General features: G+C 43.0%; 1 protein-coding gene across 1 annotated transcript; it reads left to right on the forward strand.

Moving 5' to 3' along the window:
- The first annotated feature begins 3,404 nt into the window (after nucleotides 1-3,404).
- alkal1 (ALK and LTK ligand 1) lies at nucleotides 3,405-58,559 on the forward strand. Its single transcript, XM_055634084.1, has 5 exons — nucleotides 3,405-3,802; nucleotides 12,510-12,563; nucleotides 12,679-12,759; nucleotides 49,463-49,539; nucleotides 57,480-58,559. Exons 1-4 carry the CDS (start codon nucleotides 3,508-3,510, stop codon nucleotides 49,525-49,527), a joined length of 495 nt encoding a protein of 164 aa, XP_055490059.1. The 5' UTR covers nucleotides 3,405-3,507; the 3' UTR covers nucleotides 49,528-49,539; nucleotides 57,480-58,559.
- The last annotated feature ends 13,530 nt before the right edge of the window (nucleotides 58,560-72,089 follow it).

Below are 72,089 nucleotides of genomic sequence, written 5' to 3' on the forward strand. Positions count from 1 at the left end.
CATTGGAAAATGATCAAGAATGCATCCACAATTTCTGCAGCCATTTCCTTAGTGGATGTGAATTTCCTTCAGTTCCTCCGTCTCCCTGGGACCTCTGGCCACTAGTACGTCTGGGAGATTGTTTGTGTCTTCCCTAGTGAATACCGATTCAGTGTACCTGTTCAACTCATCTGCCATTTTATTGTTCCCCATAATAAATTCACCCTTTTCAATCTTCAAGGGTCCAACTTTGGTCTTAACTAATTTTTCCACTTCACATACCTAAAGTAGCTTTTACTATTCTCTTTTATATTCTTGGCTAACTTTCCTTCATACCACATCTTTTCTCCCCGTATTGCCTTTTTAGTTATCTTCTGTTGCTCTTTAAAAGTTTCCCAATCCTCTGGCTTCCCGCTCATCTTTGCTATGTTATATTCTTATTTTTAACCTGTCCTTGACTTCCCTTGTCAGCCACAGTCGCCCCGTACTCCCCTTATAAATTTCTTGCTCTTTGGAATGAACTGATCCTGCACCTTCTGTATTATTCCCAGAAATACCTGCCCTTGTGGTTCCACTGTCATCCCTGCTAGGGTAACTTTCCAGTTAACTTTGGCCAACTCCTCCCTCATGGCTCCATAGTCCCCTTTGTTCAACTGTAATATTGACAACTTCGATTTACCCTTCTCCCTCTCAAATTGTAGATTAAAACTTATCATATTATGGTCACTACCTCCTAATGGCTCCTTTACCCCAAGTTCCCTTATCAAATCAGTTTCATTACATGACACTAAATCCAGAATTGCCTTCTCCCTGGTAGTCTCTCATACAAGCTGCTCTAAGAATCCATCTCTGAGGCACTTCACAAACTTCCTTTCTTGGGGTCCAGTACGAACCTGATTTTCCAGTCTACCTGCATGTTGAAATCTCCCACAACAACTGTAGCATTACCTTTCTGTAGCGTGCCAAGGTCTCGATTCAACTTGCACCCTATATCTAGGCTACTGTTTGGGGGCTTGTAGATAACTCCCATCAGGGTATTTTTACCCTTACAATTCCTCAGTTCTATCCATATTGACTCCACATCTCCTGATACTATGTCACCCCTCGCAAGGGACTGAATTGAATTCCTCACCAACAGCTACCCCACCGCCTCTGCCCACCTGTCTGTCTTTTCGATAGGAGGTATACCCTTGATTATTCAGTTCCCAGCCCTGGTCCTCTTGCAGCCATGTCTCTGTAATTCCCACAACATCATACTTGCCAATTTCTAACTGAGCCGCAAGCTCATCCACTTTATTTCATATACTTTGTGCATTCATATATAATACTTTAACCCATTACTCCCCTCAGCTTTCACATCGATTCCTATTTCACTTGGCCATACTCTCCTATCCCTTCCAGAGCTTTCTGCCCGTTAAGTTTGATGTCTTTCTCAACTTCTCTTGATTAGGATGGGTGTCAGTGGTTATGGGGAGAAGGCAGGAGAATAGGGAAAAGCCATAATTGAATGAGAGTAGAGTTGATGGGCTGAATGGCCTAATTCGTCTCCTCACACTTATAGAAATTAGGTGCAGGAGTCGGCCATTCAATATGATCATGGCTGATCATCCAACTCAGTATCCCGCACCTGCCCTCTCTCCATACCCCCTGATCTCTTTAGCCACAAGGGCCACATCTAACTCCCTCTTAAATAGAGCATTATGAGCATATGAACATTTAAAAGACACTTGGGCAAGTACATGGATGGGTGCGTTTTAGAGGGATATGGGCCATGTGCACGGAGGTGAGACTAATGTAGATGGGGCATCTGGGTCGGCATGGGTAATTTGGGACAACTGGCCTGTTCCCTGCTCCATGGCTCTGTAATTCTCTGGCTCTAACGACATAGATTCTGCCTGGTCTGCTGAATATTTGTTTCAGGTTTACAGCATCTGCAGCGTGTTATTTGTGTTTACATCATTTTGGATGAACATGTCATTGAATGGAAGGGTGAGTTAACAGATTTTCCCGAACTATCAATAAGCATTTTTTTTTTGCCTAATACAGCCTGCACTGCGAGTTGATGCCAACGTCCAGTTTCTGGAGAGCATGGTAGTCATTCATCGAAGTGAATGCGTAAAATTACTCGGCACCAGTCGTCTTATCTTTTACCCTTCACATCAATTTGATGGAGGAACGTCGATAAGGATTACAATCTTAAACAGGCGTAGTGATGTTCACCAAAAAATATATATCTTCTCAGCCATTTCCAATTAAGCAGTAGTTCGTAAATCAAGGGGGGCAGGTCGTTCATGTTTGCGAATTTCTCCCTTGTTTTAAGTTGCAAGGGTGAAAGCAAAGCTCTTCTGAGTGCAGCATACGGCCCTTGACGTCAGCAGGTTTTAGGCAATCCCAAAATTGTGAACATAAGCCTAGCACAGCATGGCACGGAACCGCTGAAGCAAGCTTGTTGGGAGACTCGAGAGCTATGGCTAATTTGATGGACTTCAGTTACAGTCCACCGGGAGGAAGATGTGTGCTTCTGAAGAGAGATTACCACAAGATGTTCCCACTGCCCGCCACCCACCTAAAGTCGATAGTGTCACGCTTGCTCCTTTATATAAGCCTGGTGCTTGAATGGATAGATAGATGCACAGTATTGTGCGTGTTACTTACAACATTTGGAAGCACGTAATACTAAACAATTTTAAAAAGGCATTTGAAATACCAGAAGATAGATTTTTTTAAACCAATTTATTTACCGTCAGGACATTTCACAAGTAGATTTGGAGGCGATAGTTTGACGTTCAGGTAAGCGTGCTTTAATTTCGCGATGTTTCCGAAGACGGTGCAAACTCTCAGCCAGGTGCTAGTATCACAAAAAGTAACCCATATCGACCTGACTCTGCTTGCTTGAGCGTTTGATATAAATCTGATTGTCTGTTGAGTTATTTCCTGTGTAGAGTTATTCTGCACGATTTATTAGAACACCAACGAGGTGAGAACATTCGGTTTCTTCAGTTGCACGGAGAAATCGCACGTTCTTTTATTCAACAAGTGTAAACATCCCGAAACGACGGCGATTTCGTGTCTAAATTCGGTGTTGCTTCTGCATCGCGTTCTAACTCCGCAAAACTCCCCAGCCTGCTAAGGAGTGATGTGTGCAAAGTAGATCTGAACTAAAGCCTGGCTTGTAATACCTTTCCTAATCCATGTCTATAATGTGAGCTAACGAGATATTACGTCTGGAAGGAAATATGCATTAAGGGAAGGGTCAGAGCATGCACGCATGATGTAAAACGGGTTAAAACTCTGGAATGTGGAGACTGAATTGTGCTTGTGACACCTCCACATCCCGTGATGAGAAGCTTTAGAGTTGATCTAATGAGCCTTATGTTAAAAAAAAACGTCCACTTGGCGATAGCGCTCTGGTTGTACACGCTGATTTAAACCCCCCTCCCAAGTGAGATTGGAGCACTTTCAGTTCGACAGGATTTGGAAGGCAATACGGAGTTAGTTGCCTTGGTACTGCTAAAGCTTCGGAAGGGAATGCTCATCTTTAATCGACTTTTGCTTTATGTAGAGATGGGCCGACGGAGATGGCACACTTTGCTGGGCATCGCCCTTCTTCTGGTCACCGTGGATCACTGTGAAGGCAGAGCGGAGCTGAGGCAGAAAGCGAGACAATTACCTTTAGACCTCATCTTGAAAGGCACGGGGGACAGCAATCGCGGGGGCAGGAACACAGTTAAACGATACGACACTTTCTACGCCTTGGATCAAGACTACAAACAGATCACGAAAGAAAAAGCGGTGTTTGTCCCAAGGCAGGACAAACCAATAGGTAAGAAGAAAAGCGAAAATATTCCTGAGGGCGGATCCTCCAAATAAGGATGGCGATAAGGTGGGGACTTTAATCCCTGTTATCATACTTGAGTCCGTAAAAAGTCACTTTTATTTAGGGCAGTCCAAGCATAAAAGGTTCCGGTTCCAAACCGTCAGGTCCTGTCTGATCCTAAATCAGATGATGTTTTCGCCTATAGAAAATATGCATCACTGCTCTTCTAATATATCGCAAGAAGTCATGTAGCAATTTTCAAAGAAACCGATTTATTAAGATTTAACCTATATATATGTATATAAATTAACAATTGTCTTTGAATTCATGTTAATAATTATCTTGTACTGTGTCAAAACAGGCCATATCCAACCTTTTGAATTTTATACTGGGGTAGGGGAAGTAATTTAGCTGTTTTGATGGAAATGAAAACAAATAACATGAAGGCTGATTTGACATTACGAAACAGTAGAAACCCATGGCTGGGTCATGTGCACCATCTACCCACGAGACATTATTTCATTTGAGTGCACCTCAGTTCGGGTTGCAACCATGGTAGGGGCTGATTTGAGCTGCAGATAACGGGGTCTTTGATCACAATTAGAACGGTAGACTTGCTCGAAATAGTACAGCAACTTGAAATAAAATCAGACATCGTTTCAAACTTAAATATTGTTTATGGTGAATGACAATATTGTATAACTTGGCAGAACATTGAGATTTACTGGAACTTCTCACTGAGACATTTTCAGTTGGAGCCAGGCAAAATATCATTAAACTGTTTATTTACATGCTATTTGATTATAAACTGTTATACGACTGTTGATGTCAACATAGCCTCCGTGTCAATCTACCCCCCTTCCCTCTTAGATTGATTAACACTAACAATTCATTGAAACCTGGAATATCGATATAACCCATCAAATATGTAAATTTACGTGGATTTTGTGACTAATGGCTCCTTTTGTCAGGATAGTTTAACACACTTTCTTCTTCACTCAGTGAAACACATCTCAATGCGATTATTTAATTGTGATTGGAACAATAAGTGTGCAAGGATTTGAAGAAACAAGCCTTACTGCTGCCACTGGGATATCAATTTACTGAAGAATCCTATCAAATCTAAATTGAAAGAGTCGGAATTCATGCCAGTTCTGTAAAAATGCTAAAACAGTTTACGCTGTGTAATGATCCAAAAGTGGCAGCATTACAGATTTCATATTTTTATTACAAAGCCAAAATACATTGAAACTAAGTGAAGCAAGGCTGACTCAGGTTGGTGAATTACCGTTCGATACTGATGGGAATTGAGCGTTTAAAAGATTTCGGACACTTGCTATATAAATACCAAGGAGCGAAAATTCCAGAAGGACTTATCCAGTGATGGAAGAGTGGCTCACATGCTTGGCTGCCAGGAATCTCATACATTCCAGGAGCATAGTCAAATGCATTGTTATGGCGAGTCACCGGTGTCTGCAAAAGCATATCAGTGAATCATACTCAAATCTGGCCTTTTAAGGGAGAGTAGACCCAACACCACTCTCTCGCCCAGTCTTTCTGAACCAATGAAGAAATAACTACATATAGTCTTCAACACGAAACGACAATTAGGACTAATTTTCCTTCCGAGCATGAGAAAATTGATCTCTCCTGGAACACAATATCTTGGTTCAGGATATTACCATGGTACAAGTTACTCAAGTGACTTTAAGTACTTCTGAAATTACCTTTGAAAGATGCTTCCTACAGAGATACTCTGAGGTTTTAGAGCAGAATTGTTCTAGTCTTCCTTCACCTTGTTTTGGAATGGAGGATGGGGGTGGAAGGCAAACAATCCACATCACACAATGACTCTATGACTAACTTTGAAGGAAATAGATGGAACTGGCAGGGTCAAGTTCTGAACCATTCTGTGCTCCTGATGCAGGGATCACTGGGATTCTGTCTTGTCATCGGCCAGATTTCACATGCTGAAAGTTTACCAACTAAGGAACAAATTCTTTTTTTGATGGGCAAATAACTTTTCTTAGCTAACGCAAAAGGGATCTAGACAAATGTTTGGTACTGCAATTTGTGTCTCATATTCTTTAAAAATAACTTGCAGGCTTGGACACAGTAAAAGCAAATGCTTTGAAATAGTATGAAATGTTTCATGATATCATTTTAATGGATACATTTGCCTACTCAAGATAGATTAGTTAATTACACAAAATTTAATATGGACAGATATATAATTTATGCTGAAATCATTGCAGCTGTAGGTTTGTTATCTGGTCCATGTCATGCAGGCATGGATGGTGGAATTTGTGGTAGGATTTACTTTTATACCTCTTTCTTCACAACAAAGAGATCAGTTTAATTTGGCATCATGTTCAGCACGGACATTGTGGGCTGTAGGGCCAATGCCTGTGCTGTTTTGTTCTATGTATTACGTTCTAAGATCTGATGATATTTACAATGGATTTTATTGGAATTGGCATCTTGCTGTCCTGATTTCAAAAAATAAAAAGATGATATGGTGTTTTCCACTGAAAACAACCACTTGTTCTTTGCACTTACATCCACATAATACATATTTCATGGTTTAATGGCACATAAAAAATAATAGACTATTCACATGTCTGTGGGCCAGTGGGCAAGTTTACACATGTTCAATATGATATTTTAAATATAAAAATGATTTATTAATCAAGCTTTCAAATCACATTCAGGATTTAAAATGATGACCCTCGTGATAACTAGCTTGAAAGTTACAAATTACAATATTAATTTGCAATATTGCAAAGATAGTGCCCTATTCAATACTTATATCAGTACAGTCAGCTTTTTTCCCCATGCATGACCTACAGAAAAAGACACAAAAAGAAAAAGATCATATCAAAATTGTGCAAAGTGTCTTAAAATGCAATCCCTTTGTTTTTAATGTAACTGGGGAATAATCTTTATTCCATCCTCTCCTCCAACGTGTCATTGAAATGAAGACAGAGGCCTGGGACCGTTGGAGAGAGTGGAGGAGGGTCAGGGCGGTGAGTATATAAATCGAGCACGGGGCTTGCTTTTACAGAGGCCCGGGACCGTTGGAGAGAGTGGAGGAGGGTCAGGGCTTACAGAAATCTGTAACGTTCCACACTTCATAGGGAGGGTTCTGGTGGAAGCCGCTGATTGGTGGAAGCAGACTAGAGGAAGCAGCTGATTGGGTGCAAACCTCAGGTTAGCATGACTGCTTTCTGGTTAAAGGTACAATGCTTTAGTAAAGGTACAGTGAGCCAAGGGTACAGTGGGCTAAAGGTGCAGTGCTTTAGTAAAGGTACAGTGAGCTAAGGGTACAGTGCTTTTTGTTTATATAATAAAAGTGCAGTTTAAAGGTCAAGAGGGAGCAGCTGTTGTGAGTCAGATACCTGCTGATTTCTCCCAGCAGTTTCTATTGTATTATACTGGTATCAGATCCAGGGTAAGGCGGGAGAATGACAGCCAGAGCAGTGTACTGTTCGGGATGTCAGATGTGGGAGGTGATGGTGTCGGATGGCCCTCCAGACGTCCACATCTGCACCAGGTGCAGCGAGATGGGGCTCCTAAGGGACCGTATTAGGATCCTGGAGCAGCAGCTCGATGACCTCTGTCTGGTCAGAGAGAGTGAGGAGGTCATAGAGGGGAGTTATAGGGAGGTGGTCACTCCAAAACCATGGGAGAGAGACATGTGGGTCACGCTAAGGAAGGGCAAGGGGCAGAGGCAGGGACGAGTGAGTACTCCAATGTCGGTATACCTTGCAAATAAGTACTCCTGTTTGAGTATGGATGGGGGTGACAGCCTGCCCGGCGGTAGCGAGAGCGGACGGGCCTCCAGCACAGAGACCGACCCTGTTACTCCTGAAGGTAGGGACAAAAAGAAGAGGGCAATAGTAATTGGGGACTCTATTGTTAGGGGGTCGGATAGGCGATTCTGTGGACACAGTCGGGAGACCAGGATGGTGGTCTGCCTCCCTGGTGCCAAGGTCTCGGACGTGTCTCAACGCGTCCAAGATATCCTGAAATCAGAGGGAGAGGAGCCTGAGGTCGTGGTACATATAGGTACCAATGACATAGGTAAAAAAAGGGAAGAGGGCCTGAAGGGAGGATTTAGGGAGTTGGGAGGAGAGTTAAGGAAAAGGACCAAAAAGGTAACAATCTCAGGATTACTGCCTGTGCCACGCGACAGTGAGAGTAGGAATGGAGCGAGGTGGAGGATAAATGCGTGGCTGAAAGACTGGTGCAGAGGGCAGGGATTCAAGTTTCTGGATCATTGGGACTTCTTTTGGGGAAGGTGGGACCTGTACAGAAAGGATGGGTTGCACTTGAACCCGAGGGGGACCAATATCCTGGCGGGGAAATTTGCAAAGGCTACTGGGGAGACTTTAAACTAGAATGGTTGGGGCGAGGGACTCAAATAGAGAAAGCTAGTAGACAGAATGGGAGGCAGGAAGCAGAAAAGGGAAGCACTCGGGCACAAGAGGAGAAAGAAAAAAAAGGAAATAAACAGAGAATAAGAGGCGGTGGGTTTCTTAAATGTGTATATTTTAATGCTAGGAGCATTGTAAGAAAGGTGGATGAGAGAGTCTGGATAGACACCTGGAAGTATGATGTTGTGCCGATCAGTGAAACATGGTTGCAGGAGGGCTGTGATTGGAAACTAAATATTCCAGGATTTTGTTGCTTCAGGTGTGATAGAATTGGAGGGGCAAGAGGTGGAGGTGTTGCATTACTAGTCAGGGAAGATATTACAGCAGTGCTTTGGCAGGATAGATTGGAAGGCTCATCTAGGGAGGCTATTTGGGTGGAACTGAGAAGTGGGAAAGGGGTAGCAGCACTTATAGGGGTGTATTATAGACCGCCAAATGGGGATCGAGAATTGGAAGAGCAAATATGTAAGGAGATAGCAGATATTAATAGTAAGCACAAAGTAGTGATTGTGGGAGATTTCAACTTTCCACACATAGACTGGGAAACACATTCGGTAAATGGGCTGGATGGTTTGGAGTTTGTAAAATGTGTGCAGGATAGTGTTTTTGCAGCAATACATAGAGGTACCTACTAGAGGAGGGGCAGTGTTGGACCTCCTGTTAGGAAATGAGACGGGACAGGTGGCGGAGGTATGCTTTGGGGAGCACTTTGGGTCCAGTGATCACAATACCATTAGTTTCAATATAATTATGGAGAGGGTCAGAACTGGACCTAGGGTTGAGATTTTTGATTGGAGAAAGGCTAACTTTGATGAGATGCGAAATGATTTAAAAGGAGTGAACTGGGACATTTTGTTTTATGGGAAGGATGTAGAAGAGAAATGAAGGACATTTAAAGGGGAAATTTTAAGAGTACAGAATCTTTATGTTCCTGTTCGGTTGAAAGGAAACAGTAAAAAGTGTAAAGAGCCATGGTTTTCAAGGGAAATTGGACATCTTGTTCGGAAAAAGAGGGAGATCTACAATAATTATAGGCAGAATGAAGTAAATGAGGTGCTTGAGGAGTATAAGGAAATGTAAAAAGAATCTTAAGAAATAAATTAGAAAAGCTAAAAGAAGACATGAGGTTGCTTTGGCAAGTAAGGTGAAAGTAAATCCAAAGTGTTTCTACAGCTATATTAATAGCAAAATGATAACGAGGGATAAAATTGGTCCATAGGAGAGACAGAGTGGAAAGCTATCTGCAGAGCCAAAAGAGATGGGGGAGATATTGAACAATTTATTTTCTTCGGTATTCACCAAGGAGAAGGATATTGAATTATGTGAGGTAAGGGAAACTAGTAGAGTAGCTATGGATACTATGAGTTTCAAAGTAAAAGAAGTACTGACACTTTTGAAAAATATAAAAGTGGATAAGTCTCCAGGTCCTGACAGGATATTCCCTAGGACATTGAGGGAAGTTAGTGTAGAAATAGCCAGGGTTATGACAGAAATATTTCAAATGTCATTAGAAACGGGAATAGTCCCCGAGGATTGGCATACTGCGCATGTTGTTCCATTGTTTAAAAAGGGTTCTAAGAGTAAACCTAGCAATTATAGGCCTGTTAGTTTGACTTCAGTGGTGGGCAAATTAATGGAAAAGATACTTAGAGATAATATATATAAGCATCTGGATAAACAGGGTCTGATTAGTATTTACAGGGTAGTTTACAACCGGACCATGGATTTTACAACAGTCAGCATGGATTTGAGCCTGGAAGGTCATGTTTGACTAATCTTCTTGAATTTTCTGAAGAGGTTACTAGGGAAATTGACGAAGGTAAAGCAGTGGATGTTGTCTATATGGACTTTAGTAAGGCCTTTGACAAGGTTCCTCATGGAAGGTTGGTTAAGAAGGTTCAACTGTTGGGTATAAATGCAGGAGTAGCAAGATGGATTCAACAGTGGCTGAATGGGAGAAGCCAGAGGGTAATGGTGGATGGTTGTTTGTCGGGTTGGAGGCAGGTGACTAGTGGGGTGCCTCAGGGATCGGTGTTGGGTCCTTTGTTGTTTGTCATGTACATCAATGATCTGGATGAAGGTGTGGTAAATTGGATTAGTAAGTATGCAGATGATACCAAGATAATGGGTGTTGTGGATAATGAAGAGGATTTCCAAAGTCTACAGAGTGATTTAGGCCATTTGGAAGAATGGGCTGAAAGATGGCAGATGGAGTTTAATGCTGATAAATGTGAGGTGCTACACCTTGGCAGGACAAATCAAAATAGGACGTACATGGTAAATGGAAGGGAATTGAAGAATACAGTTGAACAGAGGGATCTGGGAATAACCGTGCATAGTTCCTTGAAGGTGGAATCTCATATAGATAGGGTGGTAAAGAAAGCTTTTGGTATGCTAGCCTTTATAAATCATAGCATTGAGTATAGAATCTGGGATGTAATGTTAAAATTGTACAAGGCATTGGTGAGACCAAATTTGGAGTATGGTGTACAATTTTGGTCGCCCAATTATAGGAAGGATGTCAACAAAATAGAGAGAGTACAGAGGAGATTTACTAAAATGTTGCCTGGGTTTCAACAACTAAGTTACAGAGAAAGGTTGAATAAGTTAGGTCTTTATTCTCTGGAGCGCAGAAGGTTAAGGGGGGACTTGATAGAGGTCTTTAAAATGATGAGAGGGATAGACAGAGTTGATGTGGATCAGCTTTTCCCTTTGAGAATAGGGAAGATTCAAACAAGAGGACATGACTTCAGAATTAAGGGACAGAAGTTTAGGGGTAACATGAGGGGGAACTTCTTTACTCAGAGAGTGGTAGCGGTGTGGAATGAGCTTCCAGTGGAAGCGGTGGAGACAGGTTCGTTGGTATCATTTAAAAATAAATTGGGTAGACATATGGATGAGAAGGGAATGGAGGGTTATGGTATGAGTGCAGGCAGTTGGGACTAAGGGGAAAAAGTTTTCGGCACGGACTTGTAGGGCCGAGATGGCCTGTTTCCGTGCTGTAATTGTTATATGGTTATATGGTTATAAGTGCATTTAATATCTATCAACAGTAGCATTATTTGTGGTACCCAGGTGTATAAATGACACACTGAGGATTTCCCATGATATCACCTATCTAGATTTTAGGATTTTTTCAGTTTATCATTGCAATGGGCTGTCTATTTGCACAGGATGTTTCACTAATCGACCCACAAGTGCCATAATAATATTTTAGTTCATGAGACAATCTTGCAGATGAACATGGCTGCTCTGCATCATTTCTTGAGCTAACTGTAATAATGATAAATTAATATGCTTTTATTACAGTTTATTTTTTGAGTATGTTTCTTGCTAATATTTGTTGCAGGATACTGCAATTATTCTAATCATCATGGCAACAAACGGTAGGGTTCAATCCCACCATCTCGGGCATCGCCATGCTAAAAGTTGAAGATTTTCAGAAGATGGAATTTGATTTGTTTGTAGAGATCAATAGACTCATTTTGATCTTGACTGAACTGATAAACTGCTGAGATTTAGTCAACTTCTTATCAATTAATTTCAGTTCCTTACCAAAATGGTACAAAGTGTGGAGTTACCTATCCATATTCTCCAGAGATGTTGCCTGACCCGCAGAGTTACTTCAGCACTTAGTGTCCTTTCGTGTATTAACCAGTATCCAGTTTCTAAGATATTTTGGCCACTGTCTTCATATTCTCTCGTTTATTTTGATGTTAACGTCAGATGGCTATTTCTGAATGAAACTGCTCCAACTAAAGAGATAGATTGAGTGGTGAATATAAAATAGTAAGATTAAAGGTCCCACCTCCTTGTTGACACATTCATTGCTGTAAATAAAGACAGTTTTCTGATCTACTTTACATGTAGGATTACAAACCAGGATAAAGATAAACATAAAATGATGGGAACATAAAATACTCTTATCATCCAAAAAAAAAATTGTTATTACCAAATCTATGCTGAACTAACTGTATTGTTTTATACTTTGTTTTCATTTCAGAATGTTACCATTTAAAATATATTTTAGTTATGTTGAGTGATATCACTCTCCAAAAGAAGTGGAAGGTGATACATTCCCGATGCATGTCTTTGCATGTGTTGTGAAAAATGTTTCACGGTTTTCAATGTTTTGCACTTATTATTTGAGTTAATGGAAATGTATTGAAAGCTGCAGGTAATAAATTCAGATTTTTTTTGTAAATCAAGCAAAGATAACAAACATTTGCAGTTTTAACCATGAAAATATTAAAATAAATCTTAATTTTCCTTCTCAGAGATTGTCCATAGAGACCCCAACTTGAAAGGGAAGGTTTTAAATCATTTTGCAGGTGGGAATATTTTATTGAAACACACTCGTAAAAAAATAATTATGATGTTTTAAAATTATAATACGTGTGCCATTGACAGACATATTCTCATAAACTCTTCCTGTTTATCAAGTAGGACCAATCTCATTCTCATCTGAGTGCAGTAAGCAGTTTCAGCGTCTTTATTATAACACAAGGGAATGTTCCACACCAACTTGTAAGTAAACTTTGTTTAATCTATAATCAATTATTGATGCAAATATGTTCATTTTCATTTTACAATGCATTAAATTTGAGATCCTGAGACTGAAGAGTTTTTGGATATAATGTTATTGAGCAATTGTCTTGTGTGAGTGACTAATCACCAATAGAATATCGTTTACAGATGTCGCTGAGTGAAAATTATAATCTGCTCCAAATTGGATACAATAAGTCCTAAGGGCATTTGATTAGTATGATGCTAACTGCTGTTTCCCACTGTTGGTCACAAATGTTAAGAAAATATATTTCTTGACATGTTTCTGGCCACCCATTCCATATCGACATTTGTCCTTGACCTGGTTAACTACAATAGACATATGAACGCCAATGAATCTGATGAGGCCCAATTTAAATGTTAAATCATGCCCAGCTGATGTAAATAAACATATGTACCAATTTAACTTGGATTTAAATCCGATCAAAGAATAATAGCATGGAGGATCCTAGTTACAAGAAGTCACGGCTTCACCTTTTTTTTGGAAGGAATTACTTTTTAGAATGAAGACCAGAATTCACTGTTTGTACATATACAATGTTGTTTGCAAATACTAATCAAAATAATCTTACACTTTCCGTTGTGGTTATTCTCGAACATTATTGGTAACAGTGACTGAGAATAATATTATTTCCTGTTTTTAACCAGAAACAGTAGACTGAATCATGCTGGCAGAGGCAGGCATTCCTGAAGTGAACTGACAATCTTCAGGCACTTGCACTGTAGTTAAACCCAGACTTGGGGTGATGTGCTTTATCCTGGGACTTAGTGACTGACAAATGCTGACATATTACGTGTGGGAAAGGATTGGAGATGCTGGTTTAAATCGAAGGTAGACACAAAATGCTGGAGTAACTCAGTGGATAGCATCTCTGGAGAGAAGGAATGGGTGACGTTTCTCGACCTGAAACGTCACCTATTCCTTCTTTCCAGAGATGCTGCTGTCTCGCTGAGTTACTCCAGCATTTTGTGTCTACCTGCTGACACATTACGTTGTGGAGTTGCCGAACAGACCCAGTTGTAGATGCGAGGACCCTGGTCATTTGGATGGGGATTCAACAGTTAGAGTGTGGAGAAAGAAAATGTTTGTAAAAGTTATTATGCCTTGTGCAGCTTTAATACGAATCAATGCGATACGATAGAACTTTATTTATCCTGGGGGGAAATTAATTTGCCAACAGTCATGAAGAACACAACATACATGAAACATGAAAATAAAGTGATGAGTGGTAAGGCTTTGGGGATGTGCAAAGATTGAGGAGGTGGAGGGGGGGCAGTCTTGGTCTCGGTCTACCCCACGATAGAAGGCAGGAGTTGTAATGTTTGATAGTCACAGGGAAGAAGGCACTCCTGTGGTGTTCTGTCCCGCATCATGGTGGACCCAGTCTGTTGCTGAAGATACTTCTCAGGTTGACCAGTGTGTCATGGAGGGAGTGAGCTGTATTGTCCAGGATGCTCCGCAGTTTGAGGAGCATCCTCCCCTCCAAGACCACCTCCCAATAATCCAACTCTACCCCCAGGACAGGGCCAGCCTTCCTGATGAGTTTATTGATCGTATTGGTATCTGCAGGCTTCGCTCTGCTGCTACAACACACAGCAGCGAAGAAGATGGCACTGGCTACCACCGATTGGTAGAACATCTGCAGCATCTCACCACAGACGTTGAAGGAGCTTCAGATACAGGTTGACTGTCCAGGTACAGTCCCAGGCTCCCTGGTAAACTGCACATCCACACCATTGATGTAGATAGGGGACAGGGGTGTTCCTCTCCTTCTAAAGTCCACCACCAACTCCTTAGTCTTTTCGGTGTTGAGCTGCAGATGATTCAGCCCACACCACTCACCAAAGTCGTTGACTACACCTCTAGCATTCCGCTTCCCTCCCCTCACTGATGCAACCACAATGGTGGAGTCATCTGAAATCTTGCAGGTGGCAGGAGACAGAGTTATATCTGTGGTCCGAGGTGTAGATGGTAAACAGGAAGGGAGCATAGGAACAATGGTGCAGGTGGATGATGGTGTCCTCAAACCCCATCTTTGCTTGGTAAGCAAACTGCAGGGGGTCCAGGTAGGGTTTAATCAGGGGTCGCAGGTGAGTGAGCACCAGCCTCTCCAGGGACTTCTTGATGTGTGAAGTCACCGGTCTGTAGTCATTGGTGGAGCTGGGGCGTGTCCTCTTTGGCACAGGAACCAGGCAGGATGTCTTCCACATCACAGGAACGCTCTCCAGGCTCGGGTTGAAGATATGGCTGGCACACGTCTTGAGTACCCTAGGGCTGACCATCGGGACCCGTGGCTTTGCCTGGGCGGAGTCTGCTCAGCTCTTTCCTCACCTGCACAGCCTTATGGTCAGGCTCGGCAAAGAAAGGGCAGAGGAAGTGGACAGGGGGATTGGGGGGACAGTCTGTTGGGAGCAGGGCGGAGGGTGGGTAGAGATACCACCATCAAATCTATTAAAAAAATGGTTACGCTCATTGGTCCAGTCCCGATTGCTTTCCCTGTCCAGGCCACTGGCTTTCCTGTAGTCTGTAATGCTCTTCATCCCATTCCACACATTCCTCCTGTTGTTCTAGCTTCCTCTTGAAGTTGTCCTTGTCCTGTATTAGTCTCGCCTTCAGGTTTTTCTGCATCTGTTTCACCTCCTCCCTGTCACCATTCCTAAAGGTCCTCTTCTTCTGGTTGAGAAGGGCCTTTATGTCACTGGTGACCCAGGGCTTGTTGTTGGGGAAACAGTGTACAGTCTCTTCAGGGACAAAGTTATCTACACAGAACTTTATGTACCTGGTAACACAGACCGTGAGTCCATCAATGTCCTCTCCTTGGGAACTACGGAGTGCGTCCCAGTCTGTGGCTTCAAAACAGCCCTGGTCGTCCTACCCAAATTCCTGTATCTTTTCCAGCATGCCCCTATACTTATCACTAAATCTTTTTTTGATAAATTAGAAAGGACAATATCTAAATTTTTATGGGGTAGCAAACCGGCTAGAATCCGAAAGGCGATACTGCAGTCTCCTAAGAGTGACGGCAGTTTGGCACTTCCTGACTTTAGGCGATACTAGTGGGCAGCTAACTTGCAAAAACTCCTGTATTGGATGAATGATGATTGCGACCACCTACCGACCTGGGTACACATGGAAAAGGCGAGTTCACGTCTCCCGTTGCGGTTTGTCCTATGCTCCCAACTCCCCCTTCCTATAACATCTGTGGGTGCAGGCCCAATTGCATCCCTCTCGCTCAAGATATGGAGTCAACTCAGGAAAAACGTTGGTTTACAAGGCCCTTCCATCTTGACCCCACTGTTTAAAAATCACATCTTTAAACCTTCAAGTACAAACCCCACATTCAAAACCTGGCATAGCAACGGTATCAGTAGTATCAAAAACCTATACAAGGATGGCATCTTCTCGTCTTTTGCGGAGCTCTCGTCCAACTCCAGCCTCCCAAACTCCCACCTTTTTCGTTTTTTCCAGATTAGGGATTTTGTGAAGAAGACATTCCCCCATTTCCCAAATCGCCCCCCTGAAACCCTGACCGATACCATCTTAGCTCTAGATCCCAACCGGAAGAAATGCATCTCTGTTTTGTATAACTTGTTAGGGTCGGTTATATTGAAACCTCATACCTCACTAAAAGCTGCGTGGGAGGGTGAGCTGAATACGAAACTAACAGACCAGCAATGGGACTCTGCCTTGGATTTGATCCATTCTTCCTCCATATGTGCCCGTCATGGCCTAATCCAATGCAAAGTACTTCACAAAGTCCACTACACAAATGCAAGATTATCTAGAATTTACCCCGCTGTTAGGGACACCTGCAACAGATGTAATCAATCCCCTGCCAACCATAGCCATATGTTCTGGTCTTGCCCTAAGCTAGCAGCCTTTTGGAGGAGTGCTTTCGACTTGATAAGCAGAGCCTACGGCCAGACTATTCCTCCAAACCCACTGTCAGCCATTTTTGGTAGCCCTCCCAACACCAACCTCTCTGTTGCGGTGAAACGGGTCCTAGCTTTTACAACCTTGTTAGCCCGGAGACTAATCTTGCTTAACTGGAGGCTCACCTGTCCCCTGACACACGCCCGCTGGATTAAGGAGGTGCTTTACAATTTAAAGCTTGAAAAACTTAGGTTCTCTCTCAAAGGCTCTACCAAGACATTCCTAGATACATGGAACCCTTTCTTGGAACTTGTTAACTCTCTCAACTTGTCCCCGGACGGAAGGGGACTGAGTGTTCTCCACCATTGTTCTGCTATACTGCAGCTGCTCTACCCTTAACCCCCCCTCCCCATACTTATTTATTTAATTACCTACTTATTTATTGTTATTAGTGACCCTTTTTTTTTAGTACTTTTTGTTTCGTTTATTTTACCATATTTGTGTGGATGTGTATGTATGTGAGTGTTGTTTGTCCCCGTTTGGTTCCGACCTGATTTGGGTGGGTTGAAGGTGGGTAAGGGTAAGGGCTTTGAAGGTCGCTTACATACTGTTGCACAAATATGCCTTGACTGTCATTGCCTGTTATCATTGTATGTATGCAAATTGCTGTGAAATTCAAATAAAAAGATTTAAATGAAAACAGCCCTGTAAAGCATCATAGGCCTCCTGTGACCACATCCTCATTGATCTCATGGTCACAGGCAGCCTTTGGACCAGTTACTCCACCATTTTATGTCTATTTTTGTTTAAAACCAGTATCTGCAGTTCCTTCCTACACCTAGGAATCTTCTTGATACCTACTCACTCCTGTAGCCTCACTGTGCCTTTCCCGATATTCCCAGGTCAAGGGGGACCTTGGAGGTAACTACTCCACGTCTAAGCCTAGCAAATATTTTGTCGTCTCAACGTATTTGCAGCATGGAAACAGAATTAGGTCATTCAACCCCCTGAATCTACATGACATTTGGTTAAAACATAACTAATAGTGCCTTTATGTTTCATTTATCTTTCCTTGATTTATCCTTGAGTAAAGAGGGCTCTGGTGAGACCACATCTGGAGTATTGTGTACAGTTTTGGTTTCCTAATTTGAGGAAGGACATCCTTGTGATTGAGGCAGTGCAGCGTAGGTTCACAAGATTGATCCCTGGGATGGCGGGACTGTCATATGAGGAAAGATTGAAAAGACTAGGCTTGTATTCACTGGAGTTTAGAAGGATGAGGGGGTATCTTATAGAAACATATAAAATTATAAAAGGACTGGACAAGCTAGATGCAGGAAAAATGTTCCCAATGTTGGGTGAGTCCAGAACCAGGGGGCCACAGTCTTAGAATAAAGGGGAGGCCATTTTTGACTGAGATGAGAAAAAAAGTTTTCACCCAGAGAGTTGTGGAGTTATGGAATTCCCCGCCACAGAGGGCAGTGGAGGCCAAGTCACTGGATGGATTTAAGAGAGAGTTAGATAGAGATCTAGGGGTAGTGGAGTCAAGGGATATGGTGAGAAGGCAGGCACGGGTTATTGATTGGGGATGATCAGCCATGATCACAATGAATGGCGGTGCTGGCTCGAAGGGCCGACTGGCCTCCTCCTGCACTTATTTTCTATGTTTCTATCCCTTATTATCCTTACCTAATTCTAATCTAACATCCTTAGCAATGTTCTTATCATCATCATTATTTCCCCAATCATCATCTTCGTTTGTCCCCCCTCCCATTGTGAGTGGTACATGTGCACCTGAAGACAAGAATGAAGCAATTCACCTTGTTCCTACAAGGTGCCGTTGTGAATCTCATTGCATAAGTTTCAGTCAAATACACTTGGCTCCCATGGAGTTTCACAATTAGATCTCTATCTTTGTTTGCTCTCTTCTTTCTGGGAGCCTCAGATGTTGGCTGCCTCTCCTGTGATATAATGATTACAGCATTAGATGTTATCAGTAAGCACCTGAATGTAATCTTTATAGGTGGCAACATCCATGCACCCACAAAGCTCGTAAGTGCTGGTGGATTAATTGGTTGCTGTAAATTAAATGGTTGATATAATACAGCATAGGTTATTGGCAGTTGAGAGGAAATAAGTTGCAGGGGTATAGGAGATGGGGAATGAGACAGATGGGATTGTTTGTATTAATTGGTGTTGATTGTAAGAGCAAAAGAGTCAGGAAGTCCTGAGGTAGCTCTATAAGAAAAATATAGTGATGGAGTAACACAATGGGTCAGGCTGCATTTCTGGAGACCACGAATATGTGACAAGGGTCTTCTTCACCCTTGATTGCAGATGGGAGGGAGGGGGGAGATAGCTGGAAGAGAGATGGGGCAGGTCAGTATGGCTGATTATAGGTGAACACAGGCAGATTGTTGGACAAAGGCCAGAGATATAAAGGTGGGTGTGAGCCCAAAAGGACACCAAGTTGTAAATTCTGAAGCTTGAGGATAGACAAGTTGTGAATTGTGAAGCTCGTGGAAGGAATACAGATGGAGGGGGAGGGGAGAAACCTGTGCAAGGTCTGCCAGAGGGAGGAGGGGGGACTTTGATTGGGCTGCAGAGTATTGTTTGTTTGCAGTTCTGGTCACCACAGGAAGATGTGAAGCTTTTGGAGAGGGTGCAGAAAAGGTCTACCAGAATGGTGCCTGGATTAGGAGTTTTCAGCTACAAGGAAAGGTTGGACTATGATGGGAGAACTTGGATTATGTTGTCTGGAATGTTAGAAGTTGAGAGGAGACTTAAGAAAAGTAACTAAAATTATGAATTAACCTGATAAGGTTGACGGTCAGAATGTTTTTTTCCCAGTGCAGAAATTTAATTTAAATTTAATTTAATAAACTTTATTTTGGACTCATGGTCCAGACAAGGGACAACATTACATAAAAATACATTGCATATAAAAACATCATAAAATACAATAGACATTTTAGTATATCACTTATCATAAATTATATATATATATATTAAAAAATCCACAATACATGAATTAAAATCCAGAATAAAAAAGAATGATCAATGTCCTACAACAAGACAACGATGCCAGTGTTTCCACAACTGGGATTCGTAGCGTGTAGTGCTAAATCTTATGTTTGACAAGGCCACAATAATTACATTTTTAGAGATTTATCCTACAAATTAATTTATACATATGATTTCTTGGGATAGCTTCTAAAGTACTGACTCCTGCAGCCACAAACATGTTACTAGCACTACACCATCTAGGTTTCCTTAGCATTGTTCTCATGGCATCATTATAGGGCTCCTTTAGTCTCTGCAAACTTGTCTTTCCATAGTTCAACCACATGTGCGCAGTATAAAGTGGTGTGCAATATGCTCTAAACAGTGATATCTTCACCACAACTGCACACGCACCAAACTTACAAAAGATAATATCCGCCTGTACATTCAGCATGTGTCGTTGCCTATAAATATCTTCATCATCTGTCATTTGTTCTGTAATAAAATGCCCTAGATATTTTACCTTATTACAGACACTAAGATCATTGACAGACAATGTAAAATCAGGAAATTTTTGACATTTATCCTCTTTGGTTCTACAGATCATAACAACACTCTTACAATCATTTTATTTAATATCATGTTCACACCATACACAAAACATATAGTAAGGAGCTGCTGGAGACCAGCTCTAGATGGAGTAGAGACCACAAGATCATCTGCATACATAATATGGTTCACTAAAATATTACCAATCACGCACCCAGTATTACAGGCTTTCAATTGTTTGGGCAGATCATCAATATAAAGATTAAAAAGGACTGGGGACAAAATTCCCCCTTGTCTAACACCATTGCTAACCCCAAATGGGGCTGAGACCCTATTGCCCCATTTTATTTGCATAGTCTGGTGGGCAAACCAGTAATCTAGAATTCTCACAATGTTTTAGGCACCCCTCTTTGACTCATTTTAACAAACAGCTTTCTGTGATTAACACGATCAAAGGTTTTGGAAGCATCAATAAAGCACATAGGAATTGAAGAGTTTTTGCCTCTATAGTTGTTTACAATCTCCTTTGGGGCATATATGCGTCAGTGCCATGTTTAATTTTAAACCCAAACTGGTTATCTGTGGAGTTAACAAACTCATTTACTCTATCCAGCAGAACTCTTTCTAAGACTTTTGACAATATGCTGGCTAAAGCTATGTGCCTGTAATTATTTAGGCTGCCTGCTTTACCAGTTTTGTTCTTAATGACTGGCACTAACAGAACAGACAACGTTGAGTCTGGTAACCAGCCATGAATCATAAAGCCAGCAAAACAAATAGCAAGGAGAGGAGCTATCCTCATACTCGCATACTTAAGATGTTCAGCAGAAATATGATCCAAGTCAATTGCTTTGTTGTTGGACAGCTTGTTCATAGCATGATACACCTCATGTGACATAATCACCATTGAGTCATTACTCTCAATATTGTCCACCTTATACAAATCACCTTGGACACGGTTGAATAAAGTACTATAATGTTGTCGCCATAACTCCACGATATTAGCTGTTCCGGAGATTCCATCTACAGTACATGGTAGAGATGTTTTGCAACTGTTAAGTGCTATCACTTCTTTCCAAAAATCAGTAGCATTGTTACTTAGCAGCTTCTTAGCTATGGAATCAGCCCTCATAGCTTGCTCATTTTTACAGATGAAGCGAACAGCATACTTATACCTTGCATTAGTGAGCTTCTTGTGCTGAAACACAGGCCCCTGTCTGGATCTACCTGCAATAGCCCATGATTTAGTGGCTTCACGGGCTTCAGCACGATACTCAGCTGCATACTAATTCCAGCCAGGCCTGATGTTATATGTTTTATTGCTATGCTTGCAGTAGGGCTTAGTACCTACATATAAAGCGCTTACTATATCATTGTACATGGAGCAGATATCTCTCCTATGCTTCATATCTTTACAATTAACATGTCAAATGTCAAAGACTACAGGATATAGCTTGAAGGTTAGCGGAGCAACGTTTAAAGGAGATGTGTGGGGCGTTTTTTTTTTTACACAGGTGTGGGTGTCTGGAACATGCTTTCAGGGTTGGTGGTGAAAGCAAATATTATAGTGCATTTTATGAAGTACATGGATATGCAGGAAGGATATGAATCATGTGCAGGCAGATGAGATTATTCTCTCTTGGCATCATGTTCTGGACAGACATTGTGGGAAAAGTGTCTGTTCCTATGGAGTACTTTTCTTTGTTCTACTGGGAAAGGGCATAGGACTGATGGAATGAATGACCTTCTTCTTTGTTGTGGTACGTAACAAAAAGGTGTGTCTCTCAAGTAGGATTGCCAACTATCCCATATTAGCCGGGACATTCCGTATATTGGGCTAAATTGGTTTGTCTCATACGGGACCGTCCTTGTCCCGTATTTGGCTGCTATTACTTGGGTCAAGAGGACTGTCGGGTCGGAGAACCACGTCTGGCCCCGCCTCACCCGTCCCGACGTAATGTAACCCATGGAGTGTAGCAGCAGCACCTCACCCATGGCCCAGTAGGTCGGTAGCCCAGCCAGCTGTCCGACCTTCGGACCTTCGCTTACCGCCGACACCACACTCCTTCTTCTCATGGCCGATCATCGTTTCATGAATTGGATGGGGTGCTGGACTTTGCGCTTGACGTCGAGCGCAAAGTCCGGTGCCCGGGCCAAAATTCTTCAGCTGGCATGCCGGCTGGGCTTTGTGTGCAGTCCAGCACCCGGGCCAACTTATCATCCACCCAGCCATTGCCGAGTCGGTCAATGAATTGCCGTCGGGAATTTGTCCCTTATTTGGGAGAGAAGAAGTTGGCAACCCTACTCTCAAGCCAAACCTTATCCTAAATAATCTGTGAGGCAGCAACTAAGAAAGCATTTTCTTGAAGTACTTTCCTTACAATGTTCCAATGTGTGAATTTAAAGGCACAATGATGAAATGAGATTTTATTTAGAGATCATTCTGTAGGGGTTTTGTTTCCCTTTACTCCACTTCAGGCCCCACTGTCCGAGTTATTCTCTCCCTTGTCGGAGGGTCAAACGGCCACCACTCCACTCGAGCGGTTTCCAAGAGAGAGAATACAACAAAAGGGATTCCCCTGGGTTCTAGACCTCGGAATTATGGTAGGATATGATAATAGGTTGAATTGACCAGAGCGTGCTGATGAGAGAAAACAGAAACCAAGATGGACTCAAAGCAAGTCTAAAATTTACAGGCTTTATTAAACAATGAGAAATCGAATCTCACCAACACTACATAATACGTGGCTAAACTTATGCTTTAAACTAAGACTATGGACGGAACTCTATCGGGCACGTCGTAAAATGTACTTTACACAATTTTACTTGCAAGTACACTCCCCCTTTCCCTTTTTTCTCTCAACTATCCTATTTCGGGAACTTCACCAGGTCACCAGGATACTTACAGCTAGGTCGATCAGTTGGGCTCATGAGCCGTCCAGCAGAGCAGAAAGCGAGCGAGTTCTGGCTTGACTCCTGCTTTTATACCTGAGCTTCATTTGAAACACCCAGGTGGCCCTCTGGATAAAAGGGTTCTTTTGATGATTCCCAGTTTCGATCTGGCATGAACAATAGACTTCCGATGATAAGGAGTTTGCTGATGTCATGATCCCTCAGCCTGATCATTATCCCATCGCATACATGGGCTCCCATTGTCCTGATGGATGGGTCATCCATGATGGTGATTGTGCTTGCTGCTGGCCTGTTTACCACCGTCTGCTGAGGCTTGGTACCTTCCTTTGTGTTTCCAAGATAATCTCCGTCTCAGCCTTTCCTGCCCACACCATTCGCTCAGTTGTGTGATGCCCAAGTCCACAGGCCAGACAGGTTTGAAACTTGAAACTGATTCTTTCTGTGGATTGGGGGTTTTTCCGTTGCAGCCAGCAAATCTGTCTTTTTAAAATGTACATTTCCTTATCCGAGTTCTTCCATAATTTTGGAGGATTTGCTCCAATAACTTACAATCCCTCAAGGCATTTAATTATTCCAAAAAATCACAACAGCTACTAATTTGAAGTACAATCAGATGCAGTGTAGGAAATGCAATGGCTAATGTATACACAGCAAGGCAACATAGAGAACTTGAGGCAAACAATTTCAACGATAATGGTTGTTAGTTATAGGTTGGCTGGGACACAGAGAACTCCCTTCCTTTCCTTTGAAGTAGAGCTGTGAAATCTTTCAAAAGAGCTTGGTTTTATCAGCCTAAGGATAGATAATACTTTGCAACATCATAAGGGAATCTTTCATAATCATGATCATAATCATAATACTTTATTTGCCAACCCGAGCGTGTGCGTATAACACCATCTCCCTCCCCACCAGATAAAGGAGGAGGCGGAGCAGTAGCAGCCGGGAAGGGGAAAGGTGGCGGAGACCCAGCCGGGAATGGAGGAGGAGACGGGGGAGAAGGAGGATAGGGAGGAGATCATTCGGGTGGGACCAGGAAGCGCAGGGGGAGGAGAACGCGGTAAGCAAACTGACCGGGGCATGCACGGATCTGCGGGGTAGTTAGCAATGACAGGTTCAAAACGCAATGGAGGAGTGTAGAGATCCGCAGGAGGAGGCTGAGGCTTGTTAATGGCCAACAGGTGCTGGCGGCCCCGGCGGTAGACAGTCCCATCAAAGTCCACCAGGTAAGATCTCGGGGAATCGTCCACGCCAACAACGGTCGCGAGACGGGAGAAACCAGTGGCTGACTGCATGTGGACGATCTGGCCAGGCAGTAGTGGTGAGAGCGGGCGGCAGGACTTGTCGTGGGAGCGGTGCTGTACCTCATGCTTGTGAGCAATCCGTTACTGGATGGCAGCAGGCTGGAGGACCTTGGGCACCAGGGATTGTTGAGCGATCGACATCGGTGGTCGAAGCACGCGAAACATCAGACGCTTGGCAGGGGATCGCATGGTAGAGTCCCGGGAGATGTTGCGAAGGTTTAGTAGACCCTGGTAGAAATCACCATTGGAGAGACGAGACTGCGCGAGCAAATTCTTGGCAATGCGGACAGCTCGCTCGGCCAGGCCGTTGCTCTGTGGGTATTCGGGGCTGCTGGTATAGTGAGTGAAGTTCCACTTCACAGCGAAAGCCTGGAATTCCGCACTGGTGAACTGACGGCCGTTGTCGGTCTGCAAGCGGACCGGGGACCCAAAGGTAGCAAAGTGTCTGCGCAGCTTACTGATAAACATTTCAGAGGTGAAAGCAGGGAGAAGTTCCACTTCAAACCAGTTGGAGCGGAAATTATCATGATGCAACCCTGCACCAGGTATTACTCCACAGGTGACACAGCTGAAAATAGGCTTCCCCCTAATAGAAACATAGAAAATAGGTGCAGGAGTAGGCCATTCGGCCCTTAGAGCCTGCACCGCCATTCAATATGATCATGGCTGATCATCCAACTCGGTATCCCGTACCTGCCTTCTCTCCATACCCCCTGATCCCTTTAGCCACAAGGGCCACATCTAACTCCCTCTTAAATATAGCCAATGAACTGGCCTCAACTACCTTCTGTGGCAGAGAATTCCAGAGATTCACCACTCTCTGTGTGAAAAAAGTTTTCCTCATCTCGGTCCTAAAAGATTTCCCCCTTATCCTTAAACTGTGACCCCTTGTTCTGGACTTCCCCACATCGGGAACAATCTTCCTGCATCAACCCCTTAAGAGTTTTGTAAGTTTCTATAAGATCCCCCCTCAATCTTCTAAATTCTAGCGAGCACAAACCGAGTCTATCCAGTCTTTCTTCATATGAAAGTCCTGACATCCCAGGAATCAGTCTGGTGAACCTTCTCTGTACTCCCTCTATGGCAAGAATGTCTTTCCTCAGATTAGGAGCTTTCACGGTGGACTAAAATCTGGCCACCTGCTCCCGTATGGTGCTCCAAAGCCGGCGGGCAACAATGAAACCGAGCTCCTATGGAGCTTCCATGGCAGCCTCCAAATTCGGCCGTCCTGCTCCAGCCTCAAATTGAATCTAGCTCCTAATGGAGCCTCCACGGCCCAAGACCGGCCACCTCCATCAGCTACTCCAGGCCAGCTGTCCGCAGCGGGCCGCTGAAAGTAAAATTACTTACCTGCCAGAGCAGTTGCGAACTGCTCCGACTCGCACCCCTTGTGTTCCGCTTATTGACGCGCATGCGGACTGGCGGGCTCTTCACATAGTCACTCACGTGACTTTGAAATAAAATTAATTATACACAAAGCTCTAAAAATACGATGATATGAATAAAACAATTAAATGTATTTATATTAACAGAATTAAATCAATTTAAAATAAAGTCTATTATGCTCCTTCGGGCAGCGGTTTCATCCAATTAATGTTGACTTCAGTAGGACTTTCTTCTTGTGCTAGGATTGTTTAAAAGCCTCCTCTTTATCCTCTTACTCAGACCCTGAGCAGAGCCACATCAACCAAAAATGTTCATCTTTGAGTACAATCCATCTTGCCCCAAACAAATTAGATGGTTCTATGCTGATCTTGTAATCTGTGGTTAAGATCAATGATGCAGCACACTCCGATGCTTAGAGATACACTGTGGAAACAGGCCCTCTGGAAAATTGAGTCCACTCCTGCATTCCCTCTCCTACCCCCTCCCCCACCATAGTCGTCCTACAAGTTCCACTGTTTGCATCCTTGCATCCTTGTATCCTTCTCGTTAGCACATCTAGAGTCGGTTATTAAAGATGGGATAGCAGCACATTTGGAAAGTGGTGAAATCATTGGACAATGTCAGCATGGATTTACGAAAGGTAAATCATGTCTGACGAATCTTATAGAATTTTTCGAGGATGTAACTAGTAGAGTGGATAGGGGAGAACCAGTAGATGTGTTGTATCTGGACTTTCAGAATGCTTTCGACAAGGTCCCACATAAGAGAGTAGTATACAAACTTAAAGCACGCGGTAGTGGGAGGGTTCAGTATTGATGTGGATAGAGAACTGACTGGTAAACAGGAAGCAAAGAGTAGGAGTAAACGGGTCCTTTTCGCAATGGCAGGCAGTGACTAGTGGGGTACCGCAAGGCTCAGTGCTGGGACCCCAGCTATTTACAATATATATTAATGATCTGGATGAGGGAATTGTAGGCAACATCTCCAAGTTTGCAGATGACACTAAGCTGGGGGGCAGTGTTAGCTGTGAGGAGGATGCTAGGAGACTGCAAGTTGACTTGGATAGGCTGGGTGAGTGGGCACATGTTTGGCAGATGCAGTATAATGTGGATAAATGGGAGGTTATCCACTTTGGTGGCAAAAACAGGAAAGCAGACTATTATCTTAATGTTGGCCGACTAGGAAAAGGGGAGATGCACCAGTCATTGAAATAGGCATGCAGGTGCAGCAAAAGGATTTGAGTATAGGAGCAGGGAGGTTCTAATGCAGTTGTACAGGGTCTTGGTGAGACTACACCTGGAGTATTGCGTACAGTTTTGGTCTCCAAATCTGAGGAAGGACATTATTGCCATAGAGGGAGTACAGAGAAGGTTCGCCAGACTGATTCCTGGGATGTCATGACTTTCATATGAAGAAAGACTGGATAGACTCTACCTATACTCGCTAGAATTTAGGAGATTGAGGGGGGATCTTATAGAAACTTACAAAATTCTTCAGGGGTTGGACAGGCTAGATGCAGGAAGATTGTTCCAGATGTTGGGGAAGTCCAGGACAAGGGGTCACAGCTTAAGGATAAGGGGGAAATCCTTTAATTCCGAGATGAGAAAAACATTTTTAACACAGAGAGTGGTGAATCTCTGGAACTCTCTGCCACAGAGGGTAGTTGAGGCCAGTTCATTGGCTATATTTAAGAGGGAGTTAGATGTGGCCCTTGTGGCTAAAGGGACCAGGGGGTATGGAGAGAAGGCAGGTTCGGGATACTGAGTTGGATGATGAGCCATGATCAGATTGAATGGTGGCGGTGCAGGCTCGAAGGGCTGAATGGCCTACTCCTGCACCTATTTTCTATGTATCTATGTATCTTCCCCAGCCAACAATGGCCCATTATGTACTCCAACCTTCCTGAGGTCATCAGTTGCAGGTCCTGATTTTATCTGGTCCTTTATAACCTGCAACTCCCCTCCCTCCCCTCCCTACCCCCATCCCCCACATCCCCCCCATCCGCCTCTACCTTTCAGACTGAAGAAGGGTTCTGACCCAAAACGCCAGCATTTTGTGTCTACCTTGATATAAACCAGCATCTGCAGTTCCTTCCTGCACACCAGTTCTATTTCTTACATACTAAGGGCAATTTACAGAAGTCTGTTACCTACAAACCTGCACATCTTTGGAATGTGGGAGGATAGCAGAGCACCCGGAGAAAACCCAAGCAGTCACAGGGACAATGTAGAAACTCTGCAAAGACAGCACCCATGGTCAGGATCGAGCCCAACCTAAAGATTAGCCTGGCCTAACGTGGTCAATAAATGCAGCAATTGTGGGCTGATACCATGAAATCAGCCACAAAAGCTGTTGGCTTGTGCAACAAACTCAGTCGGTTCATCAATTTATTCGAGTAGTGCAATTCCTTCAATGTTTTTGCAAAATTGACCAGTCTAAGAGAAGTATCATGGTGCCCATTTGTGAGACCTGGGTTACTGGTATTTTCCAGTATCATGATGAGGACCTGCCTCTCAGATACTATACCAAAGTTGACAAAGAGTATGATCCCACACCCTATTATTCTCAAATGGGATTTTAATTTTCAAACTTCAAAATTTTAACTTCAACTTGAACGAACTATTAATCTCAAAGGGGATTTTAAATCTTCAAATTAGCAGGCAAAAAAGGATGGTAAGATTTTTAGTTTCATGTTTTTAATTAGTTCAGTCTTTTTAAATTAACAAAGCTGTTACCCGGGTTTAGAGGGATGGGGACTCTGGCACAATAACCCCCATGCCATGCGTTTGGGTTTCTGGAAATGGAGATGATATTCAACAGATGTGTCTGTAGACAGCAGACCTAGTTCAGAATATGCGAACAATTACATTTTCCAGAAACTTGTTAAGAACATTCAACATTAGTGACTAACTTTAAATTTCACTAAGTTGTTATAGTACACATATGGCAGGCTCTTCAACCTCACCCGCCTCAGAGCAAAGACAAAAGTACGTGAAGCTCTCATCAGAGACATGTTGTTTGCCGACGACACCACAGTTGTGTCCCATACCCAGCAGGAACTACAGTCACCGATGGAGTGCTTCTATCGGGCATGCAAGGACTTCGGGCTGACCATTAGCCTGAAGAAGACGAACGTCTAGGGGCAGGATACAGAGGCGCTGCCTGTCATCACCATCGATGACTACGAACTTGATGCCGTCCATCAGTTCACGAACCTCGGCTCCACCATCACCGACAACCTCTACTTGGACACAGAGATTGATAAGAGGATCGGGAAGGCAGCTACAACTCTCGCTCACCTCCCAACTCGAGTGTGGATCAACCCAAAGCTGACAGTGAAGACAAAGATAGCAGTCTACAACGCCTGTGTCATCGGCACGCTACTGTATGGCAGTGAAACATGTACTACATATGCCAGGCAGGAGAGAAGACTCAACACCTTCCACCTGAGAAGCATCCGCCGTATCCTGGGCATATCCTGGCAAGACAGAGTGTCCAACGCCGAGATCCTGCCTCGCACTGGCCTTCCCAGAATGTACACTCTACTCAGGCAGCGCAGACTGCGGTGGCTGGGCCATGTCCACTGCATGGAGGATGGCCGTATTCCAAAAGACATCCTCTATGGGGAACTGACATCTGGGAGGAGAACCATCGGCCGCCCCCAGCTGCGTTACAAGGATGTCTGCAAGAGAGATATGAAGGCACTCGACATTGATGTGGAGTCCTGGCAGAGTGTTGCAGCTGATCACACGAGGTGGAGAGGTACCCTGAACCAACATCTCAAAACGGGGGAAGAGAAACTATTGAACATTGTGGCAGACAAGCGGGCACACAGAAAGGAGCGCAGCAACTCAACAAACCAGAGACCACACTACTCCAGCCGAGGTTTGGGGCAAACAGCCAACAACTAGGATGCATCACCCATGGTCAGTCGTGACCGAGGGGGGCCTACAGTGACTAGAACAATTACAATATCATTTAGTGCAGACAAACATAAAGTTTTGTTTACTGGAAGGAAATAAGTTGCATACTTTTCTATAAATAGTCCTAAAATAGCTGAGACGAAAGTGAAGTCCATAATTTGGACCACTCAACATTGAACGTATGCAAATAAAATAGGTTAGTAATCAACAAAGCTGGTGGAATGTTTGCCTGGAGCAATGGAAATGTGAGGAAGTTGGGATCACGATACAGCTCTTGAATACAACATGCAGCTGTGATCACTGGAATGAGAGGTGGATATTCAAATATTGATAGCATTGATATTCAAATATTGATTAGGAAGAGCCAAAAGGATGATTCTTTAACGCCATGGATAATATTTTTATAATAAATATCTGGAGAAATGACTTTGTTTTGAAAGGAGATATCCGAGATATGATTTTGAAGGAAACTTAAGATTTGAGGAAACTAAAGGAAAAAGGATGCTAGAAATATTATTTAAATTATGACCTGAATTTAGAACATAGTTATTCAACCAGTGGAATAATGCTCTTGACTGTTTAAAATTTACACTTTGAAGTTGAAGTCGGGTTGGGACATGATGTGCCAGCTCGGGTAAGGACATTGTTCAGGTCAGAATGAGTTGTTTAGAATGTCAGTGCATGTGTCGGTTTTAATCAATATTTGATGTTTCATGCAGAAATTAATTAATAGCATGTTTGGGGTTCCCTTATTTATGGTTGGGTTGGGGTGACTATGGAAGTGACTGCTCGCTCTGATCAGAAGAAGCGCTCCGATCAGAAGAAAACTTGTTGCACTTGCAGCTCAGGAGAACGATGAGTGAGCTGGCGAAAAATCGTAGCACTATCGCGTACCGTTTCTGCACAAATAGAAAAACCACGCAAACCGTAAGAGCAGATGACCAGTTTTAGTTACATATAGATGGTGGATTGGAAAAATGGTGCATTTATGTCTATTGAAAATATTTGGCAAAATACTGTTGTTAAGTAAAATTGAAGTTAAAGGAATTAAAGTACAGTGGAAACCTGTACCCAAAACTAGTCGGGCATTAAAAAGTAAATGGTGTTTGTGAATGATTTCATGTCAAATGTAGAGAGTATGTTGTGGTCTTCCTGAGCATGTTTATTAAGCTCGCTGCCTTATGTGATATATATTAGTAAGGCATAATTTTAAAAGTTTACTGATGATTCAATTTCTAAAAATATAGTAGACTGTAAGAATCATAACAAATATCAGGAAGACTAAAACTATGTTGGAAAACTCAGGCATAATTTCTGAAAAGAGTCAACATTCTGGGTCAAGTTAGTAAACAATATTGCAAGTTTAGGATCTTAAACAAGTATAGATATATGCAGCATCTGGAATGTAGAACTGACCATGTGTGTGATTGATGTTGACTCATTGCACACAATGCAGAAACATCTCACCATTAAAAACCACCCATCGCAAATTTCTGCACTGATGCAGCATGTCGACCTCAAATGTCAACCAGTATCTGTGCAGGAATAGACAATAGACAAAAGACAATAGGTGCAGGAGTAGGCCATTCGGCCCTTCGAGCCAGCACCACCGTTCAATGTGATCATGGCTGATCATCCCCAATCTGTACCCCGATCCTGCCTTCTCCAAATATACCCTGACTTTGCTATCTTTAAGAGCCCTATCTAGCTCTCCCTTGAAAGTATCCAGAGAACTGGCCTCCACCGCCCCCTGAGGCAGAGAATTCCACAGACTCACAACACTCTGTGAGAATGGTCGACGTTTGAGGTTGAACTGCTTTTGGGGGAAATTGAATTAATAATTGAAAACTAGCGTGGATTGTTTAAAGGAAATGTTGTTTAATTTAAGTAAGACGGTTTGGAAAGAATGGTGCATTTCTGACTATTCTAAAATATTTGATAACTCCACCTGAATCCCTACAGGAGATTGTTTGTTATTCGAGATTCTAGCATCTGTGTTCTCTATTGGTTTCGTCACAAAATTCTAACTAATGTAAAAACAACAATGATAGTTTATGGTATAAAGGAAGGGAAATAGGGCTGATTTACTGATATTACATAAATTAATTTCCGGTGCTTAAAGTATTTTCCTTCTCAGAAGGAAGGATTTCAGTAAAAATCAACTGTACGCTTTTTGGTTGGAAAAGTACTTTTTGCATCAGATGGAGCTATTTTTAAAACAGCTTAATTGCTGTCTATGATTACGAAACATTGAGATTTAAGTATGTTGCCTGACCCCATTTTATATCAGAAGGAATTGCACTCTGGCTGGTGGCAGGTAGAACTTGATTTGCCCTGTGGAAATGTAATGGCATAAAAAGGAGGTTGATATAATGGCTTAATCTCTTATCAAAATAATCAAGATTGCCCCTTCCAAGATGGCCACCAACCTGTAGCCTTCCTGAACTGACCAGACATTTGACAAGCCAAAGAATTATTGAATGCAACAAGAATATTCAGAGGCCACCTCCCAATACTTTACTCCAGAGATGCTGCCTGTCCCGCTGAGTTACTCCAGCATTTTGTGTCTATTCCCAATATTTTAAAGCTGGCTTTCACTCGCTCCATCCATGAGCAGTACACCACAAGTGTTTGTTTCTCTTCTCCCTTTCCCTTAGTATATTGGGTAGTTGTAGCAATAGATTGACTTCATCATTATACCTGCAGATATGCATGGTTTAGGTTTTGGTTTATTATTGTCATGTGTATCCAGGTACAGCAAAAAACGTTGTTTTACATGCTATCCAAACAGATCAGATATACTATACATACTGTACATACAACCATGTCATACAATCAAATACAATAGATAAGTAAAGAGGAAGATACAGAGTGCGGAATATACTAGTAGAAAAGTGATTTAAAAGAGTAGAGCAATTGTACTGGAAGAGCATGCAAAGACCTTGAAGGATGCGGCAGAACTCTGGGTAACTATACAGACAGAGATTAAAGAAAATCTTTTATTTACTGTCCGAATTTATTTAATTACAAGGAAAACAAGAAGTTGGTGTGTAGTGAATAAAACATTTTCTTTTAGATGGTTTGAAGGATCATAAGAAAGATGCAAATGTTGCTCTTATTAACCCAGGATAAAAAAAAAAAGATGTGATGCAGATATTCTGATAATACTGTATTTGCTTTCTGAGTAATATTTGTGATGATGCTGGATAAATTAATATGGACGAGGCAGAAAGCTAGTTAACTTAAGCAGTCATTCTCAAGCTCTTATAACATTCCTACTCGATAACTAGGCATCTTTCTTTCGGGTGATATCGTTTTAACCAAAACTGTTAGTGGACTATTTTCAAGTGAATATTATGATCCTTGATATTTGAACAAAATATATTTATGCAAATCTTGAAAAGCGAAAAGAAATTCAAGAAATTTCCCATTGGGCATTCATTGAGGGAGTGCAGCGTAGGTTCACCAGGTTAATGGTGGGACTGTCATATGTTGATAGAATGGAGCAGCTGGACTTGTATACTCTGGAATTTAGAAGGATGAAAGGGTATCTTATTGAAAAATAAAGTTATTAAGCGTTTGGACATGCTAGAGGCAGGAAACGTTCCCAATGTTGAGGGAGTCCAGAACCAGGTGCCACAGAGCTCTTAAAGATAGCGGAATCAAGGGATATGGGGAGAAGGCAGGAACAGGGTATTGATTGTGGATGATCAACTATGATCACATTGAATGGTGATGCTGGCTCGAGGGGCCGAATGGCCTACTCCTGCACCTATTGTCTATTGTCTATTCCCAAATCAGAAATAACTTGGTGAGTATTTAGATATGAAGTGCAATGCAGAGGTCTCCTGAAACGTGTTTCAAACTAGCTCAGCAAAAAACAATTGTGGATGAGCATTTCCAGTTCACCATACTTGTCATCTTGTGACTTCTTTTAGGGGAAAATAGCAATTTAGTACAACATTAGAAGCAGTTTTGCTAACAGGAATTAAAGTGAGACTGCCCCAAACTCCTCATTTTTACAGGCAACTGACGGAGCAGATGATAAAAAATTGAGAACTTAAATAAAAGGTTTTATGTAGCCCACAACATTGCTTAGTTACCTCCTTGCAACCATTTTATACAGAAGTATTGTACTAAATTTGGCTTTGTCTGAGTCGATAACCAGATTAATCTAAGCTAGGATGCCAGGTGCATCTGTCCTTATGAATCCTATGTTATTAACCACAGTCCAGAGAGAACATGCACAGCGAAACAACATACAAGACACAAAGCAAAATATTCCAGATCAAAATCTTAAACAAAATAGGATGATTTTTTTTCACTGTGCAAGGTCTTTGCTTCCATTTCTAAATTCATAAATCACAATTAAACTTCCATTACATTAAGACTGCCTCTTGTTGAAGGATCTCTTTACAACATTAGTCACTTTTACACATCAGGGCTATTTATAAAATTAACCTACAAACCTGCATGCTCTTAGAATGTGGCAGGAAAACAGAGCACCCAGAGGAAAATAGACAATAGGTGCAGAGGTAGGCCATTCGGCCCTTCGAACCAGCACGGCCACTCAATGTGATCATGGCTGATCATCCCCAACCAGTACCCCGTTCCTACCTTCTCCCCATATCCCCTGACTCCGCTATTTTTAAGAGCCCTATCTATCTCTCTCTCTCTTTAAAGCATCCAGAGAACCTGCCTCCACGAGGTTTAATTTAGTTTAGAGATACAGCACTAAAACAGGCCCTTCGGCCTATCCAGTCTGCACCAACCAGCGATCCCTGCACACTTACACTATCCTATACACACACTTATTATACCAAGCCAATTAACCTACAAACCTGTACGTCTTTGGAGTGTGGGAGGAAACCGAAGATCTTGGAGAAAACCCACCCGGTCACGGGGCGAATGTACAAACTCCATACAGACAAGCACCCATAGTCAGGTTCGAACCCGGGTCTCTGGCGCTTGGAGAACACTTTCAAACCCGGGTAAGGCAGCAGCCCTACTGCTGCGCCACCATTCCGCAACAGGGAAAATGTACACACTCCGTTCAGACAGCACACATAGTCTGGATTGAATCCGAGTCTCTGGTGTTACGAGGCAGCAGCTCTACATGTTCAATGAAATTACAATGAACAAGACAGGCATTGCATCCTCCCAGTTGGTGCCCAGGCAAACTGCTAGGCACCAACACATAATAAAATGAAAAACTTCTTGCTGTTCTGAACGGGGGCACGACTGTTAATCTGATTGTACAAATGTTACAATAGCTCCACTTGTCAGAGTCTACTCCAATGTAGAGACTGAAGAAGGGTCTCCACCCGAAATGTCACCCATCTTTTTTCTCCAGAGATGCTGCTTGATGCGCTGAGTTACTCCAGAACTTTGTGTCTATCTTGCGTCTACTCCAAACTTTTACTCGGTACAGCCAGCAACAATGTTAAATGTCTTTTCATTAATTCAGTTACAAGTGAGTGATCAGCTTGCTTTGAAAATGCAGATGAGATCTAAACATCATTTTCTATTGGTATTCAGGTTTGGATAAAGACCAGTCCCTTTCTCTGTTTTAATTTCGTAACTGCTCCTCTAAACCAGACCATAAGCAGCATAGATGATATTTCCGTATCCGTATTACACAGATCTTGGTGAATTACATCAAATTAACCTTTCAATGAGATTGCATTATCTGGATGTATCCCTTTTAATTATTGCTGGAGGAAAGATGCTAGTCAGTAAGCTGCAAAGAATCCAGAGAAGATATGGGGGTGTTGCCAGGGCTAGAGGGTCTGAGCTATAGGGAGAGGTTGGGCAGGCTAGGACATTATGCCTCAGAGCACAGGAGGATGAGGGATGACCTTATAGAGGTGTGCAAGACTGTGAAAAGAATACAATAGATAAGGTGAACAGACAGTCTTTTACCTAGAGAAGTGGCATCAAGAACCAGAGGACATGGGTTTAGCATGAGAGGGGAAAGATAGGAATCAAGGGGGCAACATTTTCACACGGAGGGTGCTGGGTATAGGGAACCAGCTGCCAGAGGAGGTACTTGAGGCAGGTACTATAACAACATTTTGACAGGTACGTGGATAGGAAAGGTTTAGAAGGATGTTTGTCACACATAGACAGGTGGTATTAGTGGTGTAGACGGGGCATCTTGGTCGGCATGGGCAACTTGGGCTGAAGGGCTTGTTTTAGCCCTTGGGCTGTAAGACTCTGCCCCTAAGTGGAAAGAAATTCCCTTGGAACCAGCTTCTTCTCTTTGCTTTCTTTTCCTGCAATGATGTCAAATCAACTTTGCCCTTCATTTAGAAATTTCAAAGCATTGTAATTAAAATGATGTCTAATATTGGAACACTAAACCCACCGTAAGCTCATCTTAAGGAAAAAGTTCAGAACTACTGATACTTTGAATTTATCTGAAGTCGTTTCCCACAGAAGAGTAATTCAACATCATAGGTGGTATACAGGAAGTTGGATGGCACTGAACGGGTTCATCAACTTAGAAAGGATGTCACTGATGGGTTAGTAAGGCTAAAGAAGTCAGGGCTTCCAGGCAAGTTGAAGTTGTAGTGTTTGCAGTTTGGGCTATTCCCTAAGTTGATGTGGCCATTGACAGTATATGAGGTGCCAATTTCTAAGGTGGAAAGGTTAGAGAGATTGGTTAGTTCATATATTAGGAAATGGTTAGGAGTTCCACGGTGTCTTAATAATGTGGCCTTATATGGAAAAGATATTCTCCATTTACCATTGTCTAGCCTAACAGAGGAGTTTAAGTGTGCTAAGGTGAGGTTAGAGTTTCAATTATCAGGGAGTAAGGATACCTTAGTTAGTAATCTGGTGCCAAGTGTAACTAGAAGGAGGAAGTGAAACTCAAAGCAGGCAGTAGAAGAAGCACAACCAGCTCTGAGGCATACGGACATTGTTGGTAGGGTGCAGCAAGAAAAGGAGGCTTGGGGCTCAGCACCGGGAAACCAGTGTGTATTAAGACAGGTCCAACAGAGAGCAGGAAATTGGTTGTAGAGCAGGTACTTCATCAGGAGGAAGCAGTGAGATGTGTAAGGGCAGTAGCTCAGGGTCTGTGAATGAACTGGTAAAGGGTAGAAAAAAGGAGGTTTAGCTGGAGGGACCTGTGGTGCATGGAGTTGGGTCATGTAGGTTTCCTTGTAAGGGCTATTTATGATGTGCTGCCATCACCACAGAGTCTCAGACAAAGGGTAGGTGGGGACCCGGTGTGTCCTCAGTGTTCAGAGGTGGCAACGTTGCGATGAGACATATTTTGTCAGGATGTAGGACTAATCTTTTGTCAGGGTCTGTATATTTGGTGGCACAGAGAGTTGTGAATGTGGAATTCTCTGAGGGCAGTGGAGGCCGGTTCTCTAGATGTTTTCAAGAGAGAGTTAGATAGAGCTCCTAAAAATTAGCGGAGTCAAGGGATATGGGGAGAAGGCAGGCACCTATTGTCTATAACCAGGTATTGAAGTGCATCGCTGCAGCAACTGAGAGGAGGAGAGTACAGGTGAATCAGTTGGCATCAGGACTAGGACTGTAGCAGTTCATTTTGTCCGTGAGGGAGAGAAAAGTAGAGGAGGGAAGTGTGCAGATAGGTATGAGTCAAGCCAGTTACGGGGAGTCAATGATTGGGTGATGAGGGTAGATTTAGGAGGAAACTTGTTCTGCAGGAAATAAATACTACTAATTTGTGGCTTGATATAGTGTTATTGTCAGTTAGTCAGCGGATAGTGTATTTTATAGAATTGACGGTGCCTTGGGAGAACTTAGTAGATGAGGCTTATGAAAGGAGAAGGCTTGGATATGCAGAGTTGGCAACAAAAGTTGAGCAGTGAGGATGGAGAGAAAGAGTACATCAGGTAGAGGTGTGTTGTAGAGGTTTCATAGCGAGATCAACCACGTAGCTATTTGGAGTGCTAGAAATTTGCAGCAGAGTTTGCATCAGGCTGTAATGAAAATGTCATAGGCAGTAGAGCAAGGCAGTAGGTGGATTTGGTAGAGAATAAATAGTGGCAGTTGGAGACAGAAAGGAAACGTATGACATGCAGTTGTGTATTTTTTTTCTAATTCTATTCTGCGCGAGTGTATCCCGGCAAGATTTGTGGTGTTGCAAGCTTAATGATGGGCTAGGATTAGTGGAAGATATAATGCAGGTGTTTATCATTTGTTAGAGTGAGCTAATTGGCTGCAGATTCCTTTAGGGTGGGGGTTGTTCTGGGATGTCAGAACCAACTGTTGATCTTTCCCGAGGTGTAGTGGGCCTAACTCAATGAAATACCAATGACGGGAGGTGCCCACTTGATAACCCCAATTACATACTTGCATCTACAGGATTAGTTTCTTTTTAATTTTGACTTTTTTTTGCATATGGAGTCATTTATCGTAAGTTGGTGTATTTAGGCAGATAATACTTTCGTTTTGGGCTTGTTTTTCTTATTTGAGCGCTTATCCTGGAGTTATAGCACGTACTTTGTGTTTTGATTGTAACTTTGCCAAAGAAAATAATAGTTTATTGTCAAAGCAATCCATTGTAGAATTCATGATGATGTTAAATGTTGTCCCTGTTTTTGAATTTATTAGAGAATTATGATCAGAGCAGGGATTGGAATAGGATTGCCCAGTATTACCAGGTTAAGAAAAAAAAGAATTGTAACTTCTATCTGCTTCACCATTGTATATCACATTACAGTATTAAAAATATGGTTAGTTATTCATTGTTATTGATTGATTGATTTAATTAGTTGATCATCAATCACCCATTCACACTAGTTCTATGAGAACGCACTTTGACATGCATTCCCAACACAATACAGTAATTTATATATGGCAATTATCAAAGCTGCACATTTTTGGGATGTGGGAGGGTGAACATGCAAACTACTCAGACAGCACCCGAGATCACGAATAAACACAGGTCTCAGGCACTGTGAGGTAACAGCTCTACCAGTTGGAACATGGAGCATCAAAACTAAAAATACTAGAAATTTATGTCTGTTAGTTTTCATATGCGTATTAAATGAATATTAAAAGCCAAATGTGTACATAATTAGATCCATTTATTGTTTGGATTTCAATAGCAAACTGTGAACATAATCTATTTAATCTATGGTGAAATATACAGGTGATCAATTCTAGGTGAAATCACAAATGAAAAACTAACTCGGGATATATTTTCGAAAAATTCATTTTAAAGGATTCATCTTAAAGCAATTCATCTTAAAGCATTGACAGCTTCTGGCTGTCAATTGCATATCTAATTACAAGTTTATTCCTGCATGTTACCTTTCTTAATAATGTAATATAGTGCAACCCATCTCCTTTGTTGAATGGCTATAAAAAACTCCACTGTGCTGAGATCTCCAATGATATGTCAATTAAAGGTCACATTATGACATTAATATGGGGGCGGCATGGTTTTGCAGTGGTAGAGTTGCTACCTGAAAGTGCCAGAGACTGGGTTCAATCCTGATTGTAGGTGCTGTCTGTACGGAGTTTGTACGTTCTCCCTGTGACCGCGTGGGTTTTCCCAGGGTTTCAGTTTCTACCCACACCCCAAAGATGTACAGGTTTGTAGGTTAAATGACTTCAGTAAAAAAAATGTATTTTGTGTGTTGGTTAGGCATATGGATGAGAAGGGAATGGAGGGTTATGGTATGAGTGCAGGCAGGTGGGACTAAGGGGAAAAAAAATTTGTTCGGCACGGACTTGTAGGGCCGAGATGGCCTGTTTCCGTGCTGTAATTGTTATATGGTTATATGGTTATATGGTTATATGGATAGTGCTAGTGTACTGGGTGATCAGTGGTCGATGTGGACTAGGTGGGCAGAAGGGCTTGTTTCCATGCTTTATCTCTAAAGTAAAGTTTAATGTAATTGTCCATATCTTGCCGACATTCGAATTTGTCTCTGGAACTGTTAGCTACAATGCTGAGAATTATATTCTGCACTCTGTAACTTTCTCTCCACTCTACCTATAGTATGAACTTGACTTCATTGCATTTATATACAGTATTATCTGAATACTGTAACAGACTACTGACTGACATCTACTACAAACCTACTGACTCCCATGGCTATCTAGGCTACACTTCTTCCCACCCTGCTTCTTGTAAGGACTCTATTCCTACTCCCAATTCCTTCAGCTACACCCCATCTGCACCCAGGATGAGGTGTTGCGAATGAGGGCATCGGAGATGTCCTCATTCTTTAGGGAATGGAGGTTCCCCTCTTCGACTATAGATGTGGCTCTCACCAGGGTCTCTTCTAAATCCCGTAGCTCCGCTCTCACTCCCCATCCCCCCACTCGTAACAAGGACAGAGACCCCCTTGTCCTCACCTTTCACCACACCAGCCATCACATACAACAGATAATCCTCCGACATTTTCACCACCTTCAACGGGATCCCACCACTGGCCACATCTTCCCATCTCCTCCCCTTTTGTCTTTCCGCAGAGACCGCTCCCTCCGTAACTCCCTGGTCAATTCGTCCCTTCCCACCCAGACCACCCCCTCCCCTGGTACTTTCCCTTGCAACCGCAGGAAATGCTACACTTGTCGCTTTACCTCCCCCCTCGACTCCATCCTAGGACCCAAGCAGTCTTTCCAAGTGAGGCAGAGGTTCACCTGCACCTCCTCCAACCTCATCTATTGTATCCGCTGCTCTAGGTGTCAACTCCTCAACATCGGTGAGACCAAGCGCAGGCTTGGCGATCGCTTGGCCCAGCACCTCCGCACAGTTCGCATTAACCAACCCGATCTCCTGGTGGCTCAGCACTTCAACTCCCCTCCCATTCCATATCCGACCTTTCTGACCTGGGCCTCCTCCATGGCCAGAGTGAGTCCCACCGCAATGCCGATGACCCACGTGAAGCCTGTTGACAAATCTCCTGTGAAACTTGTGCTGGTTGAGTCGTTGCCTGCTAGGAAATTCCCGATGGAGGCCGTGCCTGTGGCTACATCTCCTGTGAGGGGCATGGCTGAAGGCTTGTACCGTACATGTGCAGGACGGGTCAGCAAGCCTGTGGCTAGATATGGGGATTATGTCAAGATCCAGATCTTGGACTAATTAACTATAACCAACGTTACTTATATTACTAGGTAGACAAAAATGCTGGAGAAACTCAACGGGTGAGGCAGCATCTGTGGAGCAAAGGAATAAGTGACATTTCGGGTCGAAACCCTTCTTCAGACATATTACATATTACTTGCAGTATATCCTCCATTGCTTCACTGTAGATGATAGTTAATTTTTACAGCTTTATATACATATTACTCCTGCATATTTTATGTTTGTCCTTTGGGCAAAAGCCCAAGAAGGGGGATGTAGATCAAACAGTATTGCTGATTTGATCCGTGTCTGGTTTTACTGCTGGTCACCTGATCCATAATCCATGTCAAGTTTCCCACACCACAGCCACCTCGTGCATGCGGGTAGCCATGTTGTGTTTTAGTTTTAACTTACGATTTGGAGCCGACAATACTCATCTCAATGGTCTCTTGTTATGATATATAATGAATCTGTATCATAAGTACTTTGCACACTAATCACCGACAGGCGTAATTAATTTTCTGATAGAGCCCTCACAGAATATATCATTGAAGACTTCTCTTTTATTGAATAAAGATAATCATTGACCTTTATGGGTCTTACCACCACCTTCCCTTGTACTCTTGAACCATGACTTATTTTATCATATGACATTACTGCTACTCTCTTTGTTTCTGTGTGCTCATTCAAATCATTACCATCTGCATGAGATCTTTGCAGCATATAAACTGCAATATTTTTCTCTAGGAGTTTAATCTCAAGCAATCGGAGAACATGGGATAGAAATTTATTTTACATGCCTAGCACTAAAAATGCAATGTATTACGGACCACAAGTTGTCATTTGCACGAGTTGTAGTTTTTCACACAGTTATGACTTTTAATTTGTTATTTTTAATTATTTAAGTGCATTTGATGAGCACAAGGAGTTAGACGACCATCAGTGCTTCAGTTTCTGCTGGCTGCAGCTTGGACATGAGTTGCTGCTCACTCTTTCCTAAGAAATAGTGGCTGCACGAAATCTAGCATCCAAAATATAAGGGGCACCACGGCATTCTCCAATAGACAAACACATTCCAACACAATTTCACCCAGCGCATGATCGGTATTATAACTCCAGAGATGCAAGAGGTTGAAGATGCTGTAATCTTGAGTAAAAATAAAAAAAGTTGCTGGAGGAATTTGGCTGGTCATGCAGTATCTGTGAAGGCAGGAGGGTGGTCGATGTTTCAGGCTGAGAACTGGCATCCATCCTGATCTAGGTACTCAACCTGAAATGTTGACCTTTCCTCTGACTCCAAAGTTGCTGTCTGACCTGTTGAGATTGCCCAACTATTTCTTTTTTTGTACCTTATCCCAGATAACCTGCTGAGATTCTCACCCTTTACAAAAATTATTAAAGTTATTCTTGGAATTTTCTGCAGGCCTAGTTCTTAATGGTTCCACTCATTAACTGGATGTTTGTGGGGGTGAATTATATGTATGATTATTTCCATTTCAGAACGTGTAAACTCTGAGGATTAGGTACAACAGTGCGAACCTTCAACATTGTTACATGTTACAACAATTGCATTTGATTTGTGCTTTTTTGAGGGCAGATTTTGAATGTCCTTTAGGTTCTTTTCTTTATCAGGATTAGAACACAGAACATAGAAAAGTACAGCAAAGGAACAGGCCCTTTGGCCCACAATGTCTGATGCCAAGATAAACTAATTGCAAAGATAGATTAAAGTGCTGGAACAACTCAGCGGGTCAGGCAGCATCTCTGGAGAAAAAGGACGTTTTGGGTCGGAAAACTTCTTCAGACTGACCTCATTGGCCTGAACATGATCCATATCCCTGCATTCCTTGCATATCCATAGACCATCTAAAAGCTTCAAACTCCTCTTGCATATTATTTTCAGTTTTGTAAATATTTCCTTTGGCTATTCTACTATAATTCCTTTTAAGTTTAGTTTAGTTTAGAAATACAGCGCAGAAACAGGCCCGTCGGCCCACCAAGCCCGCACTGACCAGCGACCCCCACACATTAACATTATCCTACGCACACTAGGCCAATTTACACTTATTACCAAGCCAATTTACCTACATACCTGCACTTCTTTGGAGTGTGGTAGGAAACCGAAGATCTAGGAGAAAACACATGCAGGTCACGGGGAGAACATACAAACTCTGTACAGACAGCACCCATAGTTGGGATCGAACCAGTGTCTCTGGTGCGGTAAGCGCTGCAAGGCAGCAACTTTGCCATCACCAGGTCCCTTTGTGGGCTTTTTGTAGAGGACAGAAATATTATTTGGAGTCTCGTATCTTGCTGTCCCATCTCTTATCAACTTTATTTCTGGCTATATCTGAATTCAACTATTAAGTTTTCAAGTTAAAGCTGCACTGCACTTTCCATATTAATACTATATATTTGGCCAACATATTAATCTTTAACAGCTGCTGCAATTTAAAGGTGATGTATTCCAGATGCAGGGAATACATTTGGGGCTAACTAGATTCAGTGTGAAGTGCTTCCAAAGAAGTGGAATTGATTGCAGAGAGAAAATAATGCTATCCAATGAAACTTTCATATTTTATTAAAATTATCAAAAACTATTAGTATATAGTAAGGCATGATTTCTGATTAATATTTGTATCACCAAGGTTGCTGATTTGACCATGCATAACTAATAATTTTGATATGCATGTTATATTCGTGTAAATTCAAGGAACTTTTGGCATCTAACACAAACAAAGCCAATTGTAACACAAAACATTGAATCCAACAATTGGTGGACAAAAAATGGTAGAGCTGCAAAAATGCCAGACAACCTGGTAAAAACAATTTATATAGAGAGCAGGACGCAGTAAAGGGGAGACATTAAATGGAAGGACAGTATGAAACTATTGTATACCAAATATTGAATTAATGATCGAGAAACAAAAGGATGTACTCGACAGGTCAGGTAGCATCTGTGGAGGAAATGGGCAGGTGACGTTTCAGGCCGGGACCCTTCTTCAAACTGATGTAGTCAGGGGAAGAAAGCTGGGAAAGAGTTGGAGTTGGGGCAAAGCCTGGCAAGTGATAGTGGATACAGGTGAGTGGATAGGGCTTGTGATTGTCAGATAGGTGGAGTAGCTGACAAAGGCCAGAGGTGACAACAATACAAAATTGTGTCACATAAGGAGAGGAGTGAAAGAGTGGAATGTAAAGCTGGAAAGGCAGAGGGAAGGTATAGATTGGGCAAAAAAGGGTAATATGGGACTCAGAGATTGGAGATGATCTCACAGTGGAAGGGAAAGGAGCAGGTGACTACAGTGGTGGGCGATTGTGGGAGGAATGTGTGTGCACTGGGGTGAGGATGGCAGGGGGAAGAGGGGGGCATGATGGAGGCATTTTACTTGTAATTGAAGTATTCAATGTTCATAGTGTAAGCTGCCCAAGTGGAATACGAGGTGCTGGTCTTCCAGTTTGTGTGTACCTCCCCGTCAAGGATTAGGCCAAAGACAGAAAGGTTGGTGTGGGACTGGGGAAGGGCTAAAATGGTTAGTAACTGGGAGCTCCAGGCCTTGGCAGACCAAGTGACAGCCTTCAGCGATGGTCGTCTAGTCTACGCTTGGTCTCAGAAATGTAAAGGAGGCCACATTGGGAGCACCAAATGTCCCGTATTCCATCAGTCAGAAGAAGGGTCTTGTCCTGGTACATCTATCAATTTCCTCCACACTTGCTGCCTGACTCACTGAGTTCATCCAACCTTTTGTTTCCTGCTTCTTACACCAGCATCTGCAGTTTCCTATGTCCTGCTGAGTTAATGAAGCATGTTACACCAAGCAGATACTAGAACCTTTCTGCATCCATTTCTGGTTTTATTTTGTGAGCAGAAAAATTGTGAATTTTTATAGTTAAATCCTATACAATGATATCTAACGATTGAAATGACTACACAAACGTCTAGTGAACAGTCTCATTATCTAATCCTTAAGTGTCCGAGAATCTGATTACTTTGAAATTTGAAGTCAGGGCCTTGCACAATTGTATTCAAATCTTGAATAGATTCTATAACCAGTATGTCAGCAGAGCAGATATTTGGAAAACAAAAATAGCTACATTTTGTCTGTACTTTCAGGAATTAAGCACTAGTATGCCAATCTCCAATTTGAGCCCATATTTATAACAGAAATTCACTGCCTTTTCTCCAATATAAAGTAGCGGAATAAAAGTTTGGTTTAGTGCAATTACAGGCATCTGCTTTAAATTCGTTAAAAAACAAATACAATTGCATGGCCCTTGTTCTTAGTTTATCAAATACAACAGTATTTGGTCGAATTAAATACAGAGCTTACGGCTAACAGATGATTCCCAATGCAACATGGAGATCTTGGTCAAGGAAGTGCAGAGGAAGACAGATAGTCGTTATTTTCCGGAGGAATTATGGTAATGATGATACATTATTGTCACTTGTACCTAGCTAGGTGCAGCGTGTTTTTGCATACAAAGTACACAAACGAGTCACCACAAAGGTACCGACAAAGTTACAAAAAGTACTCATCCCTTCCTGCCCCCACCCCCACTGAATCCCCTAAGTTCTCGGCGCCCATATCCCCCCTCGGTGCCCATATCCCCCCCCCCCCATGCTGGGTCCCCCTTTGTTCTCTGCAGCGCTGCTCAACCCCATCCTCAGGATTAATACCTGACCACACTGAAGGTCAGGAGAGCATCCAGGCACACATGAATAATAATGGAAGGAGAAAGGTGCAGATGTAAGGGACCACCTAGGTCTAGATGCAACTGACCTTGTTTGGTTATTCCTTTTTATCTTTTATACCCTATCTACTTGACATCTGGGCATTTCTTCTTGGTCTGCAATCTGCATTATTTTGTCAATGTTTGCACACTCTAGCCATTCTCATTGTTCTGATAACCATGTTTACAGCTTACCCTCATTTTCATTCTGGGGTTAGCCTATCAAAATCATCTCCCTCCCCCTCCCCAGATCTTAGACTTGAAACATTTAACTCCTATCCCACTGAGATGACCTGCTGAGTATTTCTAGCATTTTCTGTTTTCATAATGTAACTGTACAAACTTAATAACCTCTCACAGTTGGACAGGTTCGCTGAATGCAACATCAAATGTCATGTTCGACCATCTCTTCTGCTAACCTCTGTCACAGTGCACCTCATCTATCTGCCAAAAATCACTACAAACTAGGATTGAGACCATTAGTTCATACACCCTACACACCTTCACGTACTTACCACTACCATGGGCCTCATGGCCGCTTTGCTAATTGTGTTTATAGAGACAAAATGCTGGAGTAACTCAGCAGCTCAGGCAGCATCTCCACAGAAAGGGTTCTGGTGACGTTTCAGGTCGAGACCCTTCTTCAGACTGAGAGTCAGGGGAGAGGGAAACTAGAGGTATCCTGTGCTAATGGTGCTACACTAATTGTGTTTAGTTTAGTTTAGAGATACAGTACAGAAACAGGCTCTTCATCCCACCGAGTCTACGCAGACCCCTGTCCACCAGCACTATCCTACATATTAGGGACAATTTTCAATTTATACACTTAAGACATTTTATACAAAGACATTTAACCTACAAACCTGTATGTCTTCAGAATGAGGGAGGAAATTGGAGCACCCATGGAAAACCAACAGACTCGAAGGAAGAATATACAAACTCCATACAGAGAGCACTCAAGCTCAGTATTGAACCCGGGTCTCTGGTGCTGTAAGGCAGCAACACGACTGCTGGGACTCAGTCACATCATCTTGTGCAATATTTATTAACAGCTCCCTCTCTTTTAGAAGCAAGAAACCAACATTGAACAATGCAGTTGTAATGTTTTATTACATTTAATCGCCTCTCAGTGAGATTAACATGTTGGCTTAGTGTGATGGCTCCAATATTAAGGCCATACGACAGGCAGGGAATAAATGTATCATTAATTCTTCCTACATCTGGGCAAATAGCCATTATGTTATGCTGGGTACGAACACATACCATCTGAAAACACTTGCAGTTAGATTATATCTAAGATTCACATGAAACATTGTGAGTAGTATCAGCAGTACGCTGCGTTAAAGAGAAGCCCTTAAGATTGAAGTTACATGCTCTTGGTCCCTTATCCTCAGGAGTCTGAAGAAGGGTCCAGAATCAAAATATTACTTGTCCATTTCCTTCCTCAGATGCTGCCTGAGTTTCTATGTTTCTCCTGCATTTTGTTTAAATAGAAACATAGAAAATAGGTGCAGCAGTAGGCCATTCAGCTCTTTGAGCCAGCACCGCCATTCAATATAATTATGGCTGATCATCCAGAATCAGTACCCCGTTCCTGCTTTCTCCCCATATCCCTTGATTCCGTTAGCCCTAAGAGCTATATCTAACCCTTGCTTGAATACATCCAGTGAATTAGCTTCCACTGCCTTCCGGGGCCACAGGTTCACAACTAGTGGGGGGGAGGAGAGGAGGAGAGGGGGAGGAGAGGAAATGGGGAGGAGAGGGGAGGGAGAGAGGGGGGGTAGAGGAGAGGGGGGAGAGGAGAGGCAGAGGGGGAGAGAGGAGAGGGAGAGGAGGGGGGGGGGGGGGGGAGGTGGCAAAGAGTTGGGGAGATGAGAGGAGAATAGCCGCCGGTGGGAATGGGGGAGAGAGAGAGAGAGAGAGTGCCTTTTTACTTCAACCCAAACCCAAACCCAAACCCAAACAACCATTTGCAGGCAGTGCTTTTTTTTTTTACCTCTAACCATATTTTCATTTTCAAACCAAATTAAGTGTACTCACAGTGATGTAGACATTCAGAGCTCTGATTGAGGCACACCACTTGCAGAGACTGATTGGGGTACAGCACTTGCAGAGACTGATTGAGGCACACCACCTCCTGGTTTTATAGTCCCTCCCCCTCCCTCCTGCAGGGGCTGCCGAGCGAATGGGGAATTTTATAAAAACATTAATATATCTGTCAATTTTCATCGACGAGAAAAATCCTCGGCACACATGCGGCGGAGGGGGGCTCTGAGCGAGATGGCCAAAAATGACGGCCATAGGTGGCGTCATTCTCTCGGATATCGCAGCACAGATGGCCAAAACCGGTCAAGAACAGACTTTTAGTAATATAGATGTGACAGCAGTACAGCTCCCTTAAACTTTTCCATTGAGTTTTGCCAAAAAATGCTATGGTGCATGCTCATGTTGTTGTGCTGTGTTGAAATCAAAATTTATTGCATGGTCTTTACTCCAACTCATTCTTTCCGATGCCTCAGACGAATGGAATTCCAATCTTTCCCTTCAGATCTTTGTTATTTCACCTGCTTTGCACGAAGAAGGTTTCCCTGATATTATTTTTTTTTAAGTGTACTTTGCAATGATAAACATGTTAATATAGCACAGATTTTGATTTTCTCGTCTGTTACTGTCTACCTGTGAATAAACTTCAGACTATTGTAACATAATTGCATTGATATTGTGAAATGTCAAGGTTCATTAAGCTCCTCTCCTGATACCTGTTCCCATATCCTAAGCCCTAAGCCCCTGTAAAACAACACTCTGAGCAGTGATGTCCATCGAACTTAGTACAGAGATGCTGCAAAATTGTTCATATTTTCATGAGCAGGAGTAAAGCAAGTATCTTCATTTCTCACTGTGTAGCCTTCCTTCACTTTACCTCCCCTTTCCCAAGACTTTGGGATAATTTGATACCAGAGCTAGTTGTAACTGCTCAGTCCCATTAAGTGACTAGACTAATCAACCACAGTTATCTAATTTAGACCTAAGATGTGACTGAGTTTCACTCGGTCTTATTGTGCCTGAAGAGATTTGTATTTACCCACTGGAGAATAATCATTACTGATTCACTACCTATTTGATAGGTGAAGTGCCTTTGCTAATTTAACATTATAACACTTCACACTGTCATAGATTGGGTAGCACTTTGGAATATATTTAAAAGACGACCAAATTTTAGGTTATTAATTTTAATCTATTTTTTCTAAAAAATTATTTTATGTACATAAGTTAGGTATATTGCACTTCATTGCAGCTCCATCAGATTCAGATTCAATTTTAATTGTCATTGTCAGTGTACAGTACAGAGACAACAAAATGCATTTAGCATCTCCCTTGAAGAGCGACATAGCAAACGATTTGAATAAAAAATAATAAGTGTCCGGGGGGGGGGGGGGGGGGGGGGGGGGGGGGGGGGGGGGGGGGGGGGGGGGGGGGGGGGGGGTATCTTTTCATTTCTCACTGGGTAGGGGGGGGGGGTGGGGGGGGGGGGGGGGGGGGGGGGGGGGGGGGGGGGGGGGGGGGGGGGGGGGGAGGGGGGGGGGGGGGGGTATTTGATTAGGGGTGGGGGGCCTTTGCTAATTTAACATTATAACACTTCACACTGTCATAGATTGGGTAGCACTTTGGAATATATTTAAAAGACGACCACATTTTAGGTTATTAATTTTAATCTATTTTTTCTAAAAAATTATTTTATGTACATGTTAGGTATATTGCACTTCATTGCAGCTCCATACTGCAGGACCAAGCGTTTCTAAAATGTTATTACATTTTTGATTTTACAATTAATGTTAGCATTTTAATAAGAACCTTCAATAATTCCATGACATTCTCATTAAAGTTGCTTTCAGAAGTAATTTACCATACCATTATGTTTTTGTTTCAGACTACAAAAGGTGTGCAAGATTGCTTACAAGGTTAGCTGTGAGTTCTTTGTGTACACAACACTAAATATTTTGCCATGTAAGTATATATAAATGAAATATTCTCACATTTAAAATCTGAAATTTAGGTACCATATGTTGACAGTTAATAATGGAATATTTAGGTTGTCCAGAATCAGTAATTTGATTAATTTTCAATGTTTGCAATATTTGCACTGTGTTTTGAAAGCTTGCTGGATTAGTATTATGATAAAGCAAGCTACTACTCTCATAAGGAAAATTGGGAAATGGCTTATTGTGATAAATTAAAAATGTCGAAGAGATTTGGAGATAATCTTTACAGTTATTCATGTGCATTGGAACTCTAAACCTTTTAACATGTTTTCAATAAATAAGAGAGACCATACAAAAAATACAGATATTCGTAGATTTATATACGTTAGTTTATTGAATTTTCACTGTAACCCATTTGCGATATGTGTATCCAATTTATTAAACTTTACAATGACAATCTCTACCCAAAATATCCAAGATACACCTTTCAAATTCATGAAATTTCACTTAACACCATTTTCCTGGAATACATTCCTTTTATAAATGGAGCTGGTTGGTAAATGTTCACTATTCTGAGTGATTTAGTTCCTGTGTATTGAAGGCAGCAGATGCATTGAAGTACTTGTAGATTAGTGCACACTACATTAGTATAAATACACAAGCTATTTATATATTAAAATTGGTGCATGTTGTTAAAATTGTGTCACTTTAAGTACTTCTCCAACTAATGGATAATATGGCACTAGTAGGTGGTTAGGGAGGAAGATATAATGTTGGAATGCCACAAAAGATGGTAAAGGAGTTGGATCCTGGCTGAAAGTATTACCAGGTTTGGAAGTGGGCTATTTTATATAGGACTAAGCAAGAAAGAACAATCCTGTTGTCCAGACAGCAAACCAGTGCAACTTACTGCAAAACATTAAACATTAAATGTTAATTAATTATTATTTTTTTAGTTAGTTGCACTGCATCACTCTCTACAACTTAGCACTATCTTCTGTGCATCTTCCCCTCAGTACTTTATAAACATGGCCAATTTTTTGCTCTGTGTTGGTCACTGTCATCTGGAAGAATTTTGTTAACATCTGTGCTCCAGTTACAAAATGAGTTGTGATAGTATCAGCTGGCATCTGCAAATTTGGCAAAGAAAATACAAATAGCCAATTCCTCCCTTAATGTGTTTAATTATTCAAAAAATCTGCATTACTTATATTAGGAAATTGCACGGAATTGTCTTTGGGTGCCAAAACCAAGCTGTTGGAGGAACACAATGGGTCAGGCAGCATCTGTGGAGGCAGGGGGATAGTGGACATTTTGGTTCGAGACCCTGCATCAGGACTTAAAGTGTGGAAGGCAGATGACCAGTATGAAGCGGTGAGGCAGGAGATGACAAGTGGTAGGTAGAACCAAGTGAGGAGGGAGATTCTGTGCAGTTGGCATCAGAAGATGGATTGGGGTGATAGATCGGGACTGGTTCTGTGATAGGTAGCAACAGAAAAGGAGAGGGAAAAAAGGCACCTACAACCAGGTTGAGGAATGAGAGTGTGAAAATAGAGACAGAGGCAGTAGATGCTAGAATCTGATCAGTGAGGAAGGTGATTAGTGGAACTGGATAAGGGAGGTAGAATAAATGGGGAAGGGGAATGAAACTGCGTGGCCCGTCCTTACTATCTCTAGGTATTTAGATAAACTTTAAGTTAAGTTAAAATTAGGATTCAAAATATTTTTTTAATAGAAGTTCCTATTGACAAAAAAAATTGAAAACCAGTATCCCAAAGCAAATTTTACATTAGTTTGGATTGATGCAGGAGTCACCAGGGGTTGTAGAGCATGTTATAGTTTGGGAGAGGGTGATTAGCTTTTTTATAGGTCCTGCACTGAACCGAACAGGCTGCAACTACTGTGACGCCTCCAATGAATGCTGCTACATTTTCACATTTGTTCATATTCTCCAAATTCTGTTGTTCTTTCCCACAGATCAGAATCCCATTTACATGGAATTAGTTTTTAATATGGAGAGATGCATGGGCTTGATTCCAGCTATGCTAGAGGGCAGGTTGCCATCCTTCCAACTTCTGTAGTTAGCATGAGTGTATTTAGCTGATCCACCATTCCTTGGTCACTTTTTGTTACTGATTAACAGCTGGCAATTTCAGAAATGGACCATGGTTTGATGTCCCTTAATTGCTTTGGTGCAAAAAGAGATCTTGGGGTCAAAGTACAAAGATCCTGAAAGTGGCAACGCAAGTAAATAAAGAAAGCCTATGGTATGCTTGGCTTTGTCGGTCAGGGCATTGAGTACAAGAGTCAGGAAGTCATGCATCTTTATAAAACTTTGGTCAGGTTGTATTGGGAGAAATGTGTGCAGTTTTGATCATCCAATTACAGGAAGGATGTGGAGGCTTTGGGGAAGGTGTGGAATATGTTTATCGGAATGCTGCCTGGATTAGAGGGTAGTAACTATAAGGAGAAGTTAGACAAACTTGGATTGATTTTGCTGGAGTGTCAGAGGCTGATGAAGACCTGATAGAAATATATAAAGATATGAGAGGCACAGATAGGGTACAGTCAGAAGCTTTTTTACCAGATGGGAATGTCAAAGACTAGAGAGCATAGTTTTAAGGTCAGAGGGAGAAAGTTTAAAAGAGTTGTGCCGTACAATTTTTTTAATGTAGAAGCACTGGAATGCACTGCCGGATGTGGTGTTGGAAGCAGACATGAGAGTGGCATTTAAGAGCCTTTTAGACACATACATGGATGAGCAGCGAATGGAACTATATGGATCAAGTTTAAGCAGAGGAGAATAATTTGGCATAGTTCTGAACAGAACATTGTGAGCAGAAGAGCAGGTTCCTGTGCTGCACTGTTCTATAATAATAATAACTTTATTTATAAAGCGCTTTTAGACAACATCAGTTACCACAAAGTGCTGTACATGGGAAGTCAACAAAAAGTTATTACAAACTACTAAAACCATTAAGACGACAGGACTGTAAAAACAGTAAAAATTAAAAGACATTAAAAGCACTAAAACAGGAACAATGTCTCAGCCAGTGTCGAAAGCAAGTGAATAAAAGTGAGTTTTTAGGGAGGATTTAAAGATGGACAGTGAGGGGGGCCTGTCTGATCTGCAGTGGCAGGGTGTTCCAGAGTGCCGGGGCAGCAACAGAAAAGGCTCTATCCCCTCTGAGCTTCCGCTTAGACCTTGGTACCTCAAGGAGCAGCTGATCCGCTGACCTGAGGCACCGGGCAGGAGCATATAGGTGGAGCAGCTCAGAGAGGTAAGGCGGGGCGAGGCCATTCAATGATTTAAAAACAAATAAAAGAATTTTAAAATGAACTCGAAAGTGCACTGGGAGCCAGTGAAGGGAGGCCAAAATGGGCGTAATGTGCTCCCTGTTTCGAGTTCCGGTTAAAAGGCGAGCGGCAGCATTTTGGACCAACTGGATAAGACCACCATGATATGTGTCACTGTCATGGATTACTTGAGGCTTGGGTGGGAAATGTATTTGCTGGCTGGGATTTATTCTTGGTTGAGGAGCAATGTGACCCATAACAGCACATTGATAATCTGCTAGGAGAAATTGAACCCTAAAGAACGGATCAATAGAGGAGTGTGAATCACTGGAGGCAAATCTTGCAACAAAAATGTTCTTTTTTAATGTTGCAAAGAGGTTGTTGGGTGCTGTGTTGTGAACAACCAAACCTAGCAGGAGGAACTTGCAGTGGAATGCCCCTGTCCCACTTGGGAAACCTGAACGGAAACCTCTGGAGACTTTACACCCCACCCAAGGTTTCCGTGCGGTTCCAGGAGGTTTCCGCTTCTACTATGTTCTGGCGATTATTTCAACAAATTCAAAACTGGCCGTGACTAAAAATAGGTGGCCATTTTAAAAATCTGTAATTTTTTAGTTGAAGCCGGTTGCGATGCTAGTTGAAGATGGTTGTCGGAGGTTGCAGGTAGTGGAAGATAAGACCTCCCTGGTGGGTCAAATGAGATGGAGGAACTGAGTGAAATTCAGGTTAGCCGGAAAGTGGCATTAGGTAAATTGAATGGATTAAAGGCCGATAAACCCCCAGGGCCAGATAGGCTGCATCCCAGAGTACTTAAGGAAGTAGCCTCAGAAATAGTGGATGCATTAGGGATAATTTTTCAAAACTCTTTAGATTCTGGAGTAGTTCCTGAGGATTGGAGGGTAGCTAATGTAACCCCACTTTTTAAAAAGTGAGGGAGAGAGAAAACGGGGAATTACAGGCCAGTTAGTAGAACATCGGTAGTGGGGAACCTGCTAGAGTAAATTATTAAAGATGGGATAACAGCACATTTGGAAAGTGGTGAAATCATTGGACAAAGCATGGATTTATGAAAAGTAAATCATGTCTGACGAATCTTATAGAATTTTTCGAGGATGTAACTAGTAGAGTGGATAAGGGAGAACCAGTGGATGTGTTATATATGGACTTTCAGAAGGCTTTCGACAAGGTCCCACATAAGAGATTAATACAAATTAAAGCACACGGTATTGGGGGTTCAGTATTGATGTGGATAGGGAACTGGCTGGCAGACAGGAAGCAAAGTGTAGGAGTAAAGGAGTAAACGGGTCCTTTTCACAATGGCAGGCAGTGATTAGTGGGGTACCGCAAGGCTCAATGCTGGGACCCCAGCTATTTACAATATATATTAATGATTTGGACGAGGGAATTGAATGCAACATCTCCAAGTTTGCGGATGACACAAAGCTGGGGGGCAGTGTTAGCTGTGAGGAGGATGCTAGGAGGCTGCAAGGTGACTTGGATAGGCTGGGTGAGTGGAGCAAATGCATGGCAGATGTATAATGTGGATAAATGTGAGGTTATCCACTTTGGTGGCAAAAACAGGAAAGTAGACTATTATCTGAATGGTGGCCAATTAGGAAAAGGGGAGATGCAACGAGACCTGGGTGTCATGGTACATCCAGTCATTGAAAGTAGGCATGCAGGTGCAGCAGGCAGTGAAGAAAGCAAATGGCATGTTAGCATTCATAACAAAAGGATTTGAGTATAGGAGCAGGGAGGTTCTACTGCAGTTGTACAGGGTCTTGGTCAGACCACACCTGGAGTATTGCGTACAGTTTTGGTCTCCTAATCTGAGGAAAGACTTCCTTGCCATAGAGGGAGTACAGAGAAGGTTCACCAGACTGATTCCTGGGATGGCAGGACTTCCATATGAAGAAAGACTGGATAGACTTGGCTTGTACTCGCTAGAATTTATAAGATTGAGGGGGGATCTTATCGAAACTTACAAAATTCTTAAGGGGTTGGACAGGCTAGATGCAGGAAGATTGTTCCCGATGTTGGGGAAGTCCAGAACAAGGGGTCACAGTTTAAGAATAAGTGGGAAATCTTTTAGGACCGAGATGAGAAAAACATTTTTCACACAGAGTGGTGAATCTGTGGAATTCTCTGCCACAGAAGGTAGTTGAGGCCAGTTCATTGGCTATATTTAAGATGGAGTTAGATGTGGCCCTTGTGGCTAAAGGGATCAGGGGGTATGGAGAGAAGGCAGGTACAGGATCCTGAGTTGGATGATCAGCCATGATCATATTAAATGGCGGTGCAGGCTCAAAGGACAGAATGGCCTACTCCTGCACCTATTTTCTATGTTTCTATAGAATAAAACTGGGTGAAAAAAAGGTCTTACCTTTCACTACCTGCAACCTGCGGCAACCACCTTCAACTAGCATCGCAACTGGCTTGGAGTAAAAAATTACTGATTTTTAAAACGGCAACCTAGTTTTAGTTGCGGCCGGAACATGTGCGTTAGAACTCTCTAACATATTGAGTCATTGCTGAGCGAGGGTGTTGACTTGAGCTCAGCTACCTGTTGACTGGTGATCTCAAGGTAAGATGTGCTGATGTAGCAGGACACTCTCCTTAACCCATGACGTTACGCGACCATCTTCGTAACCACCGACGAGGGTTTGACATTAAGGAGTCTGACCGTCAGGTGACGCCCAGAGCCCGTTGGTGTTCTTGGGAATATATTTTGTAGATGCATTGCCTGTCACATTTCCCTGAACAACATTAACAAAACTTCAAAAGTACTTTGCTGGCAGTACAAATGCCCTAGGACATTATTCGGTTGAAAAACGGATTGCATTATTCAAATAATTATTCCTTTGAAGATTATTGGCCAAGATTTTCCATAAATAGATGTTACCTTAAAATTTTAATTTAATGATATTATTTACACCTTTTTAAATTGTTTGTCAGCGTTAAAATAATATGCAATCATTTTGATATTAGAAATAATCACCCTGTAAATAAAATTAAGGAAAATCTCCAATCCACTGGCAGATACAAGAAATCTGTAAAATGCGTTTTGACCCTTAAATATTGGAGATATAAAATACTGTGGAAACCAAATTCAAATCTATAGGGATAATTGCATTACAATAATCAAAGTGAATTAAGAAATACTTCAAATATTATTGAATATAATGTAATGTTGAATAAGTTAGGTCTTTATTCTCTGGAGCGCAAAAGGTTAAGGGGGGACTTGATAGAGGTCTTTAAAATGATGAGAGGGATAGACAGAGTTGATGTGGACAAACTTTTCCCTTTGAGAATAGGGAAGATTCAAACAAGAGGACATGACTTCAGAATTAAGGGACAGAAGTTTAGCGGTAACATGAGGGGGAACTTTTTTACTCAGAGAGTGGTAGCGGTGTGGAATGAGCTTCCAGTGGAAGTGGTGGAGGCAGGTTCGTTGGTATCATTTAAAAATAAATTGGATAGGCATATGGATGAGAAGGGAATGGAGGGTTATGGTATGAGTGCAGGCAGGTGGGATTAAGGGAAAATAATTGTTCGGCACAAGATGGCCCATTTCCGTGATGTAATTGTTATATGGTTATATGGTTATTGTAACTAAGAGAACTTAAGCTTTTCACTGTATCTCAGTACACATGACAACAAACTGAACTGAATTATTGAAAGGATTGACAGTCAATCTCTGCACATTGGTCTTTGGGTTGCCAGTTCAAGTTGTGGATTTTCCAGTTCAAGCTCTAGACTAGCTTGGGATCCAAGGTGGAAGTTACTCTAAGACCATGACCAATGATCCACATTACAAACATCATTGACATTCTCAACAAATCAGTGTAATGTTGATGGAGCCTGATTTCTCCTTTGAGACAAGCATTAGATCTTCATTTTGGGGCATATATTCCACTTGTGCTGGCATCTCTACCCTGACTCCCAGTGTTCCTGACTTACAGTTTCAACCCTGTGTGACCTTTTCTTCTGCTACATCCATACTTTCAAACACTTCCATCAAATGAAATGTTTTTTCCTCGATTTTCAGAACACACCGGAATAGTTCACTCTGTCTTCGAGTATGCAGTGTCCGTCCAAACAATAATGTCAGCTCTGCATCTCAAGCTCGGTTTCATTACAGAACTATTAGGCTGGGAAGGAGTGGGAGGGATAGGGTGAGAATGTTAATATCCAGCCATGGGTTGGGAGTTTGGTGATCGTATGGCCCAGAGTCTTTTTCCAGAAAGCTGATAAGATTAGTTCAAAGGCCTAAGGGGAAACAATGGAAAGATTTATTTTAAAAGAAAAGATTTGGCAGTTATAAAGAAGATAAAAATGTGGAGAGGCCTCTGAATAGGTCTAGAAATTCAACGTGTGAAAAATAAGCATAAAATATTTGCAAAATATGGTTGGTGTTAGTTTGCTCACTGTACATACCTACTACCACTCTCAATACCTCACCCCAATCCAATTATGGGTTTCCAACTCGAGGAACATCCTGCCAACACCCTGAGCAGTGTAATGTAGCTTCACATTAAACTTTAAAGTTTTAATCTGTATGCCTGATATGTTCTGATAAATTTATGCACTGTTTATTATATTTTTAATTGTTTATATGAGAAGCTGATGTAGTTTAGTCTCTAAATTATGTGTTTCTTTTCCATGCAGACCCAAGTCATTGAAGATGGAAATCTGTGTTGCCTCATAAGTGCCTTGAAAATGTACCCAAAATGATTGGAATTACAGCTGATGTTGCTTTGGTTTACAGCATTGTTTATTTTAACTTCTGAATGTGTTTTATTTCTTTGTGAATGTGTATGTGTGAGAACATTCCACTTTGTGTTAATTAAGCATATCTTTGATTTATAATATTATTGCATTGAATTCAAATAAACCAATTATTTATTGAAATACTCTCAATATAATGATCTGCACTGGAAATAATTTAAACAATACAGAAAACCCCAATGAAGCAGTAAGCTTAATAAGTTCACATTGTATTGACCTTCCTTCTAAGAGGCTGCAGGGCAATGGACCAAGAAAATAAATTTCCAGCATTAGCAGTTCCTTTCATTAGTAGTGCCAAAATTGTGATTGTAATCAATAGGATGGAAAATAAAGCATTGTGCTTACAAGGATATGTTGTATATTAAAGAGGCCCATATTATTCACAAAGCTTATGACCATCAGCTTAAATGAAGGCACATTAATTACTAGAATAAATGTTCTTTGAATACTTTACACTCACCACAATTCATATTTTGACTTTGTCCCCCTTTCGGTGACATGGCTTCATGCTGCTGATTGAGAGTATTGCGCTTTATAAGTAGTCAGTGCTAGGTTATTGTATTTTATATTGAAAGACTCTTCATGATCTTAAATGGGCCAATCTGATGTGCTAATTATTTTACAATAGATTATACCTCTTTAATTTTGTTAAGACTCTTATTCATTATTTGCACTGAGCTTGAATGCAATGCAATTCACTTTCCATAGAAGCTGTAAAATGAACTTCATTCTATACAAATAATAATGAAAATATCAGTTTGACACTTTAGTTCTGAAGCTCTGTTACAATGTACTGCGCATTGAGAATTTACGCTCAAAATGTACCTTGCTTTGGAAATAGTATCTCATAGCTATTTTGAATTACCATTGGCACTGGCACTTATGTAAAACAATGCAAATGTAAATATTGGAAAAGACTGGAATACAACAATGCTGTTTGATGGAATAAATTATAGTAATAACAAATATCGCTCTAGATATTCTGTACTTTTTATTGTTTTGGTTTGCAGTTTGTGGGGAATTTTATAATTCAATAAATAAATTTGAACCACTAATACCTCCCTACCCCCCCCCCCCCCCCCCCCCCCCCCCCCCACTTATCAAGTGTGTATGGTATGCAGGTGTGTGCAAAGGGCAACAAATTTGATGTCACTCGGGCCCACTTCATCTTTGTTATCTATCAGTTGCCCTGCCAGCCTGAACTCCCATTATGGGGCTGGTTGAGCCGCCTTCAAGTCTGGAAATCACTATAATGTTGATCACTGAAAATGAGTCTCATGCTTTCTGGAATCTGCAATTGCAGAAATGCAGAGGATGATATTAACTATCCAGAAGATGCCTAATTTAAACTCTCTGCTGCACAGTCCAAAAGCAATCCTTCCTCCTAGCACCCGGCGGACTCCACCCCTATCCTCACATCTCCAATCCCCTCTGGATCTCCCTTCCCCCCTACTTTAGGCTCTCGAGCAATCCTCATGTAACTATGAATGGTTGGCATGTAGAGAGACTGATCTGAATAGCACGGTTTAAAAAGAAAACTTGTTGTGGGAGAGCAGTGTATGTAAATTTGCAGGTATTTGTCTCTGTGCAGGTTTGTGGCTAAAGAGTCCAGGCAACTTTAAATACAGAACTGTAGACACCACATTGTTTCTCAGCAGCAAGATACAATTTCTTGAGTGGTCAGGACCAGTTAATAATAGGTCAAGCAAATTGAAAACATGTTTGAACTTAAAGTGGAAGGTGGACAAAATGCTGAAGAAACTCAGCGGGTGAGGCAGCATCTATGGAGCGAAGGAAATATGCAACGTTTCGGTTCAAAACCCTTCTTCAGACTTAAAGTGGATGTGCTCATAGCTTACAACTGGCAGCAGAAGTCACTCCAAAGGGTTGTAACTGGACAAGAGTCGGCTCCTCCATAAAGCTGCAGTGATCTGTTTTTGTTTGTTACCGGGTTCAGCTCAATGAACTCTAAAATGATTAAACGGTGCTTTATTGTCACGTGCAAAACACAGTGAAATTCTTTTTCGAGTCCCTAGATTTGGCACCATTTCCATAGTTCCAAAGTCCGCATGCCAAGTCTTATGGAGCAGCGCTCAGGCTTCTGCAGGGCTTCCAGCTGTCACCTTCGTCTGGATCATTCAATGAACCAACGTCCCACTTCGCCCGGCTACCTATAGACCCTGGGGGCACCTCTTGTACCTTGACCTTGAGGGCGCGACAGGTATAACTTCGCTTCATTTTCCTACCAGCTTTGTTCCTAGGGACCATTGTTGCTGGCTCCCTCCTCTTCGGTTCTCCAGTCTTCAAAAGACAAGGAGGGGCTGAGCTCGGTGGCTTCCCCCCTGCAGGCCACAGCCCAATGGGTCTTTTGGTGTTTACAGGGTTGTTATTTTCTTCAGGTGTTTACAGGGTTGTATCAGTATCTCCAACTCAGATGTGCATTTTTCCATGAGAGCAATTGGACCATGCATTAAGGGGCTGGCATATTTCTGGTTCATTTCAATAATCTGCGTCACTCAACGTTTTGGGTTGTCTGCCTGCAGGCAAGATTTCATGGATGGTTTTAATGTGGTTTTGTTATACATTGACACCAGGTGATTTGCTGGTTTCAATTTCGCTGTTTTGAGATGGAAGGAAAATACTCATTGCTCCAGCGTAGCGATAACACTAGTTGATCTTGTATCAGTATCTGTGTGGATACATCCAATGATAGTGTCTCCACAGAATGAATCATGTTTTACACCAGGTACATTATATTCAACTTATGTTCCAATCTGAGCCTGTCCCTGTCCTTAGATAGTTCATCATTGTCCTCTCATAGATTTTGATCCCCTGCACTATGGACTATTTATAGAACTCACTATCCAACCACATTATGTACATTATTTCACAAACACTGGATATTTCTCTTCTAACCATTTATTTTGTTGGCTGCAATGATTGCAGCGTCAAGGAAAACCTTGGTTGCACTCTCCCTATTCATCCTTTGACAATCACTCATCATGGAAACAGGCCCTTCAGCTCTCTGTGTCCATGGAGGCCAGTAAATATCTACCTTTGTTAATCCTACTCCCTACGGATCAGCCTGAAAACCTCCACATCATGGTGCTTTGAATGCTAATCAAAATACTTATTGAATGCCATGAGAATATCTGCTTCCATCGCTCCCGTTACATGAAACTATATATTCCAAGTTCTCCCAGTCTTTGGATGAAATAATGCTTCCTCAAGTCTTTAATTATTTTACTTTTTCTTTTATATCTGTGCCCTTCAGTTATGGACACGTCATCAAAGAGAAATTAATTTTCATTACCTACCCTAAGCCCCTGAAATATTTGTATACCTCAATGAGATTCCTCTTGAGCTTTGGCTCCCAAAAAATGGGTTCTTATTATAACTAATATTTCCATCCCATCTACCATCTTGGTGAGTCTCCATTGCATTCAATGTCCATGCATTAAGGGGCTGGCATATCAGCAATCACAGTGCAATCACAAGCTTCCAATGGTATGCGAGACTAGAGTATACAGGGAACTCCAGTCGCAAACTACCATAACCCCGTTGCTTAGTTTAGTTTAGAGGTATAACGTGGAAACAGGCCCTTCGGCTCACTGGGTCCGCGCCGACCGGCGATCCCTGCACATGAACACTACCCTACACACACGAGTGACAATTATTACATTTATACCAAGCCAATTTACCTACATTCCTGGACGTCTTTGGAGTGTGGGAGGAAACCGAGGATCTCGGAGAAAACCCATGCAGGTCATGGGGAGACCGTACAAACTCCGTAAAGACAGTACCCGCAGTCGGGATCGAACCCGGGTCTCCGGCGTTGCTGGCACTGTAAAGCAGCAACTCCACGACTGCACCACCGTGCCACCCTAATTATATTCTCTTACATTCTCTGCCCTGGCTAATGAAGGCAAGTATCCCATATACTTCCTTGACCATCTTAGGTGGCTGCTCTCAGGAATCCTTACAAACCAAAGACCCTTTGTTCTCAGGACCTCCTACTGTCATTCATTGTGCATATCTGAACCTTGGTGGACCCCTCATAATGCATCATCTCACATTCGTCAGGATTCAATTCAATCTGCCATTGCTCATTTAACCAATTCAACTTTATTCTGCAAAGACTCATCTTCTTCACTCCCAACAACAATGCCAATTTTCATGTGACCTGCAAAACTACTAATTATACCTTCCACATTCACAACCAGGTCATTAATCTATATTACTAAAAGTCTGTTCTTGACCGGTTTTGGCCATCTGTGCTGCGATTTCCGAGAGAATGCCGCCACCTACGGCCGTCATTTTTGGCCACCTTGCTCAGAGCCCCCCTCCGCCATATGTGTGCTGAGGATTTTTCCTGTTGTTGAAAAATGACAGAGATATTAATGATTTCACAAAATTCCCCATTCTCTCTGCTGCCCCTGCAGGCGGCAGGGGGGAGGGACTATAAAACCAGGAAGTGGTGTGCCTCAATCAGTATCTGCAAGCTGGAGGAAGGCAGAGGGTCACGTTTCTCTGAGCTGTGAATAACACTGAACACATGTCTACTCAAATGTAAATGTCCTTAGTGGTTCTAAAACGCTTCCAGAATGTGTCTATTGGTTCTAAATTATTTGCAAAAGCTGTCTCTTTTGGTTCTACAATGCTTGCAGAATGTGTCTTTTTTGGTTCTAAAATATTTTTTAGGTTCTCCCCATTCCCCTTTCCTCTCACCCCCTCTCCTTTCCCCCACTCTCCTAGGTCTCCCCCCCCTCTACTCTCCCCCCTCTCTCCTCCCCCCCTCTCTCTCTCCCCCCCCCTCTTCTCTCCCCTTTTCCCCCTCTCCCTCTCCTCTCCCCCCCCTCCTCTTCCTACCTCCCTCTCCCCCCTCTCCCTCTCCCTCAATCTCTCTCCCCTCCCCCCCCCTCCTCTCCCCCCTCCCTCCCTCTCCTCTCCCCCCTCTCCTCTTCCCTCCTCTCCTCTCCCCTCCTCTCTCCCCCTCTCCTCCTCCCTCCCCCCCCTCTCCTCTCTCCCCTCCCCTCTCGCCCTCCTCTCCTCCTCTCCTCCCCCTCCTCTCTCCCCCCCCCCTCTCTCTCTCTCTCTCTCTCTCTCCCTCTCTCCCCCTCTCTCTCTCTTTCCCTCTCTCTCCCCCCACCCCTCCCTGTCCGCTATTCCTCCCTTTTGCCCCCCCTGACATTTCCCCCTAAAAGGTTGTGCAACTTGGAATGAAATTAATCTCCCTCCCATTCCCCTCTCTCCCTTCCCCTCTCCTCTCCTCTCCTCTCCCTCTCTCTCCTCTCTCTCCCTACCCCCCCTCTCTCTGCCTTCTGTGCTACCCCCATGTCTCTCCCCCTCTTTTTCTCCCCCCCCCTCCCCTCCATCCCCTCCCCCACCATTCCTCCCCTAAACCCCCCCTCCCCTCCACACACACACCTACCCCCTTCCCTCCACCCTCCCTCCCTTCCCTGCTCCCCACCTCTCTCCCCCTCCCCCTCAGCATACCCCTCTCTCCCCCTCTTTCCCCCCTCTCCCACCCTCCCCCCCTCTCCCCCCTCCCCCCCTCCTCCTTCCCCTTCCTCCCCCCCCCTCCCCCCCTCTCCCCCCACCCCCCCCCTCTCCTCCCCCCCCCTTCCCTTCATCCTCCCTCCCCCTCCCTACCTCCCCCCTCCCCTGCTCCCTCCCTCTTCCTTTCTCCTCTCCCCCCCCCCTCACCCCCCCCTCTCAGCACCCCCCCCCCTCTCTCTCAGCCCCCCTCCTCTCACTCTCACCCACTCTCTCTCCTCCCCCACATTTCCCCCCCTCACCCACCCTCCCTCTTCTCCTCCTCTCCACCCCCCCTCTCCCTCTTGCCCTTCTCTCTGTGTTTCTCTCTCTCTCTCGTCTCAGCCCCTTCTTTCTCTGCCCTCACTCTCTGCCCCCTCCCCCACCCCCCCTCTAGGTGTGACTGCAAGTTGGGGGCTATGCGTCAGTAGGTAGGGTGTTTATGGGGTAAAAGGAGCAAATTAATAATATTAATATAATATCAAGGGGGGTAAATTAGCGTGAGTGCGGGGGGGGGGGGGGGGGGGGGGGGATAGTTAGGGTGTGTGACGCCGCATGCCGCCCCCCCCCCCCCCCCCCCCCCCCCCCCCCCCCCCCCCCCCCAACCCCCACCCCCAACCGCTTGTTGGGAGAACAGACCCAACAGGTCTGCACTTGGTCTAGCACATTATTTAAATTGGCCTATTGGTCATAGGCTTACATTGAAAAAAACTCTTGACCATCACCCTCTGCCTTCTATCATCAAGGTAATTTCCTTATCTAATCTGTAAAAATACCCCAAATCAAACAGATTCTTATTTTTTGGATCAGCCATCCATGCAGACACCATCGAAGGCCTTGCTGAAATGCCTGTAGACTTTATCAATTGCATTATCCTTATTGACACACTTAGCCACTTAGTTTAGTTTAGTTTAGAGATACAGCATGGAAACTGACCCTTTGGCCCACCCAGTCCCTGCCCACTTGCGATCGCCATACACAGAAGGGACAATTTACATTTTTTACTTAAGCCAATTGGCTTACAAAACTACATTTTTGGAGTGTGGGAGGAAACTAGAGCACCCGGGGAAATTTTTCTACACTCCTGTATGCCCTCTCCTGTTTCCATTTCTCTATATCTGAAATATATTAACTTTTTAACATCACTCAACCCTCAATATTCCTTGGCATTCGCGGCTACTTGGATGTGTTGGCTCTGAACTCTCACAATCTTGTCTTTGAATGATTTCCATTGCTTGCAAGTATGGCAATCAGGGGCGGAAAACCCGGGGGGCCAGAGGGGACATATCCCCTCCATGTTTTGAGAGGTGGGGGACGTCCCCCCAAGTTTTTGTAAACCGGATTTTAAAATCTGGTGAAATCTCCGCTCTCCGCGAGAGTGGGGGTGGGTCTGATAATCGAGGGCGCCAATTGGACGTGAGAGACATCGGTCAGCAGGCAATGGGGGCGGGACATGATTCAGCACAATGATTGGAGGATGGAGGAGTGGGGGTGAGGCTGAGGATAGAGCGTGGTGATAGGAGGAGGGAGACGTGGCACAGACCTGCGCTTCATCTGCAGCCAGATTCGATCCCGGCTGGGTCTCCGGCGCTGTCCTGTCCCCTCCCCCCCCCACACGAGTGGCCAGAGAGGTCGGCAGCAAAGAACCTCCGCTATAGGATCTTTGGGCGGGAATCAGATGGGCAGCTCAGAGAAACAGCGCTAAACCCAGCTAACTCTGCCTGTCCCGCCAGGTGAGCCAACAGCCTTCCTGGACTTGCGGAAAATATGGCCAGCGCGGAGATGCAGCACCGGTATCCCGTCAGTCCAGACAGGGTTGTAGTTAACCCGGTGAGACAGGCAGAGTTGAACTGCATTTAGCGCTGGATTGAGCCTCCGAAGCATCGCGCACATGTGTAAGTGTGCGCATGTGCGCAAGGCCGCCAAAAATTTGTGTCCCCCGTCCCCTCCATGTTTTGATAGCGAGTTCCGCTCTCGACGGCAACCACCTTCTATGTGATAAAGTTGCCCTCAGGTCTCTTCTAAAATGTTGTCCTCTCACCTTAAACCTATGGTCCCCAGTCATAGACACCTAGTGAAAATAATGTGTCCATCCACCTTATCTCTACCCTTATTCCTAGCCTTTGCATAAAAAAGTTTCCCCTCAGATTGCAATGAAATCTTTTCCCCTTCACCTTAAACCTATTTCCTATGGTCTTCGATTCACTTACTCTTGGCAAGAGACTCTGTGCATCACATGATCTTATGCATTCTATTAATCTTCTTCCTGCGTATGGCGTGCACAGCCTAAAGTTGTAGACCAACTTGCTCTATTTGATAAATCTATTTGTGCACGTCGGGTTGATTGCATTAGTCGAAACAGGGTGGACCATGTGAAGGTTGCAATCTCACACCCCACTCCATTAATGTACTGCTGGTTATTTAATGATAGTTGTTAGTGCACATCTGATGTTAGAAAATACCAGATATAGTAAAGTGACTAGCAGACAAAAGTGCCTGGTTCAATTTCCTGATGGGCACCACTTCATAGGGTGATATACTCTGGGTGAGCCTGATCAATGTGTGCTTCACAAATAAAGACTAGAGCTGTGTGATCCAGTTTCCAGGCATATAGAAATGTAAGTCCTCTTTTTACCTTCTACCATTCACACAAAAATGTGCAAGGTGCAATATGTCTTGATAGTGTACATATCGAGATAGATTGAAAAAAATGTATATTATAGAATAGTACAGCACAAGACCAGACCGTTTGGACGACAATGAAAAGTTAACGGGCTGTCCCACTGCGGTGACCTAATCTGCGAGTTTTGAAGAGTTTGCCCTCGATTCAAACTCGCAGCATGGTCGACACATGGTCTTAGGAGGTCCCATGAGGTCACTGGAACTCTCCTTCATGCTCGAGGGAAGTTCCCACATACTCGCGGTCTCAGTTTGGTTGAGGAAACATTTTCAGCATGTCGAAACATTTTCCGCTAGTAAAGATTGGTCGGCATGGTTCTTTTGAACGTAGTGCAGTGGAGTGGGGCCTCTATGTAGTTATAAGGCAGCCTTAGGCAATCTCTTTTGCTGAATGGGCATTTTAATTGGTCTATTTGGAGTTTTCAGGACCAAGGAAAACCGACCGGTAATTTAAATGCCCGTTAAACTTTATTATGTTGTCTGGCTTCATAAAAGTGTCTCCATTCCTTCTCCCCTTCCCTTCTCCCCCCTTCTCTCCCCCTTTCTCCCCTTCTCCCCACCCCCTTCCACTCTGCTCTCTAAAGGACTTACTGTACACTGTGCAGCTGTCTTTTACCTTCCTGTTCATCACGGGTGTGAATTTCAGACAGTGCTCCCCCGCTTTCCCTGGCCCCTGTCTTTGTGATGCTTGTGTGTGTGTGTGTGTGTGTGTGTGTGTGTGGGTCAGTCGTGGTCGTGGTTTCATCGCTGACGATCGTGTGTGAGGTTTTTCAGGCGAGTGTCGAGCATGTGTGTGTGTGTGTGTGTGTGTGTGTGTGGCCCTGTGTTTAGTGTGTGTGTGTGTGCTGTGGGGAAAAAAAAAAAATGGGGAAAAAGTGGAACTGGGTGTGATTTTGGATGTGTGAATGGTGAAGCTGCATCGAGTCGATTCAGGTCGTGGTTTTCTCATCGCTGACGATCGATCCAGCTCGAGGTTTTTCAGGCGAGTGCCCTCGAGCATGAAGATCAAAGACAGTCGCTGTAAAGTCGCATCAGTGGGACAGGCCCTTTAGATTTAGCTCTTAGGGCTAACGGAGTCAAGGGATATGGGGAAAAAGCAGGAACTGGGTACTGATTTTGGATGATTAGACATGATCATATTGAAAGGTGAAGCTGCATCGAAGGGCCGAATGGCCTACTCCTGCACCTATTTTTCTATGTTTCTCTAATGTCTCTGCTGACTATAATGCCAAGACTATCACATATTAAACATAATGTTTTATTAATAGAATGTTTTATTAATAGAACAAGGCAAATATAACTAACATTTGCTGACACACTTGCACTAAGATGCATATGGTCAATATGATATTATTGAACACATTTTGCAACAGCCTGCATGAATTGTTTCTGATTTTGATGCCTATACCAGCAGTAGACTTCAAAAACTTACCTTGTTAATAGATGGTGGTCCAATGAACTGGTATACAGAAATATAGATGAGGTTGGCAGAAACACTATTCAGCATGTACAAAGAGCCTAAATGTCAGTTCAAGCATATGCAGCAATGTAGTTTCCTATAGATTCCAATAAATCAGAACACAAAATGCAGGAGCAACTCAGCGGGCAGGCAGTATCTCTGGAGAAAAATAATAGATGATGTTTCAGGTCAGAAAGTAGAGGTAGGGTTCCAGGTGCGGGGAGGGGGGGGGGGGACGGGATTGGGTCCGGGGTATGAGGGGCAATAAAATATGGAGATGAAAAAAAGCCAGAACAAATCAGGGCCAGCAACAGATGATCTCAGGAAGGGTAGAGCCCATAATGGCCCATTATTGGTGTGATAGCAAGAGGGTCGCTCTTAGAGGGATGCGAATGGTAGAACTGGTGGGATGACTAGGATGGGGGAAAGATGGGAGGGGAGGGAATACAGAAGGTACTAGTAAAGGGCCTGCCCCACTTTCACGACCTAATTCACAACCTTTTTTACTCGTGGACATTTTTCATCAGGAAGCAGTTTTTCAGGAAGGACATTTTTCTAGGCAGCAATTCAATGATCTGCTGCAATATCAGTAACTGAAGATAAATGTTGGTATCAGATTGTCTTTGACAATAAACTCTATATTCAGAAAAAAGCCACTTTTAATTCACCACTCAAAGCAACATCCAATTTTTTATTTTAATTCGGAGTCACGTGAGTGACTACGTGAAGAAGCCCATTCAGCCGCACGTGCGTCATTACGTCAGACGCATTGGTGCAGGCGACCGATTGGGGAGCAGGAGCTCCTCCAACGCGGTATGTTTTAAACTCGAGGTAAGCTTGTTTTCTTACCTGTTTTATTCCTTGCAGCAACCTCTTGTTCCAGAGGCTTCCTGCCAGAGGATTTGCGAGGCCAGACGAGGGAACCAGCTATGGGCTGTGGAGGAAACCCCGGTTCTTGCCGCCAGGAGCGGGTAACTGGGTTGTCGGGTGTTGCGGAAGTGGGTCGCTGAACGGGTGGTCAGTGACTTCCAGGCGCTCCGGGTGCTGGGAGGGTTTCACTCCGAGAGGCACAGAGACGCTGGGGTTCCCATGGAGGGGACCTCCAGTAGGCCGGGTGCCGGGAGGGGTTTTCCCTCCAACAATAAAGATTTATGCGGGGGGTTTTCCCGAGGAAGCAGAACTCCAGTAGGCTGGGTGCCGGGAGGGTTTTCCCACCAATATGAATGTTAATCCTGGGGTTCCCCGGGGAGGGGACCTCCAGTAGGCCGGGTGCCGGGAGGGCTTTTTCCCTCTGATATGAATATTAATCTTTGGGTTCCCGTGGAGGGGACCTCCAGTAGACTGGGAGTTGGGAGGGGTTTTCCCCGATATAAATATATATGCCGGGTGTCGGGAGGTTTTTCCCCGATATACATATGGAGGCTGGGGTTCCCGGGTAGGGGAATCCAGTGATTATGTGGCTTTCAGACCGCAGGAATCCCCAGGAAAGGGGTTAAACGGACCGGAATGGTCAGCCATGGTGCCGGTAGAGGTTTTCCATCCGTTAATATATAAGGGTTCTGGGATTCCCGGGGGAGGGGAAATCCACTAGCAATGCGGTGCCCAGACCGCAGAGGTCCCCAAGATATGGGGTAAATCGACCCAAGTGGTCAGTCCTGGTGCCGGGAGGGTTCCCTTCCGGTAAAATTAATAATGTGGAAGTTGACCAGGGTGGAGCCTCATTGAGAGGAGGCTCAAGTTAGATACACCCTAACATCAGGAGATATGGCAGTGTTGGGCAGATGGGAGAGCCCTTGCCAGCAGCGCCTTGTAACAGGGCTGCATAATGGGGATGCCGAGTTTATGGCAGTGCCGGCCTATTGCTCTAGGCCGTGTCAGCAGCGCCTTGTAATAGGGCTGCTTAAATGTATGGCAACAGCACCTGTAGAAGGGCTGCATGATGTCTCCCTCATGGAGGAGGTGAGCTTACATGGTGCATTTTCTGACCCTGAAGGGTGGGCCTGTTGGAGAGGCCATGCCAGCAGCGCCTTGTAGTAGGGCTGCTTAATGTCTCCCTTATGGAAGAGGAGAACATGCCGGGTCAGTGTAATCTGATGCCGAGGCTGAGGGTATAGCGTGGAGCATACCTCAAGGGATGAAGAGCACATGTCAGAGGTACGATTCCTGACAGCAAGGTTGCCATCCCAACACATTGCAGATAACACCGCTATCAGGGGACGTTAGAGCCACCCGCCGAATATTCTGTTCAGGTAAGACATATTCCACAGGCAAAACCTGAAGGGCGAAGCATAAACTGTTGGACCAATTAGGCCAACGACGAGTAAGGATTCATAGTTTAGGGGAAAATGCACCCCACGGTTTCATCGTTTTCAGGAAGCATTTCACTGAAGCTGGTAGCAGCATGAAAGCTGACCAGAGTGAATCTACAACTAAGTGACCACAAACAAGTTGGTAAGATTTACAATTGGTTATGCAATACACAAATGATTGAGACATTGTCATCTACTCAGAGGCATTTTAACCAGGTAACTGGACAATACTAGTATTCCAAGAAGGTTGGAATTTGGCCAGAAGAGTGTTGAGCCAGGTCGAGTATTTTAGCCAGGTTTCCTTTGAGACAGGCTCGGAGAAATGGGGAATTGTCTTTCAAGGCAAGGTCAGAATTATGGCAAGAGTTATCTTGGGACATGTGAGAATTATTGGAACCGGGCCAGAGTTGTCGTTTAGGGCAGACTCGAAATGATGGCAGGTGTGGCCTGTTCATTATGAAAGATGGGTGAGCAAACTGATTTCATTGGGTTTTCCATGTACAATGATCATCAGAGATATTTGAAGGCATTGCTATGATGAGACAATTTAACAGTATGATAACAATAAATCATTCAAAGGACTACTCAGAGTTCAAAAACACTTATGATGTATTGCCTGGATTATTTTTTGAAGCTGTATTTTAGCTAAAATCCACTCAGTCTCAAGCTACTTCAGAAATTGTTCTCTCCTATACAGTAAATTAATTTGTTATCAAATGGATGGTTGGCCTGTGACTCCGCCCTGGGCAACAGATTGGAGTCAATAGAAACCTGGAACAGCCTTGTTGTTATAAAGCAGTTTCTATTCATTAGACTAACTGGCAATGTAAGAGATGTGATGCAGCTGTGTAAGTGGGAGAACTGACAGCATGCTTAATGACAAACAATAAGGGTCATGAAGGTCATTGATAATACAAATTTGCCATTACCAGCTGTAGCTAATAAAGTCACCATGATGGACAAAGAGTATTCAGCATTGCTCCAGTGGTTGATCAATAAATATGTCATTATATTGCAGAAAGATGTTATGGTTTAAGGTGGGAACATGCAAATGTCATCTCTAGTTGGAGGTGCAGGAGATTTGCAATGAGTTATTAACTCGTGAGTATTAGTATCAACTATCTATAGACCCTGTGCATTTTATGGGTTAAAGAGTGATTGAGTGAATATGCATAGGTGCATGCTCAACTTCATGATCAATGACAACACAGAATGGGGTGGTACATAATCTCTTTTGCCACTGGAGTATCATTAAGTACAGATCAATGGCAATACAGAATGGGTGTTGGACCACACAGTATTTATGAAATTCTGATTCAATGCAACACCGAATATGGATATGTTGTTTTCATGCTAATTCTAAGGTTGCAAAAATGTGTGGCATAACAGTGGCGAAAGATACATTCTCGCTACAAGCATGAGGAATGGTCTTTTATGTCTTCTCCAATTTGCTTTATGACTTGGGTCTTGAAATAAAGTCATCAAGAGCTGCTTTAGGTTCCAGCTGTGGAATTGGCCTATGCAGTTTGATTCCCAATTTGTCGGGAATAATAATAATGCAATCTTATATGGTTATTTTAAAAGTAACTTGCTGGTTAAGGCTGTGGCTTGGGAGGTTAGCCGTTGCATGATAAAATCAATATATGTTCCACAGATTCTCATTAGACTACTTACGGCTTGGATTGTCATGCCTATTTTGTATGTATTCACAGTGCTGGAATGGTACCAAAAAGCAGTACTTTGCTGCTTCAGGAAACGGGAAGTGTTTGTTTAATGCTCATGTTACATTTAAAATGGTACAGATTCTGAGCCATTGCAGTTCATTCAAATGGTCGTTGACAATATTGAGTTATAGGGTCATTTACTGTGCCAAGGTGCTTTCCATCAGACTTACTGCAGCTAACAAGGTCCAAGTTGTTGGGTTCACCTCGGATATCGAGTTAAGTACAGGATATCTGTTACACAAGTTTTCCAGGACAAGTACAATGCAGTATGGGAGATTGACATTGTGTTAAAACTATTTCACCAGGGGGTTCTTAGCTACATTCTTAGCTTTGATCGGTCCTTGTTAGGTAGTTATTTTCCTGCCGCTGGTTAGCGTAACAGGTCACTCGCTACATTATTGTGCGGGAGAGGATGGTTATATCTGCGAATATATGCATAATATTTTATGCTATAATTAATTTAAACAGAGCAGTAGAGGTGTCAGGTCTTAAGATAGTTCAAGACATACACAGGGACCTTTCGTTATGTGGAGCCACACATATACAACAAAACGTCAAGATTACCAAGAGCCTTGGAGACTCTGAGCTAACTACGATTGGTAGTTTCAAAAGACGTTATAAGAACCTATCTGCACAGAACTTGCCAGGTGTTAAAACTGAGTTGAGTTATACAGGAGTAGATACTGATCCGGATCTCACTCCACCAGGGCTGCTATAACAGCAGCAGCAAGGGTTAATTACGTTCTGCTGGACCACATCCTAACGGCTGTAACGTGGTCAAATG

The sequence above is a fragment of the Leucoraja erinacea genome, chromosome 4, assembly GCF_028641065.1.
Source record: "Leucoraja erinacea ecotype New England chromosome 4, Leri_hhj_1, whole genome shotgun sequence".
NCBI lineage: Eukaryota > Metazoa > Chordata > Chondrichthyes > Rajiformes > Rajidae > Leucoraja > Leucoraja erinaceus.

Excerpts from the sequence above, each read along its gene's own strand:
- alkal1 (XM_055634084.1), top strand. The coding sequence starts at position 3,508 with ATGCTCATCTTTAATCGACTTTTGCTTTATGTAGAGATGGGCCGACGG. Across the intron at positions 3,803-12,509 it reads AAGGCAGGACAAACCAATAG|AGATTGTCCATAGAGACCCC; the intron begins GTAAGAAGAAAA and ends TTTCCTTCTCAG. Across the intron at positions 12,760-49,462 it reads GGAATGTTCCACACCAACTT|ACTACAAAAGGTGTGCAAGA; the intron begins GTAAGTAAACTT and ends TTTTTGTTTCAG.